Raw genomic sequence first — 60,948 nt, forward strand, 5'->3', positions numbered from 1 at the left:
GCAATTTACAAAATTAATAAAAAATTGAACCGAAAGGCCAGAAAAACGTCATTTTTGTAAGATATTACATCACTAATATAATTATGTGGCGGAGACTTAAAAACCTTCTAGCCACGTGTGACAGGAATTTCTCTTTGCCTATTTTGACTTTTGACATAATATTTGTGTTTGCATTTGTCATGTGTTTGTCCTGTCATCTAAATGTTGTACTATCACTATAATACGTGTTGCATAGAATAAATAAAAAGACATTTGACCCAATATTGCAGAAAAATATTGTATAAAAATATTCCTTTTTTCAGGTGGAGGGTTAAGCACGGGTCTCATCCGTGGTTGTTAGTGAATCGCTTGGCTACCAGGCCGACGTCACATAATTTTATATTTATTCACATACGAACGGAGCTCGATCGCGTCCAACAACTCTCATCTCATCAGTGCACGAGTATCAGTTGAACCGAAACATTCTCGCTTTGTTTATCCGTACACAGTTTTATTTGTGTGTAATACATTTCCTAGTTCTTTGTTTGGAAGTTTAGTCGGTTGACGTTTTCAATCATGGCTTGTTATTTAAATAAGTTAATAACAAACAAAAAAAATATTTTGTCGAGAAGTTTTACAGCTTTCCAAAACACCCCGGGATCCATATTTGAAGCAGGTACATAACATAGAAAGCAGATATAAAATATTTTAGGGCACTGGCCAATTAAACACCATAAATATTGTTTTTAAAAACAATTTTTCAATAAGACAAATCCAATTATAAGTCTTCTTTGTTCCCATTCTTTAAAAGATTTTTCCAATAGTGTTGAAAAATGTATGTTTTAAATACTTGGATGTTTCAGGATCCGAGATCAGTGGCCGCTATGAACTTCATATAACAGCTCCTCGCACCTACCCTACTGCAGCACTGAAACTCCCTGACAACTTCCAAGATATAAACGCTTCAGAAGTTGGATGTTTTTCTCCACTTCGCTCCAGGGATATCTGCGGGTCTTTTATTACCTCACACGATAACCACGAAATTGTTAAGAATTATGGCAAGTTTGACATCACGGTTGATTCCGATCCTCATATTGGACCGTACGATTGTCTCGGTGCCGTAAGTCTATCATCAACGATGCAGAGTAACGTTCCAAGTCCGTTTGGGGGACAGGGAAGCATCCTGGGCATGCCGGGGTCACAGTGGGGGCAGGGCTACAAGTACCTGTCGGACAATCTGAACAGCTCGCACTACCTCAACCTCCGCAACACGTACAGCCGCGCGCTGCACTCCGCCAGCGCCAGGCCAGGTATCAGTCGATCTTATCATACTAGCATCATGTCCTCTGCGGGACCCTTGACCACTAATCTCTTAACCTCTAAATGTTTGCATATGGTGTCGCGGGATAGTTGTGGCAAAAGAGGAATGAGTGATGTTCCGGTGGAGAACAAGCCCCCGAGTAGAGCGCAGAAGCTGAAACAGGCTGTGGCGGCTTACGGCTCCACCGTCATAGTGTTCCATGTTACCATATCTCTCATGTCCCTCGGGGGTTGCTATCTCCTCGTCAGTAGGTACGGGCTTGTAGAACATCTTTTACATTTACTCATTCATTATATTGTAGTTAATTATTATAATCACCATTCAAATCACCCTCTTTCAGATTACAGGACATTTTTACATTATTCATCTTTATTTGCATAAAATGCTTTCTCTACATTGCAATCACAATTACAATGGCAACTTTTGCCAACACTCTTCTTATGTATCCAATCTCTCCGCAAGTTGTAATGTACCTGTTTATTTTTCCTTTCAGTGGACTAGACGTGATGGCAATAATGGACAAACTGGATTTGGCGGACAGCGCGTTCACTAAGAAAGTGAGTGCGAATGCGGGAACATTTGTGGTGGCGTACGCCGTCCACAAAGTCTTCGCCCCAGTCCGGATTGGAATTACGTTAACGTCGACCCCGTTCATTGTGCGGTATTTAAGAAAAATTGGATTCTTAAAAATGCCAAAACCGCAAGCTTAGTTTATTGTGTTTATTACAGCCACATATATTTTTTTGTATTTTGGTGAGGTGAATTATTACATATCATTTATTAAGAATGGAAAGAAAAAGTTTTTATTTTAATATGTTGGTAGATTATGTTAGTTTTTAATCTTAAGTATAATAATTTCTTATAACCCATTTTCAATAAATTTAATTCAATAATTTGAAAATAATTAACATGTAAATTATAATACCATTATAATATTAATGCAAAGCTTCTAATGTAGCTCTGTCATCACAGTCCCGTGTTGCAGGTTTTTTTCAACAAAGACCAAGGAATGTGTCATGTTGTTTTTCTCTAAGACCATATGGTTAAAACCAAGATAGGTATACATATTTGTTTATTGCCTTCAGAATTATTTTTTTGGGTCAAGACTGGTAGAATGTACTAGATTATAATTATTGTTGCTAGGCAGGATGATTTAAAAAAAAATCTCAAGTTATATTGTATATTAAAACATATTTGTAAAAAAATATTTAATATTCTAAATCTATTGCTTGTTTCTACATCCCGCGATTTTAATTATAAAATATATATTATATTGATGCCTGTATTATATTAATGTAATATTATGATTAAAGACTTTTATAACTTTGTTCCACTTATTTATTTTGGTCTTAAGCGCTTCGGGCATCTTTATACTGGTACACGTTAAATTCTTGCTGAGATATTTTTATAACACCTGGTTCAGGGATAAAAAAACGTTGGTTCTATGTTTCATACACAAAGTACTTTTTTCACTAATCTGCCATTGCCAAAACTGGGCAAGTGTCTAAGTAGTGAAAGTGGAGGATTATAGTGCATACATACTAAATATGCTAACAATTAAAATGATTACATATTTCGTAAAAAAAAAACAATAAACATCTTCATTAATCTTTCGTAAAATTTTCCAATTTTCTGTTTAAATTTAAGGTCTCACGTTTACGCTTGTGAGAAGACTCCATTTTGTAAACTCACGAGTCGGTAAGTAATTGACATAAACCAAATGCCGTAAGACCCTGCACAGAAAAGTTCCACACTGAACTGCGCTGCAGACTGTTATCTTATAGTAACAAACTTAATTTTCTGCGCAGGATCTTACAGCACTTGGTTTGCGTCGATTGCTTACCGACCCGTGGGACAGCGGGCTTATTCAAGTTGCAGAACGAAACAAACGGAAAAAATGCGACAGTTTAAAGGCGGGTTTATATTTATTTATTGCATCTCACTACAAATAAATCATGTTTTTTTCTGATGAAAATCAACCTCACTAGGACTAAACCTGTATCGAGGTTAACAACTTACTTTTGAGTGAAGCAAACATAGAGTAATCGTAAACATAAAGTAATACTACGTACAAATACAAAATATTTCAAAAATATGTATTAGGTGAGTTAACAGATGGGTAATTTGACAGTATATTGTAACAATGTTCGAACCATAACTAACCATTAATCATTATTCCCAAGAAGAAATAAAGTAGATAATAAAGACAGCTAGGGTGACATTCAATTTTTAGCTCATTCATTCATTTCAGTTATTACTAAACTAGTTGTGCAAAATTTGTTTCATGACATTGGTTTCGCGTGTAAACATATATTAGTTTTATGGAACCCCGACTGCGGCATGGTCTGAGTGTGTAACAGTAAGATAACCAAACCCATTAGTGTACAGAGCAAAAGCTTGGCGCTCGAATCTAGACATGGGACAGAATACTGAATTTGACCAAAGAATATCAGCAAATTGCATAGCTTGATTTTGTGTTTTCAACTAGTAAAAATAACAGCAGTATGCAATATTATTATATTTAATTTTTGTTTAATAAGAATAATTAACATAAACATAAGTTTCAAATATGTTTTTGAAATTGCAACAATAACATTTGGCTGTCATCAGTTGTTTTGTTTTGCTCTATCTAAAATTAATTTTTTACCATTCTTTTTTGTTTTCTGGCCAAAAAAAAAGTGTAGTGTGTTGTGCCTTGAGGTTTCTTCTCCCTCCTGATCTTCCAGGAGTCACTTTTCGCTGCTGATTTCCAGATATTTATAAACTTTTTTACTTCTGTCATTTTTCATACTATTATTGTAGTTGTTTACTGTTGTGAATAATGGAGGAAGATTTCCCTCCTGGACCCCCTACAAAGCCCCCAGATCCCTCTCCAGACCCCCCAGACGGGGAAAATGTAGAAATTTCTGACAGTGATTCTGTCATCTTGACTTCTACCAAAAAAAGGAAATTTACTCCTTCTTCCCCAATAAAACTTGACTCGCCTTCGACTTCACTGTCCCCACCAGCACTTTCTCAACTTCCTCCAACAAACTTTTATTCTCCTCATTCCCGTGGCCCATTCATAGCATACGCCCAAAAAACTGAGCAAGGAAAAACCATCCACCCTCTTGAATTTGGCAAATTCCTATCAAATAGCAAGAATCTTTCAATCAAACCTGGAGGTGTAAAAGCCGAGGGTCGCTTCCGAATCTCCGTCGAATTCCTCTCAGGGCCAGCTGCCAACAGTTTCATCAAAAATATCTTCATTTCATCTAATTCAAAGTTCAAGGCATATATCCCTACTTTCAATGTCACTCGCATGGGCCTGGTCAGAGGTATCTCGACCGATCTGTCCATCGAAGAAATTCTGTCTTCACTTTCAACCCCCCAACACATTGGCAATCCCATAAAAGCCAGGAGGCTAAATTACAAGGACTCCTCTGAGGGTATAATTACCTGGAAGCCCTCCCAATCTGTTGTTATCACCTTTGAAGGTCAATCTCTTCCCTCCCATATATATTTATTCTTCAACTCATTACCAGTTGAAATGTATACATATCCCACTACTCAATGTTTCAATTGCTGCCGTTTTGGTCATACCAAAGCTGCATGCAGATCTCAACCCAGATGTTTTAAATGTGGAGAAAACCACGCAGCTGACCAATGTCCTTCTTCCTCCTCACCTAAATGTTTTAACTGCTCAGGCTCACATACAGCTATCAACACATCTTGCCCAGAACAATCTCGCCAAAAAAATATTAAAATTTCAATGGCCTCTCAGAACTTGTCTTTTCTGCAGGCTTCTAAATTATTCCCGCCTGTCAAAAAATCATTTGCTGAGGCTTTATCCAGCAACTCCTCATCCAACCCTCTTCCCTCCACTACAACAACTTCTTCTCGTTCAACTAAATTCACATACAAAAACGCTATCTCTAAACCGGCTCCTGGATACGATCAGCAACAACACAATTCACTGCTCTTAAATCCCAATGGTTCACCTCTTTCAAATGCCACAAATGGGTGTGCAAATAATTATAATCCGTCCTCAATGAACTCTCTTAAACTTTCTGAAAAACTCTCCCAAGACAATTCTTCATTTATCCAAACTCTTATTATGCTTCTAATTGACCTTATTTCTTCTCAAACTAATCTACCGTCCAACGCTGCTACTATTATTTCCACATTAAAATCATTTATTCAAAATGGCTCTTCAGGATGTCAGAATACTTCAGTGGAATAGCCGAAGTGCTATTTCTAACAAATCTGATCTCCTTAACCTATTAAATTCCAACTTTATTTCTTTGGCTGCTATCTCGGAGACTTGGTTTACTCCATCCACCCACTTTAATGTGGGAGGGTATTCCTGTCTCCGCGACGATCGCCCGGAAGGTTCGGGCGGCGGTGCTGCCCTTTTTATTAAAAAATCCATATCATTTTCCCCAATAAATAATATCAAACCCCCCAATGCTGACTTCCAAATGGTTGCAGCTAAAATAAAGGACACATCCTTTATTTCAGTCTATCTTCCCCCAACAGCCCACTTCAATAAACAAACTTGGTTGCAAATTGTAAGTCAACTAAGCCCTCCTTTCTTTATATTAGGCGATTTTAATGCCCATTCCCCCGTCTGGGGTTCTGCTTTCTCCGACCGAGATGGTCGAAGTGTGATGGATTTCCTAGATCAATCCAACCTTTTCCTTTTGAATGACGGATCTCCTACTAGGATCTCACGCCCCAGCACAAACCCCAGTGCAGTGGATCTCTCGATATGTTCTACTAGTCTGGCTTCTCTCTCCTCGTGGGTGGTGTCCCCCGACCCTTGCTCCAGTGATCATTTCCCGATCATCATTACTTATCAAACTTCTTTCCAATCGGACAAGTCTCATATTTCGACAAAGATTAAAACGAAACACACCAAATGGGATGAATTTAACTCTCATATGGACAAGTTCCTACTAAATTCACCCGCCACCGATATATTTTCCGTCAAAGATGATTATAATAACTTCAAATCAATGCTCATAACTGCAATAAATAAATCAAATCCTCCCCCTAAAACTAAATCTCTCAAAAAACTCCCTCCAACTCCCTGGTGGGATGAGGAATGTTCCAAAGTAGTAAGAATTCGGAAAGCTAAATCTCTTTCCTATCGTTACAATATGACTATGGAGAACTATCTTATATACAAAAACGCTGAATCCAATGCCAAAAGGGTATTGAGGTCAAAAAAAAGATCCGGGTGGTACAACTTTTGCAGTTCAGTATCTCCGAACACTCCAATTTCGGAAGTTTGGTCTATGATCCGAAGATTTCGATCCTCCTTCAGTTCACCATCTCCTCGAGCGTCCCATTCTAAATGGATAGATGAATTCTTGGACAAAATTGCCCCCCCTTCTGTTCCTAACTTAGATGAAATAACGCCCATCTATAATACTCCCATGTCTAATCATTGGCTAGACTCTCCATTCACCTTAATTGAGCTAAAAAATTGTTTATCAACAGTCAAGGACTCATCTCCAGGCAGAGATGGTATACCTTACAGCATAATCAAAAATAGTAATGATAATGTTCTAAACCACTTCTTAAGCATCTTAAATAAAATCTTCCAGACTGGTATAATGCCTGATGACTGGAGTTCTCAAATAATCATCCCTATTTTAAAAACAAACAAATCTCCAAATTTTGGATCCAACTACAGGCCAATCGCTCTTTCATCCACCCTCAGTAAACTTTATGAAAAATTAATTAAAAACCGATTAGAATTTTTTGTCGAGAGTAAACAGCTTCTCTCTCCATCTCAATTTGGATTTAGGAAAAAAAAATCCACTCAGGATAACCTTGCCATCATCAGCACTGATATTAATTTATCGATTTCTAAACAGGAAGTTTGTCTTGCCGTCTTTATAGATATAGAAGGCGCCTTTGACAATGTTTCCATCCCAATCCTGAAAAAAAAACTTCTAGGCCTTGGCCTTCCCCCCATGTTTGTCCAATCAATTATTAATCTATTTCTAGATAGAAAAATTTTCATTGAACTTCCAGATATTTCTCCTCAAAGTAGGTCTATTTGGAAGGGTTTACCACAAGGCGATGTATTGTCCCCCTTACTGTATAATATATACACATATGATATGCATGTCACTATTCCCCCACAAATAAAAATTATCGAGTTCGCAGATGACATAGCTTTCTTCTTATCATCCAAAATCATCCCTCTTGCCGTCAAATATCTTAACGAAGCCATGAATGCCCTTTGCACATGGCTCACGTTACATGGTCTTGAACTTTCAATCCAAAAGACTCAGTGTGTCACCTTCTCAAACCGCCATAAAAACCCCCCCGTTCAAATTTTATTTAAAAATTCTCCAATCTCCAACGCTTCTGAAGTAAAATTTTTGGGAGTAACATTTGATAGGAAACTTAAATGGTCTTCCCATATTAATAATTTAGTTACTAAATGCGAAAAAAATTTAAATATCATCAGATCATTATCTGGCGTTTGGTGGGGAGCTCACCCTACTTGCATTAAGTTGCTTTACAATGCACTTATTCGAAGCCATCTCGACTATGCCTGCCCACTTTTTAGTACTGCCTCAAAAAATGTACTTAATAAATTAGACAAAATTCAATCTAAATCTTTGCGAATAATAACTGGAGCGATGCAATCGTCACCCATCAATTCCCTTCAAGTAGAATGTTCTGATCCTCCTCTTTATTTAAGGCGTCAACTATTTGCTGACAAATTTGTTCTTAAATGTTTAAATTCTAAATGTCATCAGGTTATCCCCAGCGTCTCGTTGTTCATTGACTCAACCCATTCATCTACAATCAGAGCTTCAACTAAACCTATTCCTGACATCTGTAAAAATTTTAAGTCTCTCTCAGAGCTTCACATCATCCAAAATGATCTACTTCCCTTATACAAACTAAAATATAGTCACGTCACCCTATCCCCAACAATATTAGAAGGGATCGGAATCTTTAAAAGTCATTCCAATCTCCCGGCCCGAACTGTCAATAATATGTTCAATGACATTATTTTATCTAAATGGCCCAACTTTTCTCTTTTATTTACTGATGGATCCAAATCTCCCGACTCTCCTAACTGTGGTATAGGTATTAACGTTTACCACAATAATTCTAATGATAGAATATTTCATTCAATTTCAAATCAATTTTCAATATTTTCAGCTGAGTGCATTGCAATAATAGAATCTCTCAAATATATAATCAAAAATAATTTTGAACATTCCCTCGTTCTCTCTGACTCTCTCAGTTCCCTCCAAAAACTTAAATCCAGTCCTCTTCTTCATCCTGATGATCATTTTGTATGCCTTATTCGAGAGATGATAGCATCCATTCAAAGCTCTGGTAAATCTGTAACTCTGATTTGGATTCCTGGACATGTTGGTATCATGGGTAATGATATTGCGGATGCCTTGGCAAAACAAGGAGCGTCCAACCCTGTTGTTACCCTCGTAAACCACATTCCCTTATCTGACATTTTTTCCATCATCAAAGAAAGATCCCGCAATGTTTGGTCAGAGTATTGGCACATTGCTAGTCAATCCAAGGGAGCCTGCTATGCCTCAATACAAAGGACTATACCATCAAAACCGTGGTTTCAGCAATTCCCTCATTTTTCCAAAAAAGAAATTTCTTCACTCATTCGAATGAGGATCGGTCATTGTTCCGTTCCTTCCCATCTTTTTAAAATTCACGTCCTTGACTCCCCAGATTGTACATTCTGTGGTCTAGAAGTGGGAACTTTAGATCACATATTTTTTGGTTGTCCCTCTCTAAACAAATATCCTCTCTTCTATCAAGCCTTAACTAAAATTGCCTCCCCTCCATTCAACATTTCATCTCTTTTAAGTCTGAACTCGACTCCAATTTTCATTATAATTTTGAAATTTGCCTATTTAAATAAAATTAATATTTAAATTCACCTTTCAATACACATTTCCCAATAATTTTAAATGATGGCCAAGAACACCCTTGAAGGGTGAAAGCCAGAAATAATGGAAAAAAAAAAAATGTTTTTACATACCTACATGTGAATAACACCATTCCAAAAAGTTAAAATATGTACATATTTAGAGACCTACATATTTTGGTTTTTTTCTAATACCGACTGCACAAGGTTCCCTACTGCCATTTTGCCATCTGTGTTCCAAATTTTGCAAAAGTTAAACCAAACCCCAAAAGATAATAATATACATCGTACCCCCCAAACATTTCCATCTCCTTTTAACTACTTGACTCCCTCCTTTTAGCTGTAAATTTGGAAAGTATTTTAAAATAAATGGAAGTTAAAGTTGCTTTAGTGAAAAATATTCCATCACAGACTTCAATTGGATAAAACTTTTTATTCAAGCTCCAAACCAAAGATCACCTAACAAATAATGTGAGTGGTTTGATGAATTTTCTTCTCTCAAATGGTGGAAATACTGGTTGGTACATTATTTATGGTGATACAGTTTGAAAACAGAAGACCACAGCTAGCTTTTCCGTGACCAAAATAAATTGCAATGTTTCCAAAATGTGTAGTCAGCAGCATCACAGCAATGAGTCAGTAGCTTTATACTTTCATATCACTGTCATCAAAACATGGCACAAATAAATCAAAGGAAACTCAACTCAACCCTTAGGTCCCTTAAGTTAACCCATAAATAAACCACTCACTAGATCAATATCTTTGGGCTTTTTGTATGAAACAAATTGGTCCTAAAAAACCATAGATATGCCAATATAATTCTCATTTTGAGCCTACTTATTATACTATACACCAATGAAAATCTCTGAAAGTTTATTCCATAGACTTTCAGAGTTTTTCATTGGTGGATATAGTTAGGCAACAATATGACGTCACAATATTCACTGTTCCAATTTTCAATTGGAGTTATACCCCCCTTTATCAAAATTTATTTGCTTATATATTATATTTTTGTTCATTAATTATTATAAATGTAATAAAAGAATATTTCATTTCAAAAAATTGAAAGAGACATTTACACTTTTTAAATGTCACAGATAATGCCCCGTTGATGACAAAAAAAATTGGCAGGTAATTAATATTATTACTGTAGCAACTAGCTGTAACCCGCCACGTGTTGTCTGTGGAGATATAGAAACAATAGCGCGTTTTGCTTTTACTTTATTTTTTTTTTCCATGTTGCTGTTAAAAATAGCATGTTTTTACCATGTCACCGGTGACATCTACATAATATAGGTATATAAAAACGCATGCGTATTCGAATGCTGCATTGTGTCAAAATTTCAAAGCAATTGGTGAAGATCTTTCGGAGATTTAAGATTTTGAAGAAACGAACATTTACATTTTTACAAAGTTTGATAAAGGGAACAAGGATTTTGAAAGAAAGGCAAGGAATAAAAATCACATACAAAAATAAAGCTAGTTAAATGTGTTTATAAATCTTTAATATTATAAATGTTCATACAAAATGAAATTTTTCACATTCATGATATAATTTATATATAAAGAATAAAAGTACGACACTTGTAACATCGCCGGAATGATTACACACAAATAAATGCAAATGGCGCAACATTCACATAATCAATGCGCTAATGTTAACGAAATGGGAAGAATATAAATAATTATTAATGCACAACTTGGCACCACGTGTCCATGTTTCAACAACTATCACTTAAACGTCAGATGTGGAGTAGAACTTATGCTCGGGTGTACTTGCCCCAGATGTGGAGCATGAACACAGAAGCGATGAATACGAGGGACATCACCAGGACGGGTACTGGACCACTGGAATTACATCAAACATCATTAATACTAAACTTACATGCATAAATAATATCATAAAAACTTGTACCATTCAGGACGGGTTGTTTTGGAGAATTTGAACAATTCATCAAATTTCAATGTTCATTTTCGGGGTCTGTGAAAGTCCTATGCAAGTTCTGTTAATATATCATTATAGGTTATTGGCTTGAAAGAACTGAAATAAAAACAGAACTTGAAAAAATCTTTCGCGGAACTGGAAAATGAACGTTGAAATTTGATGAATTGTTCAAATTCTCCGAAACAACCCGTCCTAAAAAATTGACTTATTTTTTGAAAGCTCAGACAGCAGGTGAGTTTGAAATATCCCTTTTTCATAAAAATGTCTAATTATATCCATAGATATGTTCCACCACAAACAAATAATGGATATCTGAAAAAACATACTTATTTTGTTCATTCAATTCAAGTGTTGCAACGATATCAAGTTGTAACAACCTCCAATTAAAATGGCAATTTAATATAGCATAATTTGAATCCCCCCAAAATAATGTATGATTGACATAGATTGGGTCTACTAGCATATGCATGAAATAGATTTTTTAATACATACAATAGTTTAGTAAAGGGTTAAGTATAGAACTTCGACAATGAGTACTTCTTTATGACACATCAATAAATCATTCAGCAGAAATTGACCCGTAATGTAAGATTGTAGATAGATTCAATGATCTCAAATTGAATTTACATTGCATTAATTAGTTTGAAGTCTCAACAACAACAACAAAAAGTCTCAGAAAAAGCTGGTGCTTATTGAAGTGTTAGGATCAAAAATTCTAAGGCAAAGAAACTTCATTCTTGATAAAACATACATATCGCGAATTGAAATGCCATATTTAGCTGGCTGAGATTCCAATGAAACACAAAAAACCAGTGACGATATCACATATTTTAAGCGTACGTGTACGCGAAAATACTATTATCGTTGTAGAACCATTCCTTCCAGTAAAGAATTTTAGTCACTGTCTGAATGACTATTGGGGTATGTTGCGAGGCTGAAGGTAGTGGACAAGGGAAGGATAAGTAAGAAGGAAGGTGGGAAAGTAAGTACTATAAGGAAGCCTTACACTTTGATTCCGGGAGAGTCATCGGTGTAGAACCTCCACATACCGCCGGAGGAGGTGCCGGTGTTGCGATTGCGCGCGCTGGTGGCGGGGGCGGCCTTGCGCTGGCGAGCGGTGCCGGCGGAGGGCACACGCGGTGCGCCCGCCTTGCTCGGGGAGCGTGAGCCCCCGGCGCCTACGGACGTCGAACTCGGTGAAGCGGGCTGGAAAGTGGAAAACAAAACAGATTAGATTTTTAACTAACTAACCATCACACCGCTTCTCCCAAGGGGTAAAGAAGATAGATTGCTACAGCCTCCTTGATTCATACATACCCTTCTATTATTCTGACTCTTGACATTGCCCAACTTAAGTATTTGATTCACTTGTTTATGCCATGTATTTTTTGGGCGTCCCCAACTTCTTCAACTCCTCTACATCTCCAAACCATCTAATCGTCCCTTTCTAATAATAAGTGGAAAATGTTGCTCGAACAATATTGGAGGACCTCAGGAAATCGAACCCGTGAAACCCGGGTGAGAACCCGACGCTTTGAAGCTTTCGACTTGTTAAAAGAGAATCTAATAAAAACTGTCTATCAAATACATGTCATGTTAACAGTGTGGTGTATATTTTTCGCCCATCACGCCAGTCATATCCCCGAGTTAAACTAAGTGTGATAATATGAATAACGAATATGATGTGTTACTAACTCAAATGACAGTCTTTTCCTTGTTTTACCGCCTGACAAAAACTCATCTCAATCTGACATACAAAGATGTATTTGTGCTTATTTAAATAGACTAGTATTGTACGCCATTCTTTCCTTCCACCCGGTCAGCCACATAATTTCTGTCGGGGTGGTCATGAAGTGCACCTCCAACTGGGATACTGACTTTCCAAAACTCTTTTCTTGACGTGTTTTTTTAAAACAAAGTGTCACCGGATTCCAAAATTTCATTTACATTTTTGACTCCAAATAATGTCAGGAATCAGTGGTTAAAATAAGTCAAGTACACCATGTATATATCGAATAATAGAATTTATGAAAATTTGAAGAATTGCATAATAAAAATATTGCTATGAATAGTTTTGCTAGTTTCTACTCAATTTATCACGATATTACCCCACTGTCCTAATTTTATTTAACATTTCGACACCTCGGCATAATGTCATAATTATGTAGAGATGTATTTATGTGAATGTCTAATTTCTGTGAAACTCTTATTAAGTGTTTCTTTCAATAAAATTACTATAGAATACAACCAAAAACTGTCCAACAATATCTAACAACCAAACCTAGTTCGATGTAATGAATAATAAATCAGATATTGTAGTGCTACAACAACAGTTTAGTGGACTATTTATCACTTACGAAGGAAAGGAAAAAATAATTTATTTGCATTTATAAAAAAACTGTTATTTACCGTCTTCAAACGAAGTGCATTTGATTTTAGAAAAAGTTGACAATTCTGCCTGATGGTTAGGTACAGAATATTTCTTTTGAAATACTTGGATTAATCTTTATTATTACGAAAAATGACTATATATGCATTTTTTTCTCAATTAAAGTTAAGTTTGAAGGTCTTAAAATACGAAGAAATTATTTAAATAACCTAAACTACGAATCTATTAACCTATTTTGTGAGTATTTCAAATCCCGGACTTACATAGTTGTTACCAGTAGGAACTAAGTTGAAATCAAATGTTTTGAAAAAAATTGTGTGTGCCAGGCGGAATTCGGCAACTTTACCTGAATTTAATTTACTGATTTTATAATTATCGCCATACGCTTGGTACATAATATCAAATAAGTTAGAAAAGACCACTGCATTGAACCAAACAAATTGCTGGTTTCACAAGATGTAATTTTGGTGAAGGGATTGTTGGAATTCTTAAATAGCTATGAATACCAGAGACTAAAATTATTAGCTTTCAGTAGTTTTGCGACCGACTTGACTGCAAACATTTGAAAAGTGTTAATTACAATTAACCAAAATATGAACAGGGACACGTAGAAAACAGAGGATTTCTGAAACATATTGGGGTTTATGGAAACACTATATAATTTGGCTACAAGAGTTATTAGGTTTGAGAAAGATTGAAATATAAAGCATTTTATAAAACGAGAAGCTTCTAATGAATGGAATGCACAAAAGTACAATGAAATCAGGAGAAGCTGCATAAGATTAAATGGTGTCAACTTGCATTGTTGGATACTTTTCAAAAATTAAAAGATAAACATTATTTCAATATTATACAATTGCAAGTCTCAAGATAGGTTTCCTCATTAAAATAACATATCAGACTAAATATGCCGTAGAAAGGTGAATCGGTTCATTTTAAATCTGTCAAAGGAACACAATTTTAAATAGCCTGAATAAATACCTGGGAATGTAGAAGCATAAGTCTGAAGATGCAATACGTTGTAATTAATCGGTAGTTACTACAATAAACAAATATAACTGAAGTATTCACTTACCATTTTCAATATATTTTAGTCTAGAATAAGATCGGTTTTGATGGAGACTGATGAAAGGCACACGTAGAAAGCGCCGTACGATGAAAAAAAAACCAAACCGATACACGTCGCAGAAACGTCAGCACATCACGATAAAAGTATTGCCACCCGTAAGGCAAATGTTGAAAAAAAGTTGTTTTAATTAGTTCCTACTTTTCATTCCCGTTTTTTAGGGCAAATTGAATAGAGATGAAATATTCCAACCATAAATATATTAGAGAAATACTTTTTTTAGGCGTGTGGGCGGGTTAAGGGAGTGGAATGTATAATAAGACATTCCAATACAAACCAAAAAATGCTTTCGAATTTTATTTTTCGTAGTCAGTATCCCAACAATATTTAGACGAAAATTCTTTAGTACTTTCTTAAATGGAAATATTTAAGTACTATTCAACATTTCAGATTAACCGTCTAGTAGCCGAGTGGACAAATGCGTCAGATTCCCATCCAGGCGTCGCAACTTCAAACCAATGCACAGTGGGCTAGCGCTCAAGGAAGGGCGGTTATAGCATGTTGACGTTGTGATAAACATTGAAATCATATGCTATTGTATTTTAAAATGCGTTTTGTTAATAAAAACAATTAGTATTGTTAACTATATATACATATATGGCTTTATTAATTATTTAAAACTATAAAATGTGTGTAAAATTGATTGTGGTTGATTTTATAAAGAGTTTATATATATATTGAATGGTTGGTGAATGCTAATAATATAATTATGTGTATGTTTTAGGACTTTTTATTTAAATCTATTTCATAATCACAATAAAGTCTCGTTAAACTGCTAGATAGCTGTTTTTCCAAAGGGGTTTTTCACCTTAATTGCTTGAGGACTTAAATTTCAAATTGTTTGGTACTAGCATTATTATCTGTTTTCAATGACTTGTTAAAATTTTGATTTATTTTACTAATTACTATTGGGAATAACCCATATTATTAGTATATTGTGTTATTCCCTTAATAATTTACATTGTTGCTTAATGTTATTTTCCAGGTATTAATTTATATTAATAATGAATGTGATATTTGCCAATGCAGTAGAGATACTTATTGTCTAATTTCTCAAGTAATGGTTAATTGATATTTTTGGAATTATTCAGTACGTAAACTAATGACTAATTACTCAAATAATTTTCAGTACTATGCATGGAGTGTTTATTGCAATTGTGCAGGAATTTATGGTAATAGAGATGTTTAATTTGGTAATGATAAAATTAAGAGATTTTGCTTTAAATTCTAATAGTTTATTTTAATTTCAAAACTATGTGTACATATGATTTTTACGTAGAACGTCGTAAACCGGCGCGCGGCGTTTGGATGACGCGTCCATAAACCGGTAACCAACCATACGTATGACGTATGTTTTTTCGTAGAACGTAACTTCTACGACGGTTTACGAACGGCGTAGATGACCTATAATTAAGAACAGAGCATGAATGTGCAATAAAAAAAAGTATCTCATAAACTGCTAATTCTAAAGAACATTTTTCATTAAATAACACTAGTGGAATCGTGTGGTAAAGTAGTTAAAAGTTTATGGAAACACAAATACAAATTTAAATATAACCAAGAAATTTATACGCGCATAGCAGGCGTACAATTCAAAAGCCTATCTATTTATATCTAATTTAAAAAAATATAAAAATAATTTAACATACCTTCAACTTGAAATTCCATTCTAAAAAAACACTCACAAATAAAAAAAATACAGCAAATTAGCAACGGTAAACACGGTGACTAATAAGGGCTCTGATAATAGTAATTTAGCACTTCCAGCAATCAGATCACTTTCGAAGCCGAAATACTAATAAAATCTTTGGCAAACCGGGATTGTATTTATACATGCAGTTAGTTTGATAATTAGGCAAGACTTACATAAAATAAAAACCTTATAATGAGGTCATCAATATTTTATGGCTATGGCCTACCGAGGGACCACTGTGCAATGCAGTCCTCCATCATTGCGACATTTTCTACTTATACAAAAATGTAAAACCCTCAAAGTATATCATTTTGGAACCTAGCCGGAATGCAAAATTTGATGCATTATTTTCAGAGTCCTGTTTCCTCAATGTGTACCATTTTTACAGCATCCCCGAAGAAGACACAGTAAGCCTTAAGGAACTTATATCCCATCGGGGCCTCATGTGTGGATCTAACATTAAAAGGAAGCTACAAGCCAAAAATGTGTACATTCTTGGTATACCTTATAAAATCGCTTGACAAACGGAGTCTAGAAACGTTCGATTTCAAGCAAAAAACTGGTTTTTACTTATTTTGTAAATAATTTTATAAGAAAGCAAAAAAGTTAATCAAGTGAAACTGTCACAGATAATCTTAGCTATAAAACTGTATTTTTTAAAAGTTGTTTCATTTATGCGTTCATACATTTCTATTGAAATTTTTTTTTTTGTAGTAGTTTATTTATATTTTTTATTTTTTAATGATAAACTAACGTTTATAAGACAAGGTTTTATGCATAGCATAAAGGATAACAAATAATTAGTCATCCGAAATACTAATACAAATTGAAAACATCTCCCGAGTAAAAATAATTAATTCCCGTTGGCCGCATTTATTTTTACTCGGGAGATGTTTTCAATTTGAATTAGTATTTCGGATGACTAATTATTGCTTATAATTATTTGTTATATTTTTTATTTGTATTCTACTCAAGCGAATCCATAGGAAAACCTTCAATTTAACAAAAGCCTATTTTTTAATTTTCATAATGTACACAAATTCGTTATAAAGATTAATCAAAATAGTGATTTGGCACTAAGCTTCGCCTTAAAAAATAAAATAAAAATCGGTTCCTGACAGGGGACCTCAACCCCAAGGTTGGGGTTCTAGGCCGGGACCTCTCCGGCCTAAGTGGAAGTCCGGCCCGACCGAGATGATATGTTATGTCTGTATCTGGCACAAAACATTATTTATAAAAAATAACAGATTTTTTGGTGTTATTTGTATTTTTTTTCTGTAACTTTTTGTTGCCAATTTGTCCATGAATAGTTTCCTTCTTAAATGCAGATGAATACATAACTCTAATTTTATGTGTAAGTGAGTCACCAGTTTAATTAGCATTATACTCGTAATTTCCTATTTAGTAAAATAGTGCTTGCTTGGAACTTGGAACCCAAGCCATCACAATACTCCGGTTATGAGGAAGTCCATCCACGGCACATAATATGTAAAACTGCTGTTCATTTCTGCTAAGAGATTTTAGTGTCCAGTCTAATCACAGACATAGGAATTAATAGACGAGAAGATAAAGGCGAGGGGTAAAATCAACTGTTGAAGAACGAAGGGAGTGAAGATGACTGTGATTCGTCAATAAATCAATCTGACAGTAAATAGGCATCTCGCATTATAATATCACCATTTACTTCTTAAAAGTAAAATCTGCTTTGAATGAATAGACATTTTTACATGGGAGCGCAAATTACTCGCCACGTTATGAACAAATTTGCGAAGTCCAAATTCGGCAAAGTAAGGCAGCTTCTATATTCAGAGTCGTAGTTAGTTTCAGAGTATTTAGTTAAGACACTTTTATAAATGTTCATAATTTACTTCCCAGCAACCAACCAGCTTTGTGTTTCGCGTCCAGACGTTTCTCGATGTGATAGTAACAACTGATTCATATTATACGATGTGAATATGCTTAAAATAAAATAAAATAATGCTTATATATGGAATGTAATACGACAATTGGGTTTATTCTCTTTTTTCGCATCTATTTTTACCAGTTTTCATAGTACAAGTAAACATTTTGCCGTGTTATTCCGTAAAATGAACCGATGATGCCTCGACCATAGTTCGCACAAGAATGATGACGTCACGTTTTCAAATATCACTTGAGGCCGTACGCGAGCCCAGCCGGCTCAATGGAACCGGTATGGGGAGTGGGGATAATACGCTTTTAATCACTTAGGGCAGGTCTACTAATATTCATATGTCTATGAGTCTAATGAACGATCTTCTTTCAATATAAACCATTCCAAACCCCCACCATGGTAATTAAGCCAAGGAATCTTTTTTATGGTGATACATGATAATAAACCAAAACCCCGCTACTGGAAAATACACCAACCAGACCTCCGGCACAGCGCCGGAACGGATTGGTTTGAATGCTACGACGGCGGGTCACCCGGCGGCCGCGGCCAGCCGCCCTACACACACGGTCACGTCCGAGCTCCATCAGAAAGGCAGACTTTTGGAGCAAAAGTCAGTTCTCCCGGAGCTGCAGACTCCAGCTGTTACCAGTAGTGCCAAAACTACCACGGACTGTCCAACTGTGGAAGTTCCCCTCAGGACCACGATCGCCGGTGAATTTTTTTTCTAATATTTATGCCATGCCTCATATATGGGGGATGTTGTCCACAGGGACTTTAGAAAAAGTAAAACTGGGTCTTGAAGAGTCAAGTTACAAGCAGTTTTTTTGTTTTTATAGGCGGTCATCGTCTTCAGTGCTCCATTCATCTTTCTGTCATAGATCCCATCCCCACACACTAAGGACGGGTTGTTTCGGAGGATTTGAACAATTCATCAAATTTCAATGTTGATTTCCGGGTTCTGTAAAGTCCTATTCAAGTTCTGTTATTATATCAGCATACGGTAGTTGCTTGACAGAACTGAAATAAAAACAGAACTTGAAAAAATCTTTCACAGAACCTGAAAATTAACTTTGAAATTTGAAGAATTGTTCAAATTCTCCGAAACAACCCGTCCTAATAGATTAGTTATTTTTTATTTAACAACCGAAATATTCACTATAAATAATTTATATGGCAGAACATGAGGTGATTTTTCACAAAAACGGCGCTCTACAAATTATCCAATTATTATTATTATTATTATTAACAACGTTTGCTGGGTCAGCTAGGATATATATGTACATATATATATTTTCAGCTTCAATAATGTCATATTTTTCAATCTTATCAATATGATTTCAAAATTATCGCCATACGCTTGGTACGAAATATTAAATAAGCTAGAAAAGACTAGCTAGTTTCGCAGGATGTAATTTTGGTGGAGATTGTTTTCACTAAGTAATGTTCTTAAATTTTTATGGATAGCCGAGACCAAAATTATTAGCGATTTGAAAAGTGTTAAAATTAACCAAAACAAGAAAAGGGGGGCACCTAGAAAACAACAGGATTTCTGAAACAGTTCCATGACAACTCAGGACAGGAGATAAAGCAACACAGTTTTGAAAAGTGATTTAAAGTAAAGAGATGGATTCAAGTATATTGATTTGTCGCTGTCCCAAGTTGTCCGGCTACAATTATACATACATACATCTGTAATTGATTGTCTCCCTTTCATTAGGATTTATCTAAACCTGTTCCCCATGCAGGGTCTTCCGTCATCTCCGAAAATTCTTCAGTGTTCAAATTACTTCTTCACCTTTCGTCAGTCCAGAATTTTCCACATAATGTGTGCTAATACTCCATCCCGATTTCCAGAATTAAAGAGTGAGGATGTTTGTGTACGGGATAACAAAATAATTACACATTTATGTGTAGTTAGGATTATTTTATTTTTTAAAGAAATAACCATTAAATGCTAATGCACTTGATACTCCGATATATGTTAACCATATATTTTATTATTGCACTTTATTTACAAGTAGGAATTCATTATTCTTGAATCAAGCAATACATTTCAACACATTGCTCAAAGTATATTTCAACAGCCTGTCTAGCTTATAGAACACTCGAATCACAGTAAGATCCTAGGTACAAAATATTAAGATCTCAGCTCATAATACTTATTTAATAATGAAACTACAAACCATAATCTAGATGAGATATTATTATGACGTTTCAATTGAGGGATAAATATGAATTATTATGCTAAAGGCACTCTATTTCAGTATATAGTTACAAGTTAAAAGAAAATCAAGAGTTAAACGATAAAATAAAAATGAATGTTCAACAAGTATAACAATTTGATGGAATCACAGGAAAAATTAACACATGCAGAAAACGTGCAAAGAGGGCAGTATGTACCACCGAATTCCCAATTTACAAACAGATGCTCAACTGACACCAATTACTCCATAAATACATCAACTCGGTGTAATGTTCTAAGCAATCCACACTCAGGGTGACAACCCTACACACCGTTGCAGTGTTCAAATGGCAATACATTTAAAATATTAGATACAAAATGTATTGGGGGGTGTTTGTGCGCTCACGCTCTTCTGGTGGGAATAAGGAGAGAGAGGGAGGTCATGGCGTCAGGGAATAGGGAGTGGTAGTTGACTAGAGGGACATAGGCGGCGGTGATGACGCGCCCGGCGAACCAGCGCCCGTGCAGCGAGTTGACGGACGCCACGGCTGTGGTGATGGCGGGACACTTGACATACACATTGCCCTGCGGAGATGCCTTGTCTACGTACACGTGCAACACGCCACCGTGCTTGTTGCATTCTTCTATGACGTCATCCCGGATCTCTGTATCCCAGTTGGGGTTCAGTTCCCTGTTAACAAAGCAATTGTGTCAATATGGATTTATGTTCTTTAAAAAATGAAGAGGAAATATAATATAAACAAAGGGTCTAAATTCAACATTTGTGACAACTCTTATAGACTTGTTATCACAAACTAATACATTAAAAGTTTGAATGCCACTTTGGGTATTAAATGTTTAAATTTACAAACAAAAACATCTGCAATAATAAGCGGTCAGATATTTCTGGCTTACTAGAAAAATAGTAATACAGTAGAAAGCCGATAATTCGAAAAAACGCCTAATTCGAAATTTTCGCCAAAAAAATATACACAGAAAATTTTTCTCATAGAAAATGGTTTTTTAATTCGAAATATTCGTTAATTCGTAATTCGAAATTTATTTTTGTCCGCACACCTAAATTTCTTTGTGTAATTCGAAAAACTTCGATTTTTGCAAAAATAAATCATAAAATTTCGTAAATCTGAATCTAAAAGACAGCCATAACGGTAAAATTCCGAAAAGTGTATTTTTACGTGGTTATATATCGCCCTAATTAGTATTATTATTTTGTAAATCGGAATCGATTTACACTGGAATGTCGTATTTTTTCCAATTTATTCTGAATATCCGAGTTTGAAGGGCAGAGAAAAATCGTTTTACGCGGAAATATGCCGTAGTTTTATGAATTTACTCCAAATATCTGAATTTGAAGGGTCGGCTGCGACGGAATTCGAATGCTAAATTTCAATTTACGCGGAAATATGACATATTTTTACGAATTTACTTCAAATATCTTCACACGTTGAGGATAGAGAGGTTTCAACAATAACTCTTGGGTTTTCCGAGCCCCAGATGCGACAATTTTGCGTGTTGACGAAGCCACCGAGGTGGAAATGGGCCTCATCACTCAAGATGATTTGCATTTGATTCACTCAAGTGAATTTTAATAATTTCAATGGGTTGTTGAAGCTTGTATCCATTTTTATTAATGGCGTTTTTTCTACTTGTCTAATGTCAAAAAATGACAGCTTCAAAAGTAACATCTACCGAAATAGCGGGCTATTAATAACGGCTCTTATTGGAAAACCCTTTATATCGTACTTTTCGAATATCCGAGTTTAAAGGACCAGCCGCGAAAATTTGATTTACGCTGTGGTATTTTTATGAATTTGCTTAGAATAACTGAACTTGAAGGGCCGATCGCGACGGAAATCGGCTGCAAAAATTCGATTTAAATGGGAATACTTGGTATTAATACGAGTTTACTCCAAAGATACCACCCAAATTCCAAGGGGCGGACGAGGAACTCGATTTTCGCCGTATTTTTTTTGTTCATACAATTTCGAATTACGTGGGAATTCGTTAATTCGAAATTTGATTTTTGACGTCCGCTGGATTTCGAATTAACGAGGTTCTACTGTATAAGATGAGGTATCAACTTACGCGGCAGGCTCAAACATGTTGTTGAGCATGAAACACTGGGTAGCAATGGGGGGGCAAACTTGCGGTTGGGGGGCTGTGAGCCCCGCACCTAGAAGCACTGAGGCAGCAGCCGGGGGCACCTGGAGGAGAAGACAAAAAAAAATTATAAGAACAAGCTTGAGCAGTTTACATTTAAATTTTATAATAATGTATCAAACATGAGCCTGACAAGAATGTACATTTTATTCAAGTGTTACAGTTATTTTACACTGCAACAACCTCCAATAAAAATGATTTATTGTAGCATATTTTGAATCCCCCCAAAAAATTGATGATGAAAATAATTTGGGTCTACTAGCATATGCGGGAATTATTTGAGACATAAGGCAAGAGTGTAAATACCTGGAAACCAGTTCCCTCTGCCAGTTTGAACATGAGCTGAAGTCGGCCCGTGGCACCGAGGTCGATGCCAGCCCTATCCAGTTCGTCCGTGTCAAAGCGGTGATGGGCGGCTCCTGCCTCTAGCCGCTCCGTCACGTTGCCCACCTTCATGGGTCGGCCCGCAAGCTCAAAGCCATTGAGCTGCTCTAGCGCCTTCTTGGCGTCGGCTGCGTGATGAAACTAAACAGAAAACAACATCACATTGAGTTAAATTTGAATTTTATGTTCAATGAACGCTTAAATATTTAATACCAGAGATTTTTAATAAATTTAATAATTCTTTTAAACCTCAGAATAATGAGAGACCCTGCCCCAAAAACACTAAGCGTTGGCTAATAAGCGACGAATCAATGTATCTCTGAACATTATTATTGATGTATTCCTGAACATCTCAACGTACCTGCCTAAATAATTTGTATATAGGTAGGTACTTTGATATATATTATTTTGTGATATTGTTTATTGTATAATTTTGTGTCATACATGTATTAAAAATTAAAAATGTTTATATATATTATTTGTAGAACCTACAGACAAGACGTCATGTGTGACAGCTTTGTGGGACTGCATAAAACTTGTATCTTTAAAAATTTATAATAAATAAAAAAAAAAAAAAAAAAATAAAAAAAAAATCAGACTATAGTTAACCTATGATTTATTTATGTTTTTATGGTGGAATAACTTGGAGTAAAATCTCAAATTGTAATATTTAACCATTGAAGATAATATCATTATGAACAACTCTCCAATGAAAAATGTGAAACATAATTTATTTTGAATATCTGAGTTAAAAAATCCGGCGTGACGGAAATCGGTGGAAAAATTTCGATTCTCGGAAATATCTGAATTTAAAAGGCCGGCGGCGACGAAAATCTGCCAAGAAATTTTGATTTATGCGGAAATATATCATATTTGTACTAATTTACATAAAAAATCTGAATTTAAAGGGTCGGCCGCGAAAATCGATTTACAAAATATGTGGGAATTCATTAATTCGAATTTCGATGTCCCGTGGATTTTCAATTAACCTTTCCGGGAGTAAGTTATGTAATGCTGGCCGTGCTCTGGGGAGTGAGTTTTTTTTACAAAAATAAAAAAATATATTTTTTGATTAAATTTTATGAGAGTATGCAAAATAAATAACAGCCAATATCTCTGTCGATAGTGATGTAAAATGTTTAAAATTGGTATAAAGTAACAGTAATATGCCCATAGATAGCAATACGATGCATATTTACAGAATATGCATCGAATATGAATATGCAACCCCTGTCGTCCATACTCCTTTGGCGAAAGTGTGTACCGTCGTCCATTAGCGTCCATACTCCCGGAAAGGTTAAAGAGGTTCTACTGTATAATAAATCCGAGAAACACCGAGAATGGGTGAAACGGTTAAGTATATATGACATCACATTGAGCACTTCAACCACAGACATAGGAATTAATAGACGAGAAGATAATGGCGAGGGGTAAAATCAACTGTTGAAGAACGAAGGGAGTGAAGCTGACTGTGATTCGTCAATAAATCAATCTGACAGTAAATAGGCATCTCGCATTATAAAGCTAGCATTACACTTGTAAGTTTTTTCGTAAATTTACGACTTCTAGCCAATGGGCATCTTGCATTTTGAAAATCCAATGCGCCCATTGGCTAGAAGTCGTAAATTTACGAAAAAACTTACAAGTGTAATGCTAGCCTAATATCACCATTTACTTCTTAAAAGTAAAATCTGCTTTTGAATGAATAGACATTTTTATTTTCAGGGTCGAATATTTCGTTTAAGTATTTAGTTAAGACACTTTTATAAATGTTCATAATTTACTTCCCAGCAACCAACCAGCTTTGTGTTTCGCGTCCAGACGTTTCTCGATGTGATAGTAACAACTGATTCATATTATACGATGTGAATATGCTTAAAATAAAGTAAAATAATGCTTATATATGGAATGTAATACGACAATTGGGTTTATTCTCTTTTTCACATCTATTTTTACAAGTTTTCATAGTACAAGTCAACATTTTGCTGTGTTATTTCTTAAAATGAACTGATGATGCCTCGAACATAGTTCGCACAAGAATGATGACGTCACGTTTTCAAATTTCACTTGAGGCCATACGCGAGCACAGCCGGCTCCAATGGAACCGGTATGGGGAGTGGGGATAATACGCTTTTAATCACTTAGGGCAGGTCTACTAATATTCATATGTCTATGACTTCAACTAAATTAGTTTGTTAATTTTAATACAAGTGATATAATTATTTTAAATTATAACAACCTCCAATAAATTATTTAATATTGCATATTATGAATCCCCCCAAAAGAATGTATGTTTAACATCAATTGGGTCTACTAGCATATGCGGGAATCTAGTTTCAAGAGTTTTAAGGTAATACTCACTGTTAGGAATCCGTAGCCTTTGGATTTACCAGAATCAGGATCCGTGATGAGCTGGATGTTGTCTATTTTGCCAAAGGGTTCGAAGATCCCTCTGAGCATGTCCTCGGTGATGTTGAAGTGGAGGGAGCCCACGTACAGCCGGGTCGGGCCCGTGTTATTCTTTGGTGCCAGGTTGGGCAGCGAGTTGCCCATGCGGTTCTTCTCCGCCTGTGTGTGCTGTACTATGATGGGAACGCCCAGGAGCTTTTGGCCAGTCAGTCCCAGAGCCTGAAAGAGTCACTTTGGTTACTTAATAATATTTAAACATCAAATAATTCTGTCGGGTTGTGAGATTAGTATGAAAAGTAATCTCTTAACAATTTTAAAAATGTTACTATTGAAAACTGGTGAAAGGGTTAACCTTGAGATTAATAACGTGGCATATTTAGACACAACCTATGTGTTTTAAATGAAACTCTGAATCAAGTGCGCGACATCCACATAAGGTGAAAGGGTTCGATGGATCACATATGAGACATCTGCGTAAGGTGGACAACATTACAATACTCCAACTTCAATTAGCCTAAAAAAATGTTCATTTCAATTCAAGTGTTATAATTATATTAAATTAAAACAACCTCCAAAAAAATGATTTAGTTTTGCATATTTTGAATCCCCCCAAAGAATGTATTGTTAAACATTAATTGGGTCTACTAGCATATGCGATTATGTTCAGGTATAAGAAGTTTAGTTTTTCAATCTTTTGAAAACTATTTAACTCAATGGTATTTTTTGTCAACGTTGAGGCAAATTCTCAATTGAGACATAATATGGAAATATATAGAATACAATAAAACCTACCAATGGCACACTTTCCGTGTCCTTGAATTCAATGTAAGAGATGCCCTTGAAGCGGCGCGTCTTGTTGCAGGTGATGAGGCGCACATCACGCACCTTGCCCACGGCGGAGAAGAACTCCTCGAGGTCGCGGGCGCGGATGCGCTGGGAGAGCTGCATGCAGAACACGGTGCGCGCGTCCCGCTCCTCGGGGGCCAAGTCGTCTGCGGCCGAGGGCAGAGGCACCGGCGGCCCACCACGCCTCGGGAACTCTTGCGATCTGATAATACCAACACATTCATTAACTCAATCAGTAACAAGTCAGACATTGGTAAGTTGTGAAGAGGAAGGAAATTGAGACAGTGGAGGAAGATACGAATCAACATAAAGTCATTACGAGAGACATTTCCATATTGAATTCTTTCACCTGATAAAATATAAGTTTTCTTTGATTGTTATTTCTTGTTAGAGCAATCCCGATGAGTTACATAACTCATTGTAGGAAGGGAGGAACTTACAACACATAGGTGGGAGTTAATAGGCACAATTAAGTATCTCAGGATAATGTGTACATATCTGATTAGCAATTGAATTTTTGATAACTATAATGATAAGAACAAGCTATTTCAATTTCTAGACTCGTCTTCTGCTCTGAATTTCGATGAGCTTATGAAAGAAATGTTAATTTTAATTTAAGTGTCGCAAATATTTACAAATTTGTAACAACCTCCAAAATAAAAAATAGAATTTAATATTGCATATTTTGAATCCCCCCAAAAGAATGTATGTTTAACATCAATTGGGTCTACTAGCATATGCGGGAAATAAATTGGCATTAGATTCTTGTACTTACTTTGATCGGCTACGGGGTTTCCGTTTGATTTCTACTTCTTTCTCTCTAATTTTATCTTTTTCTCTCTCCCTGTCTTTTTCTCTAGGTCTGTCATCTCTCTCTCTTTCTTTCTCTCTTCGATCTGATGGTCTCTCTTCTCTTTCCCTCGACACTCGGCGACTGCGGCTGCGTTCCCGGGATCTCCGCGCATCTCGTGACCGCCTGAAAACAACACTTCAATAAATTGCAAGGGAACAAATTATTTACAACTAACAACTTAAAGATATACAGGTGTCAATTTGTTGCTTTGGGTGTAAGATTACTTGGCTGGTATGAAAATTGATATCTAATAACACTTCATAAATAATCTATTTAGTTTTGCATATTTTGAATCCCCCCAAAATTGTAGAGTTAAACAAGAATTGGGTCTACTAGCATATGCGGGGAAACATGAAATTGTACAAAGTCTGAAGATGGAAAACTATTAAACAGAAAATATTCATTCTTAATTGAATCATTAAAATAATAAATTTGAATCTAACTTGTTATAGTTTAAATCATGAATGATATTGTAATAAATGTGTATGTATAAGTAAACTCACCCAGATCTTTTGGAGGCATCTTTGTTTCGATCCGAGTGTTTGTGCTTGTCTGCGTGCTTGTCGTAGCGGTGCTTGGAGGATGAGGAGTAGTGATCATCCTGTCACACAAAGCAGGCAAAGTAGGACCACCCAGCAAACAACACCGCAACAAAAATCAAAAAAACATTAGTTCACTACTCATGTTTAGCTTTCAACCTAACCTGGTCACATACATTGCCCAACTTGAGTTCTACCAGCACAGAGCAACCAACCTAGTTGGGATGAATGCTACTACGGATATACTATTATTGATATTATCTTTTTGTTTGAGGAACATCCCAAGTAGATTGCGCTGCATAAGTTGGTACTCTCAGATAGAAGTATAGTAGAATGTATGTATGTTTGTTAGGTTGTACGCAATGTGGACCGGGCTAGGGTGGACGGCGGAAGACCGTGGATTGAACAGCTAACATGGCGCATGGCGCAGCGGGAGGGAGGGCGACACTTACCCTTCACCACCTGTCTAGAGGGGGGACACAGCCACCGCAATACTTCTGCAAAAGATACATCCGTCAGCTACATGTTATCACAACATTTGAAAATTATTCTAATCCTTCCACAATATTAAAACAAGCTATGCATATTTACAAGATATCAAAAGATTGGCTGTAAACATAATAATCTTTGTCAATGATTGAAAGTTTTAAAAGTACCCATTGAAATGCATGTAGGTATGTATTTTAAAATTAGAATAGTTAACTATGTATAAGTAAAAAAAAAACTGAGTAGGTTTTGTTTATAAATCATGAAAATGAATAATCACCTTTGCTTACACTGTTGGCACAAACAAAGAGCATGATATGTCAAGAGAACCTATAAGTATCATAAGATCAGATCAAATGAGATGAGGGGAGGGAGAAATGGAAATAGTCTGCGTCACGGAGCGGAGGAGTCCCACCAGGAGCCGGTCTGCTGCCCGAACCGCCTGAACAGAAACGTTACCATGTCAGCCACTGCACTATCACTATGCGCTACTGACCACACTCGCACAACACTTCTCTCACCACTCTGCACACCAACACCAGTGAGTTCATCACTTGCTTGCAACAAACAGCCCTAATCAAATAGGTCTGTCGTCATAAATAGATAGATGGGGGTTTCAAGCTTTTGTGTTCATCTCTGTTTTACGACAAAAACAACAGGATTGGATGTTTATTAAACTGCAAAAGCATTTCGGAGTGGGAGTAATTCAAATCTTAGTCTGATTTGTAATCCAATGAGCTCAGTGCATGTGGTTCATGTTACAATTTTTGATAAAAAATTTAAATTAGCTTCAAAATATATTGCAGAAGACAAATAATTTAATTTAACAAGAGATTTTTGAAGCAATAAAGCTGGGAGTGAGTGGAATAAAATTTATGAAAAAAAGTATATAAAATTGTTCAATAATCAGTACCTCTCCGTCTGTGTCTGCCAGGTGAAGCAACCTCGACTAATTGCACAAAGTTCTATAAATATAAAGAAAGGAGACCAAATGTCATTTGATTATATTATATAAAGGTTGCATAGAATGAGGTTTAATTCAATATGTCGGGGTGACTTGATGTGTGGTTCTTATGAACTAATAGACGGCACTCCTTCAAATGTGGAGCCATGAATATAAAAGCTAGGGGCGAGATACAACTTTCAAACAAGTTATTGTGGAGAACTGACCTTTTTGTATGGCGCCTCCAACATGGCTTCCACGTCCAAATCTTCTGCCATCTCTGCAAAATAATAACATTTCATATTACAATTCAGAATTATCAGACTAGCGGTTAGCGGAGTACCCGGCATTGCTGAGGTTATGAATAGTTTGGTGTTGAGTTTTGAGGTTGTGAATCCTAGTGGACAGGGTGGATTAAAGGATTAAGTACTTGTTTCACTTCATCGTGCCACGTCTCAGGCCTACTCGACTTCTTCTATCATTCACTTCCATGCCATACATTTTCTTATGCCCCTTTCTTCTTTCATCACATACGCCACATTTTACCACACATTCATTCATTTGACTGTGCCATGTCTTACTCTGGCGTATTCGGCTTTTTCAAAAAATTCACTTGTACGTCATACATTCTTTTTACACCCCTTTATCGAACATTGTATCGACTTAAATTCTACTCCCTATGAGCAGAGGTATTGCATCAAGTCTGCCTCGGGTATCCCTGAATTTTTCTGCCGTTCACTGATGGTTACCATTAAAAAAAAACTACACTACATCGGTTTTAATTTGACTTAGTATCCCATTCCAGTGCAGACACAATGCGTTAAGTCTTCCTGGGACGACCCTGACTTTTTCTACCATCAAACCACTATTTAAACATTCCTGGCACTAATAAGAACAAACTTTGAAATTCCCAGTGAAATCGGTCCAGTAGTTTTGATTCTATAGGGCGCACACATAAGAATGTTGCCCTTTATTTATATAAATAATATGCGAGGATTCAGTTTGTTATTCAGTAATAAAAACTCAATGTGGGACTAAAGTCAGATCAGAACTATTTGGGGATTATCATTAACATCACGGATAAGCACATCCTTGTCCCCGGTATTTACAAGTATATGGCTATAAAAGACACACGAGACGGCAGGTGTTAACAGACTTCAATAATAAGCAAGTAGGTAACTAATTATACATTTTATACTATCACAAGACTATACTATTTAATTATAATTTCAGTTGCAGGTGAAGAATTTTCCAGTTTGGCAGATCTTGTGGTAGACGTAAGACACTTGTGTCGGGATCACACGAGACAATACAATAGTGTCTTATCCCTGCTCTGTGAACAGCTTCGACCGTGTAGGGCAGGACAATGAGACAATAAACAATTCTACCATAGTTCAAACGCGGAACGCTGTCGAAATGGATACACGACGACGCGAGTTACGAGCGAGTTTGTGAAAAATATTAGTTCTTTTATACCAAGGTGTGTTGGAATTGTTGGAAGACGAAGTAAATAATAAAAACTGTAGATTAGGAATTGGATGGGGTGCAGATCTACACTGGGATTGTCTTCAATGATCCTAAAAGAATCAGAAGTACAGTAATAAAGGAAAGCATATATGCTCGGGTCAAACTACAAATAAAAATAACATTTTTAGTGACGGGTATGAGCTTCAGATGGCTGCAAAATACATTTAGTGTTGAAAGCCGCTATATCGCTTCCTTTACCTGAAGTTTGTGATGCTATCTAAGAAGTATTAAAACATTCTTGTCCCTATAAAACGGGCAATCAATGCGCCATAAACAGTCATGTTCACTATATGTATGCAGTTATCAATTTATTCATTTCTTCCAGTTTCCATTTATGCCTCATTTTTAATATGATAAAATGTGCAAGAGCGACACGTACGCAGAGAGAATGGGTATAGGCTAGAGGTGGCTAGGCGCGGTGGTAGAGTTAAGACATCATCCTGTGCAGATAGCTTGCCCGTCTATTTCTAAGACAGTGTCCTGTCTTCCAAACCACTGTTCACACTAGGACAGTGGGTCCGGAGCTGGGACAAAACATTATTATACCCTCCTTGTGTGATTGCTGCATTATGAACCAAACATAGTCCGGAAAAGCAGGAAAAAGACGGATCCCATTATAGTGTTATGCAGCCTATGTATTTTATTACCTGCTGCCTTCAATACTTATAATAGAGAATTTGTGAGAGCATAACCAGATATGTACAGGAAAATATTGCCTTTGTAAATAAACTCAAGGGTATCTATTATACTCTATAGATAAATTTTAAAACCTATGAAAAAAACATAACAGGTTTTATTTTCATAATACTAGTGTTTGGTTTTAGATAAGTTGTAAGTAAAAAAAAAAGATTACTTATAGGAACAACATGAAAACCAATCGTAGTTATGTGCATAATCAGTAATGTGAAATTGAAAAGAACTATAAATCATTGTAGAAGAATTATGTCCGCGGGATTGGTAATAAATGCAAATTTTGCAGAAAATTATTTATGTACAGGTAATATCAACAGAAAATTCAAGATAAATAGATTGATGATTGTTTGATGAATAAAATACCAAAATAATGTATATATTGGTATCATATAATGATAATTATTTAATTTTTGACTTTATATAGGGGCTTTTGAGTTTCGAGACATGGAAAACTTGAATAGAAATGAATTGAATATTCTGACGATTTTTGTTTTACCTGATAGGGTCGGGGAAAAGTGAAGATAAAAACTCAAATCTGGAATAGGAAAGCCTTGACGAAAAGTAGTACGAGGCGTAAATCAAAACAGTACTAATAAACGATTGCTGTTCAACCAAAGCAAGACTTCCAAAACGAGTCTCCGCCTCATAAATTAAATAAATCGTGTGAAGATAAAGAATGAATAAAATGGCGATGCCCACCGGATGTAATCATTCATTGTCAGATACGGTGGTCATACTTTACATTTTAAGCTATATGCACTGAAAACTTGAAGGTTAAACACATACCTGTTCTGCTGTATAGTACGAATATTTTAATTCTAATGTCTCCGTTGACACCAGGACCTGGGAACCTTTGACTTGCTTTGACTCGTTTGTACTATTTTACGTGCTTCTTGTGGATTCCCGTCTACTGCAAACAGCACATTTGCCGGAAATACTAACATCAGGGTTGCCAATGCATATATGCATATGTTCTAAAATACCCACATAGATGTTTAAAATCCTCAAATTGGGGACAACAAAATAACAATTCCCCACTAGCTCCTTTCAAAATTCTAAGTATTGAAATTAGCATTAATTTATTATTTGGTAATTTTCGGATATTCTCTTTCTTTCTGGCTTAAAAACTAAAAAAAAATTGGAAAAATGATTCGAAAGAAAACGAAATTCTAAAAACCTACATTCTTACTTGTAAATGTCCTGATCCGCATTTTTGAGATGTTTGCAAATGTTAGATAGAAAGTTAATTTTACCGTACATAATTTTAAATCATATTCATTGTAAAACCTAACTAAATTATGTACCTATTCAAAACTTTAACTCCAAGAATAATAATAATATTATAAGTATCATAAGTCGATTGCCTCAAGGTTCGATATATTTTACGAACCTTCGTTTTACCTACATAATTTACACCGTATTCATGGTAAACCATAACTAAACATTATAAAATTGTGTACCCATTCAAAAACTTTAACTCGAAGAATAATAATATTTAGTACTTATCATAAGTTAATTTGCCTCAAGGTTCGATATTTTCCACTCGGGTTTGTTGAGGTTTGTCTATGAATGCAATCCTATTTCCGTTATTAATATTTTTTGTTTTTTTTTTTATAATAAGGATTTATTTATTCTACTTTTAATAATAATTAAAATATATTATATTAAAAATTGGCGTTAGTTTGTTGGTGTATTCCTGCCTATTTTTAAAGCTATAATATTTGTCACTGGCTAGCTAATCAAGGAATGCAATATTTATTGAGTTCTAAATTCAGAACTCAACTTACGTTAAATATAAATCAAATACCGAGTCTAGGATGATCAACCAACACAGATCTAATATCAAAGATTTTCTTAAAACCAACTTATAAGTATACTTTCCAATGATACGATGCTGATTTTTTTATAACTTAAACATAATATTGTGTTGTTATTTGTATTTTTGTTATAAACTGCTGTAAACTGTTATAAACTGCTGTAAACTGTTTATTTTATTTTATAAATTTAGCCCGCTCTCAACACAGAAGTTCCTAAGGGCATAACACACCACCCATGTAAAGGAATTAATAAAAAATAAAATAAAAAAGAACTCAACAACTACATCCTTATTAATAGATGAAATGTATCGCGAGAGCAAGAACCGCGGTATAGAATTTAGAAAAAAAAAGCTGATGTCGAATATTATCCAGCGCTATATGGAGCATTTTATATTTTTTCGGAATAGTTTATTTCATAAGTAGGTACTAAGCTCCTTGAATGCAATGTTGAGAAGTATGCGTATTTAGAAGAATCCTTCCATCTCCTGAAGGGACGTGGACACGGTCAAGCGGCTTGATCGCAAGCACGTAGTTTATTGTCTATGGCACTTTGTGTCAAGCATTTTGACCGTGTACCGAAGCTGGCTTGCAAGCATTGCGCAATTCTACGTGCTTGCGGCGAGGCTTGATGCGAATTTATATTTTTGTGGGAATAGACAAACGACAATAGACAAATAAATATCACGTATCATAAACAATGATATAAATTGAATAAAATTGTTATAAAATAGGTACTTAGTTATTGTTTTTGTGTTCAATTTGTAGAAATCCATCTAATTTAAAAATTCTGGAAGTATTTTAGTATTTTTTAATAATTATGACAGCGGTTTTCAAGGTCATTAATAATCAAACTGTAGAATAAATAATTTTCTGAATTTTCAATGGAGAAAACATATTTTTTGTATGAATACCGCACAAGATATTCATACAAAAAATAGCTGTAGCCTGTAATACACTTTGCAAATGCTCATGGGTAAAGCGGTACCTTAACTTGTACCATTCTTGACACCAAATTCGTTTCTTTTTATTATTTTATTCAAACATAAAGCTAACGTAAGAGCCAAGAACGCTTTGTCTTTGACAGATTCCATTTTGCCGCGAGTCACGAAATGACAGGAAGGCATAGAAGTACAATACATAGACCACCACGAAATCACAGGAAGGCGTGGCCATGCTTGACGGAGAGGCTTGATGCGGGCTGTCAAGCCGCTAAGCATAGACAATAATAGACAACAATAGACAACAGTAGACAAAAAAACTACGTGCTTGCGATCAAGCCGCTTGACCGTGTCCACATCCCTTGACAGTTCGAAGTCCGATGTTAGGTCGTATGTGATTGGTTTATTTATGGGTCGTATGATCCAATCAGATGCAATTATTTTATTATTTGGTATTGCCTTGCCTTTCATAATGGGCCAATAATCTCAGTCGGTGTCTGGAAGTTTGAAACATAACCTCTTTTAGAAAATCGTTCCATTGTAAAGATGAAAAAACGAAATTTATCACATAAACGGCCCTGTACTCCACCGCCATCGCAAAAAGATGCTTTTGAGGCGATCAACGAAAGACCGGTGGACGATATTTCCTTACAATTTTTCTACAAACCCCATACAATAACTCTACTAGCGGTCTCGGTCGCTGCTGTCATTTATTCTGCATTCGTAAGGTAAATATAATGCGATGTAAATCAATTAAACCAACCTGGCAGCCCATTGAATTCAAATTTCTGTTTCAATTTCCTATGAATACAAATTAAACCGATTATGTATTTGCATATACCTAATATTATGTCAACTCACTTACTCGCTGACGAACGTAATAAATTTATGGATAAATATACAGTTAACTTTACATGTGCTAATTGTATATAACTGGTAATTTATATATATTTATATTTTCCTAGTATTATAACTTTCGAAAAACCCATAAAGTGGTAGTGGTGCTTAAGCTGATCAGTTATATAATGTAGTGGAGCTGTGCCTCCCTCATAAATAAACCACCCACGCCTCCCCTAAAAATATAGGAGAAAAGGAGAGAAAATTTATGTATACATACTTCCAAAACAAAGTGTAAGCCTAAAGTTACTTCATTTTAAATATTATATTTATAAATTGTATAAGCCTTAAGGTTACTTCAATTTAAATTTTACTCATACATATTTTCGAATTTCACTAGGTCGTTGTCTTTATAGTATTATTATGTAACTCATTCTACCGGCCAGCCACACATGGATTCCCGCTCGCCGAGCTGCACAATGCGGTATAAAAATGTACACCGTACGAAGTGAGGCAGACGTATGGCCTGCCACCGAGCTGCTGATTTCATGCAAAAGGGGGGAGGGCACACGTGGTATTTAGTTTGAGGCTCGCCTCACAACACTTCCAAAGTAGCACCGATCATGATTTTTATTTTTTCAATTGATTGTTAGTTTATTATATTGTTTTGGATTTTTCGACCACCATACTAGGCACATGCCCGTGTTATACCGAATTGCTGTCGAATTACTTCCCATTTTAATTAGATCACCGATTATTTTCCTTCCATGAAAGATCGTCGCGTTGATTTGATATTCCGCTAGTGTGGTATATTTTGATATTATGTAGGTATGTATACATAATCTTAAAACATTTGTTTGTGCCTCCCCACTTTTCAACCCCACAAACCTGGACATTTCATTAAATTTCATCACTGGACAAACATTTCAAATTTTTTTGAAAAAACAGAAAATTTTGAAATGTTTATCCAGTGATGAAATTAAAAGAAATAAATGTCCAGTGTAAGATGATGTGCCAAATAAGTCTTGTAATTTAGGACATGCATGTGCAAAAGCATCAATTACGCCTTCAATTCAATACTATTTATTCAGTTGTCATTCAAATCTTCGGAACATGTTCCAAAGTAAATGGCAAAATATAAGCAGGTAATACCTATTTTTTTTAATTGTTGCTAGGTAGGTTTGTGGTGAAATTAGGAACTAGATTTTTTTAGCCAGTGGCTGTTGCCGTCTGTTGTATAAAACTGATATCTTTCTTTTCCAGGAATGAAACGAGCATTGAAGAAAACATTTGGGCGGGGATTTGGTGTGTGATATTTTTCTTCCTGATAATATCGGTGCTAGCGTTTCCCAATGGCCCCTTCACGCGGCCCCACCCGGCTGTGTGGAGGATCGTGTTTGGTCTCTCGGTGCTGTACCTCCTCTCACTACTCTTTCTATTATTTCAAAGTTACTCCACCGTCAATTCCATCCTCTATTGGGTGGACCCCAATCTCAGAGACTTCCATATCGACATGGATAAGGTTTGTTCAAATATGTTACTGTTTTATTTAAGCAGAATGTTAAAGGCATACCTCCTATAGCTTCGTTGTAACCTCTGTCATAAACGATGTATGTAACAGAAAGAGGGGTTACAATGTAACTTTTAGCTGCCGTACCGTAATTTATCTACATGCAGAGATGTGCAAAATGGGTACCCAAAACCATTTGAAATGCAAAATGGAAATGGGTCAAAACTTTTCCATTTGAAAATGCAAAATGGTTTTTAGAAAAGCATTTCAAATGCAAAATACCTATTTTCAAAATGCATTGAAAATGCAAAATGGTTTCTCGGGTCAAACAATCAAAATAATTATAGAATTTTTAAACAATTTTGCCATTTAATAATGGACATCAATGTAGAACAAACATATTACATGACGGTAAATCCAAAAACACCACAACTACAGATTATGAAACCACAACAAATTTGCGCGGTACTAATGTTGCCAACGTAAAAACATAGAAACTGCTATCTAACATTTAATATTACAGCGTCATGGCCCCATGTTCAGTATTTGAATCAGTATTTTTTGTAATGGTATCACTCAATTACCAGGGCTCCTACCAGGGAGCAATTTGTTAAATGTAAATTATCTCTCATAGCGAGGTTGAGGACCGACTGATATTTGGGGCTTATGAAAAAAAGATGAGTGGAGATAGTAGGAAGAATGTTGCAAAAAAGCATTTAAAATGGAAAATGCATTGAGAAAAGCATTTAAAATGCAAAATGGTTTTTAGAAAAGCATTTAAAATGCAAAATGGAAAATACCCATTTTGCATTTCCATTTGAAATGGATTTATTTGAAATAAAGCACATCTCTGTCTACATGTATGTACTTCTTAAACATTGTCTAGAAAATAGGTATTGTTCAAGAGACCTCTCTTAAAATCATAGTTGTAATAAATAATTCTTTTAAAATAGAGCTATGAAAATATCACGATTCACAAGTAGGTACTATTAGAATTATACATTACAAATGTAACACCCGAGTCAAGAGCACTCCTGTCCCGGAGTTACTGGTACACCGGGGGCACTGGTTTTTTAGAACCTGAAACACATTTCCTAAGGATGGGAAGAAGTTTGGAGTTTGACCTTATATACGCAACTGTCGCACATCATGTGATCCATTTGTGGCTATCCCCGTTTGCTGATGTCACATATTATTGCTATCCATGAAGTTTCACTAAAACACTTACACTCTGTCAAAAAGAATAGAATAAAAAAAATGATAGATTGTGTTAAAAAAAGCCATCATTGTAAAAGTTAATTAGCTTGTATCCACAGCAAACTAAAGCCAATATAAAAAATATATTTTTTGTGATTTTTAGGAGTATGGAGTGAACTGCTCCGAGCTGACGATAGCCAAACTGTGGGCGCACACGGATGTGTTTGCCATCGGACACTACCTCGGCTGGATGTTTAAGGCCATCCTCATCCGCCATATGGGCCTGTTGTGGGTCATCTCCTGCATGTGGGAAATCACCGAGATCGCTTTCATCCACCTCCTGCCAAACTTCACCGAATGTTGGTGGGACTCCATCATCCTAGACGTGATCATCTGCAACGGCTTCGGAATCTGGTGCGGTCTGGCCATCTGCAAGGCGCTGGAGATGAGGGAGTACAAATGGGTCAGCATTAGGTAATATTCCCCAACTTATTTATTTTGTGGTTTCACTGACCTAGAGGTTCCTTAGACAAATAACTTTAGAGTTATCATTTTACGTGAATGAGTTCTTAGTCAAATTTCGTTCGGCTGATCCATCTCATAAGGCTGGTTGAGTGTGTCTGAAATGTCTGAAGAGCCGCAAACGCCTATTCAAAGGGCCGCGGTCTGCCAACCCCTAACCTGGACTATTGCGACACTCGATTGCAATGACCTCAACTATTTAGTACTCGGTTACAGATACCTCGACTATTGTGATACTCAGTTACAATGAAATTGACTATTATAACTTTAGATAATTAACTGGACTATCCTGTTACTCGTTACAGTGACTTTGAATATAGTGACCTCGGAGAGAATCTCAGTGACCTTAATATAGTAGTACTTGATTATAAAGATAGTTGATTAAAGTGACATCCTCTGTCACCTATTTTCAAACGACTCGTGGTTGAATTTTTAAATTTCTTAATCTTGATGTTATGTATCAAAAGCTTGTTGTGAACAATACAACAAGTAGATCTCCATTATTAATCAACAATTCTTTTATTGTGTAATGACAGAGAATAAAATAAGTTGCACATTCTCCAAATAGAACAATGAGAATAATATGTAGGCAAAATAGATTTTCAAAAGTAACTAAAATGTTAAAGGAACTAAATTGACTAACAGTGAAACAGATCATATTTATACATAAAATAATAAACAACTTATTACCAAAATTGTATACAACAAGAACATTCACAGAAATAAAAGAAGAATGTGCAATGAAATTAGGCTACCAGAAAAGGACAAAGCCAATACAAAAAATAGTTGACTATACGAAGGAATGCAATACTATAATGCGCTGGCGGAAACTTTAAGTCAACACCAACTGATATTGGATATCTGGATTGTAGGAGCCATATCAATCAAAAGAAAATGTAATAAATAATAAAAGTGTAATAATAATAAATCACACATTTGTAAACTTGGATGTACGAATGGCTAAAATAAAATTAATAAATAAAAATTATTTTGTGGACACAATCAACAAACCTTCTGAAAAAAAATGACCCAATGTGTTTTTTCACATTCATAATTTTTGTGGTAAGATGATTAATGATTTTGTTGAATTTGTTTGTTGTTTCAAATCATTGAATTATCCTTTACATTTCATCAAATAGAGTTCTTTGTCGCTATGGAATATATGATGAGGCTCTCTTCCCCTGTGGTGCCTTCAGGGAACCAAGGGGGATTGGAGAGCATAGATGAGACCTGCGAAGACACATTGTGTAACCAGAAGACATAGCCACATATCCAATGACAACCCTGGTGAACTTTATAAAAGAGACCGGGTGACTGTTAAAAGAATGAGGTAAAATGGGAGATAGCACAATGAGCCTTATGGCCTAAGTGCTCATGGGAACTACATGTAAACCGTCTCCGCTCTATAAATAAATAAATAAAATAAGGTGCGACATACTAATGATCTAGAAATTCTAGCACTGGTGGCGATAGGGTTAAAATTGCCTGACACGTGAGCCACTAGTGTCAAATTAAGCAAAAAGATTGTATATTTGTAATATACAGGGTGTATCGGCAAGTACCCGACAAACTTTAACCAGCTATTCCTCAGCACATTTGGAGTAAAAAATGTTATGGGCGCTTTGCTGTCCGGTAACATTTTTTTTCCATTAAACAAAAAATAAATAAAAAAATCCACACTCCGTCACTGTCATTTGCCTTGTTTCTCGCGTTCAACAGCTGTTATTAGCAAGTGTGTCAAAAAGTGTCCTCGCTCTTTCGTACACACTAAATAATTTTCAGGTGAAAAAATGGAAAAAATGTAACAAGCAGTAATTGTTGAATGAAACACTAGTATATATTGAATCATTTCGCAGGTAAGAGATAAGCCGCCATAGCTCAGTGGTCAGAGCTGTCGACCGGAAATCGAAGGGACACGGGTTCGAGTCCCGTTGGCGTCATGTATCTTTTATCAGGAGATTTTTCAATGTGGATGAGTGTTTCAGGCGAATAATTATTGCTTGTAAAATAATTGTTACCCTTTGTGCTATGCATAAAAAAAAAACCTTGTCTTAAAAACATTAGTTTACCAAAAAAAATAATAAATAATAATAGTTAAAAATAAGACGAATGGTGCTGTGCCATTTCGTTGTGATTGTAAAAGCGCGCCAACGTAGGTACGTACGTACATTATTCAACGAAACTCGAACAAAATATTGCCAGACGGGTTTTCAAACTTTGACAAAGGATAAAACATTGGTGACATGTGGTGAAAATATGAGTAGTACATTTTTTATTAAAAAAAAAAGTGACCGGACAGCAAAGTGCCCATAACATTTTTTACTCCAAATGTGCTAAGGAATAGCTGGTTAAAGTTTGTCGGGTACGTGCCGATACACCCTGTATATATATATTTTTTAATCCGAATTCAGAACTAAATTTGCCACAATAGAAAAACTGGTAAGGAGAAAATCTGACACCAAAGCATTAATATGTAATTGCTTGTTCCTTTATTTTTTCTAGGCTTGTGAAAAAGTACATAAAAGATTTTGCTCAGTGAGAAAATAGGCCGAGATGTGTTCAATTCTTGGTATTTTATTAAAGAAACTGTAATCATTACAGGTATCATTTCGGACAATTTAAAGATGTTGATTTTCATAGTTTTTATGATCTCCAAAAAACATTGTTTTCATACATCATTTTTGTTTTTAATTTGAACTGTAATTTGCTTCAGGGACATTTCGAGCACGTCGGGGAAGATAAAGCGCGCTATGCTCCAGTTCACCCCGCTGAGCTGGGCCCCCGTGCGCTGGCTTGACCCCACCTGCACCTACATGCGCTTCTTCGCCCTCTGTCAACTGGTCATCTTCTGGCAGCTGTCCGAGCTGAACACCTTCTTCTTGAAACACATCTTCGAGATGCCTCCGTCGCACCCGCTAGTCATTTCCAGGCTAATCTTGATCGGCGTCATTGTGGCGCCATCTGTTAGGTATGTAATTTAATAGTGTATAACTCCGATACCATACCACCAATCTATCGATTCTCCAAGTTGTTCAAAGTTGATATTGAAAACATGTTTATGATTGTATAAAAATTATTTATTGTCTGAAAAACAAACATGCCTAGTAATTATGATCTAGTAAATAGAATTTAAAAAAATATATAATAGAAGTGCAGAGATTCGTGCATAATAATGTATTGAGTAAAATATGATTCAGATGTACTAAACAAACAACATGTGAACGTACAAAATGAAAATATTTTTAAGAAGACATAACCACAAGACAGCAAATTTTTTAAATATTTTCCGTCGTTGTTTATGAGTACCATTAATTGAAACCAAGCATTTAGCTACAAAATATGGTTTTGTACGTTCACATATTGAAAAACGATTGATCGAGCAAAATATTTTAAATATTTTTGAAGATATTATTTTTAAAGAAATTCGTGCGGGACCTTTATTTTCGCCCGGAGACAGCGTAGCGCCAGCTCAAAAAATACCTGACCGAAATGTGTTAATTTAATCAAAAGATCGTAATCAAATGATCATAATCAAATGAATGTAATCAAATGATTGTAATCAAATGAATGTAATCAAATTAATGGAATCAAATGATCCTAAGTATAAGTTGATCGTAAGCAAAATGATTGTAGGCAAATAATAAGCAAATGATTGTAAGCAAATAATACGTTCAAATGATAATTACGTTATTTTTACATGTGATCTTTTTGCTTACGATCATTTGATTACGATAAAAACGTCAGTTACCATTGAAAGGTAATAGCAAATATACCAATTATAGTTTATTACATGATGTAAGTGGATGAGTTTGTGCACTTATGAAGTATGTTCGGTAGATACAGGAAGGCTTAAAGGGATAATGTGAACATGCAAGGCAACTAAAGAAGATGAAATGAATGTTAATATGTTTTAAAATAAAGTGAGGCTAGGAATTCATAACAGACTTCTGATACCAGGCAATATTACATCTACGTAACGGACCCTCGCTGTAAGCGCGTGGGCACGCAGTGCTGGGTGTACGGAGTCATCATGGTCACGGAGGCCCTGCTGTGCATCAAGAACGGAAAGGAACTCTTCAGCCAGACCCAGACCGTCAACATCATCATGTGGCTTCTCATCCAGTTCCTCATTTCCATTATGTGTGTCTATGGCTGTCTGCTGTACCACAAGTATTTCGAGGTATTTATCTTCAATTTTTCAATCGTGTTGTTTTTGTGTGTACTTTCAAAGGTTTTATTTTTTATGTTTTAAAAACTACCTTATCTGGAATTTTATATTCATTTTTATGAACAGTGAAACTCTTATAAAGTTTTTCAAGGTACCGGAAACAAAATATTATTTAATGTATGGATCGCGGGTTCAAAAGTAGGAAATAATTTTATTTTTTGTTTTCATGGGGCTGAAAAACAAAACTTCTTAACACACTTCCGGCGGGAAGGGTAGTTCTACCTTTTACGCCGGTCCTACTTGAATTGCTGTTGATAATTCTATATAATATATAAATGAGTATATGTATAAACAATGTGATACATGTCACCCATGTTCTTATCTTCTTGACACTTGCGTGGAAGAATATTTAATCAAAAGGAAACTACAAAGCCTATAGAATGGGTAATAAATTCTTGCACTTATGGCACTGGAAAATCGTTCTTTTTTTGTTGTAATGATTTATGAAAACAAAAATTTATGTAATGTAATAAAATACAACATTTTTTTACACCTAAAACACCATTATTTGTCCCAAAACTGACTTTAACATCAGTTTATTGAGTTGTATTACAAAGCCGGTTTTAATTTCGGACAGTTCTTTTATACTTGTGGTTACTAAAATTGAAAAAAAAATCATTCAATTACATATATGTATTATTTTCAAAGATATATTACAGCAAAATCCATTTTTTCGTACGGGACCCTATTTTCGCCTGCTTGAAGTGTGTTAAGAATGAAAACCGTGGGCACTTTATAAGTGGGTTTCACTGTTTGTTGACTTTGGCTAGAAACAGTTAGCTAACGACAGAATTTCCCCTGATTTTTTAATGTTTTTAAAGCTTTGCTTCATAGTTTCATTGTATTATCGAGAATGGAAGTTTTTCTGAGCAGTTCATCATAAATTTTCATAGTTTTTTTCTCCTTGAAATGAGATCACAATAGCATTTAAATGGTCCAGTCAATTACCATCTTGAACAATATCCAATATATGAAAATTGTTTTGACAACATTCTGTGCATTACATAAGAATAAAATAGATAATTAATTTCTGAGTGGATTGACTTTTATTTTTTTAACATTTTATAGTTTTACAAATTTATTGGCCCATTTTTATTTGAACTTATTTAGTAATTAAAAATAAGAAACCTTTCATTATAGGCATGATATTATTGTAGTTATTGTCGTTTTTGTAGAAATATATGATATTTACACTGTTATCAAGATTAACAGAGAATTTTGGAAATCCATCAAAAGAATCTAAAATATCAGCTGAATAAACAGTCAACTTGGGTAAATGTTTTGGAGGATATCTCTTTCAGAGGTTCTTAAACATTCTTTGCACTACTTGATTACTAAATAATATTATGTAATTATTTTCTGCGGGCCGTTTAATATCACATTTTGCTGTGATAACTCTCTTTGATTGTTAAATAATAATAATTTTCTGCGGGTCTTATAATATAACATGTTGCTAAGATAACACTCTTTTATTACTAAATATTAATTATTATTTTCAGTTGTCTTACAATATCACATGTTGCTTTGATTACTAAATAATAATAATAATTTTCTGTGGTCTTGCTATATCACATGTTGTTTTGATTACTAAATACCTAATAATTATTATTTTCACTGGTCTTACAACATCACATGTTCCTGTGATAACACACTTAAATTACACAGGTCTGCAACGTTTTTTTTTTCTTTGAAATAAGAGGTAATTCCCATGTATTTTTGGTTGCTGAATTCGGGAAAATTATCAAAAAAATTCCATCACGTAAGGTTTTTCCGCAAAACGCAAAATACTGTGGGATTGCCTATCTTAAGTCGCAAAACGGGGTTTATTGCCGAAATATATATTTTCTATTATTTACAACTTATTATAAGATAATATTAAGTTTTATAGACTGAAACAAAACATTTAGTAACTCATGACGATAAAATTAGTCAGCTTTGAATCATATATATTGGGAGAGAGTCTCGAAACCACAGCGATGACTGCTACTTTTGTTCGTGCAATGTGCAAGGGTATATTACCAAAAATAAAAAACAAATTTGTTACCCAAACATGGATTCAGCACTCCGCTCAGTCCCTCACGGACCTGGCATTCCTACACCACAAGCACCCCAAAGCCTGGACGATTTGCCATCATCAGAAAGTGAATCAGAAGAAAGTTCTAGTGACGAGTTTCAAGTAGGCGACTCCAGTGGACCTCAACAATTTTCTCAAGCTGAATTAAATGACCTGATCCGAGATTTAAAATCTTGGTGCAGTTAGTGAAGCGCAAAGTGAGAGGTTTCACCAAGATATCAAGGCAATGGAGAGAAGGTATCAAGGTCGATGGGATACAAATATGATGGGCGACTACTGCTGGATGCTGCATAGGGAAAATATAACGTCCCACAAACGAAAAAGCACAAAACGAAGCTTCCAAACTAAAAAAAGCATATTTTATAAAGATTTAGAATTGCATATGATGTAAATAAAATATATTATGACTTAAAATTAATTAAATTTGTATAATTTTATGATTTTTTTCTTTTGAACATTCCCTACAGAAGTAGTGTAAGGCGGGTTTTGCCTATATATTAATTTCCACTTTGCGGAAAATCCTTACGTGATGGGTCAAAATGGATGGCATTCTCGAATTCAGCATTCCGAAATACATATAATTCAACCATTACCATTTAAAAAAAAATTCAAAAATGTCAATTTGCAGACCTGTGTTATCACATGTTACAATATAATATTGTCACATGTTACTTCCCAACCTTCCTATGGACCATCTCCTTCCTCTATCCACTTCCTTCTGTCATACAGCATTCCCCAATTGGGGATGCCATAGTCCCACCGTCAGTGGGCTGTTGGAATGTGCGGTATCATGTATCTTGGTCAAATTGTAGTGGTCAAACATTGTTTCTCGGTAGAACCGACACATGATATCATATCACATGTTAGTATAAGACCACTGATAGACTCTGTCATCAAAATCAAAAAGGCAACTAGGAATTTGCAAAAGTCACATTCTGATATTTGACACCTTTCATCTATTATAATAAATCAGAATGTGATTTCAAATTTCTATCAGCCTTTTTGCTTATGACGGCAGTTTTGTTTTGATACGGGGTATTTATGACTAGTTGAAATCTTCTAACTAAAATAATTATTGTTATTACCACATTAAACAAAACTAATAATTATATTTTCATGATGATCATTCAATTATTAATGATTTTTTTTAAATAATCTAATACATAATATCAACATTTTAAATATGTAAATAGGGCCAATTATTTTGCTTTTGTATTTATTTTTTGTTTTTGTGTGGCTAGCTTAAAATGAATTATCAATGTTGTTGTTTAGTGACATAGTAACAGTTCAGTGAGGACTTATGAGCTTATTATGTATATATTGTGTGATAATGCAAGCGACTTGCCGGGTGGGAATGTTGAGAACCCTACTCCTACACTAACTGCATGATTATTCCAGACTCAGAAACCCAAACGAGGGCAGAACTCCCAAAGCGAGCCAAACTCCCCGGTGTCCGAGGAATCCGGGACGGAAGAATCTTCCCGGACGGAAGACAATTCTACCTGTAAGTTACACCAGCCCGTAACGCTACCTCGTAATGGGGTGGTGGAAAAAACACATTCTTGCACAGCTGCGACTATCAATTAATTTTGTATCTTTATAATGGGTACTTTGGGTGTACATATTCAATATTTAGACATAAATCTTTGTGACGTAATATTTATTTAGTCTTTTGGCCACGTTACCTAGTTCATGTTTTTGTAACGAGGGTTTGATACTCTATTTTTATTCTTTATCAAGTTTTGATGTGATTGCGGCCAAAAGGCTAATTACTGTGATTTTATGGGTTATGTTCTTTTGTGATTATACTCAAAGGTACTTCTAAGTAAATTCAAAGCACCGCTGTTTGTACGCAATTCAATGTAATGGGAATTTTATTGGATTTGAACTAAATTTTGTTTTGCTATTGATTAAAATGTCATACCTTTTATGACATGTTAACATAATCGAAGTTTGCCATCAAATTTGCATATTGTATTAATTTAGTCTCCTTGTTAAGTATGTGCATATTTAAAGCATTCCCGTATGTAATTATTTATCTATGTAATGTATTCATTGTAGTTGAATTTAGTAGAAATTTCTGTATTTTATAATTGGAAAAGTATTGCTGGAGTTTAGTTTTTTGTTGTTGCATGTTTGTTCAATTTGACGAATTGTATTAGTCAAATATTAAAATATGTTGCTTTATTATACAATCGATCCGTTGTGTTATTTATAAATATAATATTTGCTTTTCCAGCGATGGGTGATAAAAGCCCGGAAGCTGCTGAACCTGGACTGAGGAAGACTTCAGCAGGAAGAGCTAACGAGATGTGAAGCAACCGGCCCCATCTGTTGAACTTTTAAAAAACCTCATTCCAACATTCTCCATAAATCCAGAACCTGTTTCTGAACCAATACTCGGTTTTCTTTAGGGGAATGTATGGACAGTGGAAAACTATTTATTTGTTTTGGACTGTGCTTAAATAATTTGGTGTCATTGAATTCTTTGTTTTATGGAGAAATCCACTGCGGGCAGTATAAATCAAGGCGAACTTTGTTATTCATACAATAAGGAACTCCGGTGAAAAATATCATCGCCGTAGATGACATGGGAGCCAAGCCACAAAATCACAGCTGAGATAACGGCCCAGAAAGATTTTTGCTGACAAAAAAGTAACATTTTTTGTTATTAAAAATAGAACGGTGAAACTTTGAACATAGATACTTTGGGATGTTATATTTTTATTATTTTGATTGAATAACTGAAAAAAAGTTTAAGAAGTTATATATGTGTGTTGGTTCCATGATAATTTTCCAAAAATGACAATTCAACACACCTTTAAAAAGTGATATAAAGTCATTAAAACTGATGTAACAAAAACTAGGTTAAATAGTTAACCTAGTTTTTGTTTCATCACTGTCAATTGTCATTTTGATGAGTTATCCGGTCACCATGTGTGTTATATCTCTTGACTACAGAATATTGAAAGGAAGTGATATATGTGTGTTATATCTCTTGACTACAGAATATTGAAAGGAAGTTATAAATTTGTGTTATATCTCTTGACTACATAATATTGAAAGGATGTGATATATGTGGGTTATATCTCTTGACTACAGAATATTGAAAGGAACTGATTGCAAGAAAGGCACACTTTGTGTGGTGGTCAAAAGCAGTGGCGGCCGCTGCCCTAAAAAGGTGGTGGTTCACTGACAATCCAAAATAAAAACAATATGACAAAAAGATGGGTAAAAATATTTATTCCACCTACCTTATTTGTAGATAAGGTCTATTCTACGTTGTTTGTGAAGAGCAAAAACTTCTATCACTTTTGAAGTGAAATTTGGGATTGTTTGCAAAAATTATTTTTCAATACTAAGTAGGTACCTACATATGAAGCATTCAAACGGTCTTGACTCATCGTTTTTTGCAAGAATGATTTAATTCGTTTTAGGGTAGAAAAACACCTTTCGCTTTCAACAGATGTCATAGGTATTGTACATATTATTTTTAAAAGCTTCACACACTCCGAAAACGACTCGACTAAATTATTTTTTTAAAAAGTTGCAAGATTGCCACTAAACCATCGGCGTTAGAGAAATCATCTCTCCCGTATATAGCACATTTATCCATTTAAATTTATCTAAAAAGTGTTCACTGTTTCATTGAAATCACTTTGAGGAAAGTTTTCTTTATATTGTGTAATGTGTTCACAATCAAATAATTTTGATGCTAATAAATGGTTGGTAAACTCGAATCTGTCTTTGATCTGTTGTAAGATAATATCACATACTTCGATGCAAGTTGCATAGTTCACCGTTTTATTTCTTTTTGCTTTGGGCTCACCTGTTCGGTCTATGGAATCACGAACTGTCTGAATGCATTTTTCAATTAATATTATAATTAATAATTTATTTTCAAACAAACTGTTATTATTTCTTATATATTCGACACTGATTACACTCATTTTTATTTCTTATAAAGTTACAAATTAAAAGGATTAAGTTCAGTATTTAGCTTGATCAAATTACTCGATAAATCAATACCAAAACAATGACAATAATTACGTCACTGCTCGCGATAACGACGCTAGCTGATCTGTGACATAAATCAACTATCTAATCTGTGATCTATTGTCCACTATCGATGAAGTTCGAAGTTCGACGAACTTCGGATGTATTCGTGTAACCTCGGGTCAAGGTTCATCAATCGGTAATCTTCGGAAATCGTCGGGTTATGTCGGCTGCGTGTGTCACACGAGAATCAGCTAATCCCTGGTACAAATGGCTAGATTGACGCGCTCACAGTGTTTTAAAAAATACATACAAAAACGTATTTTCGTCCGTTTGCAAATCTCTGCACACGGCAGATTCGAGCGCCGCGCAGCGGCCATACTTTATACTTGGAGAGATTAAAATCACTCTCCCTGACAATATGCATTGCATTGTATTTGTAAGTAATATTTTTAAATGATTTTTATAGATTTTATAGTCTTCAGTAAGATATTATAAATTAATTTTAGCCATTACAATTTAGATAGTGCTGCACACGAACGCACTATGCGACCAGCCGCCACTGGTCAAAAGAGTTAGGTCTCTTGTGCCTGTTGACCAATGAGAATTTGTGGACCAAGCGCTAACATTTTGTGAAGATTCTCTAAAGGAAAGTCTATTAACTGACAATCTAACCACCAAACAGTTTCCCCGAAGGGTTAAGCAAAGAGGATGTACCGCCAAACAACTCTTGGCACACATTGTGATTCATTCACATTCATATATAACCCTTATGTTATTCTGACTCTTGATATGGTCCAACAATATTATAAGGTTCAATTGATCTTGCCAAATCTTTAGCTTTATATACATAATATTCTCCTTACACTCTTTTCTTAGTTTGTTTGCACTACATGCCATCTGTGTCCTTTTCTTAATCTTGCCCATAACTTGGTGTCAACAATAATATTTCAACAACCCCATACATAGTTTTTTCTGTCTTTTTTGCTGAGTTAGTGGATGACAAGACTATAAATCATTACCGCATGTTAACCGGAGTGTGCCCGTGCTTGACCACGAATTAACTACTTTAATGTATGTGTGTTAGGTCTCTTGGCAATTTATAAAATACTCATATTTGGGGTGTTTTGCTGCTCAAATCCATTGACCAAGGCATCTTTAATAATTTTAAAATGGTTTTGTGTACTTAACTCATTTTCACCAAACTTATGGCTTGGATCCCTTGACATCTACGGCTACGATATTATGGCTCTAAAAATATATTCATGTAGATCAACAAATGCCGATCTGTATATATAAGTTTTATTATATATGAATTAGTGAATTAATTGTTATTTAAAAAAGAATAAAACAACAACACATCAAAAATCTGTGTTTGGTTGGCATCACTGGATCGGCGGCTTTTGATGTCACGCTGACTATTTGCGAGTACTTCATTCTGGTTTTGTATTAATATTTTTATGTGTCAGTTTTCTTTTGATATTAAATATGTACATCGTTTTTAGTTTTGACGAAATTGAAATATAATATGGGATTATAGATACACATAGAGAAAATCAACAACCAACTACCAAAATTATAATAAAATATTATTATTACTCTTGAAGTTAAAGTTTTTAAATAGGTACATAATTTGTTTACTTACGTTAAGTTATTGTTTACTATTTAATATAATATAGAATTATCTATGGTAAAGCTAATTTTTCATCACAATGTATTATTAACACGGTTAAATTTAAGATTCTGCAATACGAAAATTCAAACTTTATTTCAAATTCAAATACAAAAAATAAAAAAAAACTTTGTTCACTGTAACATCACACCTGACATGCCATAGATTTGGTGTGTTTGACAGACCTTGAAAAATTAAAACTTTGAAAGTTATTTGAACCATGAAAACTAGCTTAAAAAATATTATACCTATATTGACTGGTCAGTGGCTGAGTTGGCATCGCGTTTGGGTCCCACCCAGATGTTGTATATTCAATTCCTCCATCACAACACAAGCAACATTTCTCGCTTACTGTGGTGGTAGTAGGAGATTTTAAAATATTGTCGGGTTATTCGTAATCCGGCAATATTTGTCTTTCTTTAAAAAAAAGTATGTAGGTAGTAATAAATAGACTGGAGTTCCTTGTTGAGTGTTCTGTTTGTGTAATCTAATTTCATTGCGTAAATTGCAATGAAATGTAATACATCATTTAAGAGTCTCAAATTGTAAGCAATGTTGTTTATCTTTTTCATTTCTTCACATTTACCTTTTGTAATCTGAAGGTATATTATTTATAATTCCTAAATAAATATTTACAGAACTTGCATATGGCTTTGTCAGCAGGAAAACTATCTTTCATATTTCAAATTCCTCCGACATTGTATTAGAAAATTATATTAATAAATACTTACCATAAATTATATTGAATTTTGATAAAATAATACATATAATATTATGTAATAAATATGTGATCTTATTATTTTATTTAGAAATTTTAAATCATGCAAAGTCTCGTTCAATTGAAGGACTTCGTGCAATAATGCGCTACATTGTAATTTATAGTTACATGGTGTTAATGTGAGAAATAAAATACTAACCACCTCATAGCTAACTTCTATCCACTCGAGGAATTGGTGTCATATATATATATATACTCAAAATATTAACACACTTCGGCCGGGAAAGGTAGTTCTACACGTTCGGTCGATTGATTGTACCTTTTGCGCTGGCCTCATTTCAGTGGCAGAAAAGATGGAATTATTCAATGTTTTTACATGAATATCATATAGCAATTTTTTTGTAAAGGTCCCAACTATATGTACATAATTATCGAATCGTAATGCAAGTCTTTTTAAAAATTTATTTTCGTGCCTTTTATTTACATCGGTATTTCAACAGTATAGTATATTATTTGTTAGTGAAATAATTCAATTCCTGGAATGAGGGTTTTTATGACTGCGAAACCCGATTCGAATCTCTTTCTTCGTTCCTCACCCACTCAACTCCTGTGTGCAAGCGAGTGAGAGATGTCGGGCGTATTTAATGAAAGCAGGTATGAGCAAATACCGATATGCGGACCGCAATAAACATATTACAAGGTTAATTGAGTTGCATTTCAAATAATATTCGATTTTCGTTTAGTACTTTTATAACTGGGTATACTGAGTTACTATGTAGAAATTTTTAATAAAATATTTTAATTATTTTCGAAGATATAGAAAAAACAAATTAAGGAAATTTTCACGGGACCTTTTTTTTCGCCCGGACTCAGCATAGCGCCAGTGCAAAAAATACCCGGCCGAAATGTGTTAATATGGAAACATATGAAACTGCTTACTGCGGTTTAAAGCCAATTAATCCACCTAGATTTCACCGTTTATCTGGGTGGTTCTATAAATTTGGCACATTATGGCAAGCGATCACTCAAAACATTTTTGCGTTCTTGGCATAATATGCCGAAAATCGCTCGAGTGGACATAATATTATTAATTGTATCGCACTATTGTTCCCATCAAATTTCCTACCAATATAATCCAAAGCATTGTACATAGAGATAATAATATTTAAGATTATTACTTATGAAATAAATATGTTTATTTTGCCATATTACTTTGTATTGACAGTTTGTTGTTCGATCAACTATCAAGAAGTCATTATATAATTATGTTGACCGGATCACATTTGCCTGGAAAACCAGTCATTTAATTGTAGGTAAAATTGTTAAAAATCTTTTATTGTCTATATTTTTCCAGGGTATTTTTTTGGATTGGTAAAATGAGGTAAATAAATGAGGCCATATTTATATAAAAGTATTTATCACGTGTTTTGCAGTTAGTTCCCGAGATACATTATGATGGTACCCATAACATAATGTTACTTTCTGTGACTTGCATACCTAAAAACCTAAATTATATTTTATTAAATTCTAAATTTCAAAAAGTCTTTAATTTAAAATTTGTGTGACAATTCCCCCAAAAAATCTATATTTTCCTTAAATGTATTATTGAGTTCCTTAATATTTTTAATTTAATTTTTTTTTAAATATATTTTGTGTTTTTTTCTTTCTTTGATAATTATGTATGTAATAGTGTGAGCAAGGTTTGGGCACCCATGACCAGTATTTTTTTTATTTTCATGACAATAACAAATGGATCCATATAGATTAACACTTGACTACATTTTTTTCTCCAAAACAAGCTCCTCCAATAAGCTTACTTTAGCATCAAAGGCTAGGTAATGTCTCAACAAATACACATTTGTTTTAGATATTAACTAGTTTCAGATAATGTTTACATAACACGCTTACATGAAATGTATGTATTAACTACTTTTTATGTAGTTAAATAAAATATGTAATGCACATTTATGTTTTAGTAACTAAACTCTCTGTGTTACTTGTTTAATAATTTAAGTAGTCTAAGTCCAAAGAATATTACATAACTCTATGTTTAATATGTATATGTATTGATAACAATATTTTTTGGTTTGTTTTGTTACCTCTCTTGTATAGCTCAATGTCATTTCCATCATGAGTTATATCGAACTTTAAAATGTCCATTTATGAAACAAGTGTTGTAATGTCTAGTTGATTCATTAAATTTGCCTTACGTACATTTATAAAACCCCTACATATTATATAGCTTTCTTTCCTATTGTAACCTGTCTTTGAAATATTTAAAGAAATGAGCCCTTTTTCTTATTATCTTCACCGTATATCCTCATTTAAGCCTGCTGTCCCATGGTCCGATAAGAAATCGGCAAAAACCAAGTGTTGTAAGATCCTGCCCAGAAGCGTAAAGATCGCTACGGTTTGCAGCGTAGCCATTACGGGAGTTTTCTACGCAGGGTCTTACAGTTTATATCGATTCGTTCCCTTTGCTGATCCATGGGACGACGGGCTAAGTTTCTTCATAAACCTCAAGGGTTAATACAAGTGAAATGAATAAAAAATATTTAAAACTTATATTAAAGACTGCTTTAATAATATTTACTTTTAATTTCCTGTCTTTCAATCTTTAAATCTCTTTAATTAAATACAGTTTAGAAAAAAAAAAAATAAAGTAATCATTACTACATTTATTTAAATAAAACATATACATAATGTTATGTAGTCCAAAAAGGAAGGAAAATGATCTACATTTATTGTAAGTTTTATATTACAAAGTCATGTGATTTTTATAAAATCTTACGTAAAACACAAATGAACAAAACATAATGGTTGTTAAAACTTTTGTCATTCCATGTGTTTTATTTTTATCAATCTCTGTATCGTGGCTTTTTTAACTAATAAAAATGTTTCGATGTGGTAATGTTATATTTAATTTCAATTCTGAAATATTAATTTTTTGTATTTAAACTTTCAATGTAGTAATCTTATCTTGGGTTACATTTTGTTGTTTTATTGAAAATAGTATTTTAGTGTTACTTTTTAATGTTTTTGTTAATTACATTTCTCACTGTTTAGGCTTGATTTATTTTATTGTTTTATTGTGTGTGAGTTAATAAATGAATACATTTGCTAAGAAAAATATAAACTCTTTTTCATTAAAAGCCTCACATTACATACTTATACGTAATGCAGTAAGATAAAACCGAGATAACCGTCTTGGAATGCAAAATAGGGAAAGAACGCTGAAGAGATTAACCGACCTAAGTGTGTCGTGGGCATCTTCATGCGCCTAAAGTAAGCTCAATTTTTTCTTACTTGAAATTAATCAAACATTTTCAAATATCGACAGTGGCGCGCGAGAGAGTCAGCCGCCCAAAACCATAAACCGCACAAGTATTTAGTATTTCCCCAAGCAATGTTCTTTTCAACATAATTGGTACAACTTTCCTAAAATTGATTAAAATTTGAGAATTTAAATTCCCTTGGAATTGTATTTGATGGTGACCGGATAACTCATCAAAATGACAATTCAACACATCTTAAAAGTGATATAAATTCATAAAAAGTGAGGTTACAAAAACTAGGTTAAATAGGTTAGGTTTATGCGTTTTATGATAACTCAAACAGAGTGTAACAAAACTTTTTAAATGATGGTCGAGTGTATAAGACGCTGTGGTAAGACAAGAGATCGTGGGTTTGATTCCTAGTTGTGACCGTTATCTTTTTATTTTCTGTGTCTTGTTCTGTTTCATTTAGGTTTGTTAGTATGTATTATCTTCTTCTTCTTCAATCATATATAACATCAGGTGTATAACCTTCAAAAAGGTTTAAAGAAAAGTTGTTTCTGAAAAATAAACATTAGTTATAGACCAGTCTATTAAGGAAAAGGGAGCAAAACGAAGTCGTACAGAGCATGACCGTCTCCCTTTCCGTGATTTGTTAGTAAATGAATCTGACAGTATACAGACAACTCACATTATAATAATCACTATTTAGTTGTTGAAAATAAAATCTTCTTACGAATTACTAGTCCTTTTTACAATGGCGAGCAAATTGATGAGTGCGTAAAAAACTCAACTACATATCCCAAATCAGGTAAACAAAATATTGGGCTTATTTCCGAAGTTGAAGTCGCTACGCCAGGTGGTTCGGTTAAAATGAACATTAAGATCTTGGGCAGAAAAGTCCCCAGTGGACTGCTCTGCAAACTGTTGCCTTACTTTAGCGAACTTTACTTTTCTGCTCAGGGTCTGGTTATTTCAATGTGCGCTCTTCAGCGATCAACATAAGACTGATGTCGTAGTTTATTTAAAGCACTCTTAATCCCTCATATCAATTTGGATATCTATGGAAATAATATGTTTGTCCATGCACATTAGAAGTAAGTTCGTAGATTATAAAAACAGGATCTGTATAAAATAATTTTTATTTTTGCAAAGTTCAATTATAAATTTATGAATAATAATATACATGTATGCAGTTGTACAGCGACTTTAAATCAATATCACGAAACCAAACTGCGATGACCTTAATGGTTGTGGCTCCTTGCACATATAAAGCACTTGATTCAACACAAATATTCGTTAGCCCAACAGGTTATCAATCTTCAAACAATATACATACATCATATTTTCGTGAAATGTGTTCTTCCATCTGTAAAATGTTTATATTAAAACACCTCATTGTGTTATGTGATCACTGCAAACAAGGAGGATTGCTCTAATCAGGCAATCCATTTCAACTTGCTATGTGATATCATAGGATAAATTAGTTTGTCCCGGAAATTAAACATAAATAATATAATCTTTGGTAGGAATGGGCAAACATAGGATTTAACAGATGATACTTCATCTTTTGCAATATAATGCAAAAACGACAGATAAATGTCAATTGAATAGAATTACATTACTACCTACCTATATTGTGTCTGATTGAATTTCTTTCTTGATTAATTGTGATTAAACTGGGAGTTATGACGTTATGAGTTACGAACATTCATTATTAAGAAATATAATTTTCAAGTTCTGTGAAAGTTTCATTCAAGTTCTTTTTTTAAATTTATTATTTCTGTTCTGTGTATCAACTGATCCACAATAATATAATAACAGACCTTGAATAGGACTTTCACAGAATTAATGTTGAAATTTTAAGAATTGTTCAAATTCTGTGAAACAATCGGTCCTAAGACTTGACAGCACCATACTGGAAAGGCTAAGTAGAACTCACTAGGATTAAAATAGGTTCCTATTAAGGATTGATAAAACAATAAGAAGATAAAATCTCTTCTACACAGTACACAACCGACAATAAACCTTTATTGGTGTTATAAATCTATAAACATTCCAAGTATGTAATATTTTAATTGTTTCATTTTTCTATTGTATGAGGTAAGGCATTCAAATTGTAAATACAAAAAGCTTTGTTGTAAATATTATTAACTATAAGGCAATACGCAATCTTACAAGCGCAATAGCAATCAGCGATTATGAATAAAAATTCACATAAATATTGCGAGTTAAAATTAATATTCACTTATTAGGTGGTCACTATTTTTATTTTATCGAAACCTTGTAAATTATTGGGTATTGACGCGGTTCATTAAACTTTTCGTGCATTGTAAAAATCGTACAATTTAAAAGAGTCAACCTGGAAACTGATTGAATGTGCTAAATACCTACATCTTGTGTGTGCATATATTATATTTTATTATTTTACAGAATTATGATGGGACATTAACTAATTTATGAAAAATAGTACAATGTTTTGTAAAATAATCAGCATTTAGGTGGTTTACAAAGAGGGTAATAAATGATTGCCATTTTATGCCGGTTTCCAATTCTATAACTGAATAATCTATTTTAAAATTCGTAAGAGTTTCAGTCTGTGTATATTGTGTATTGTGTAGGTACAAATCCACCATGGCAAGGCAAGTGGGAAGATGTCTTCATTCAGGGTTGGATCAAATATGGTTGATATTATGAATTAGTAGGTATATATATTTTTTTATTGCATTCAATGTATAGTTGCGTCATACGCTTTTGCACTGATGATATCCAACTTGCCAGGGAACCAGATTGAGAAGGGGCACTAGTAAGTGGCATGCGATAGCTCGGTTCTTGAAATAATTCTCGCCCTGGATGGCTTTACGGGGCTTTAACACCGCGCTTTCTGTGTAAACTAGTTTTAAAAACGTAACGATTTCTACGTGATTTTTTGACGCATGTTTCCTGGTCATTATCGATAATGTGGTGTAAATCAGTGTCTCAGTGTTAATTTAATTAAAACATGGATCGATGAGCTCGAGGCAACCGGTTTTACATTAAATGAGGTAAAACAGGACGGGCACGAAACAGTCGGAGCAATGAGAGTGTCTTGCAAATTAACGAGTATCTACAGGAAGCATATCGATGCGCAAGCGTTTGGTTGCTTTGGCAATACCCAAATCATCTCTCATCGAATATTAAAACTGGATTTACAATTATACCCTTACAAGATCCAAACGGTGCAGGATATAAACAAAATGTTTTATATTTATGGAAAATATTCACTGACACAAAGGTTTCTCAGTTTTACAAGGCCCATTTTCACCTGAACAGGCATGTTAATGAAAATAATTGTGTATTCTGGAGCAAGGAAAACCCTAAAATAAAACATCAAATGGCTCTTCATTCTTGAATTAACTAATTGGACTTGGGTGCACTGAGATGGGGCAACCTATAATATATCCAATGTAACTATATCAGAAATTAAAAATGTTCAGCTGATTTTGCAAAGAGGTGTCATCTCATGCCCCCTCCCCCCATTGTGTGGTTATCTCAAAAGTCGGGTTTACATGAATAAACCAGCCACAAACCCAAACTTAACACAAATATTCTTCAAGAGATAACTTCGATTCGAGACACACCAGCGGCATATGGTGGACGACTTTATAAAACAAAATCTGTTCTTAAACATTCATTTAGACTTGTAGTTTTCTTTTATTGAGTTTTCAAAAGTGCAAAAACTTATGGCGCACCTATATTATATGTGCCCTACCTAAAGTAATATCTAAAATCTGTAACTTTACAGGGGCAAAGATTTTTATTATTTATTCATAGTTTTGTTATAAACTATACTGAATTGGCATTTAAATTAAGCTTTCCTAATTCTAAAAACAATTCCTCAGTACCTACATAAAATTAATAATTCTGATATTAATATTTAAAAAAAAACTTAGTTTGTTTCTGTAATGGATCAGCTTAATATGACAATAAGATTGTGTTACGCCTCTTATCATTATAAAAAAATGGTGTTGTTGGTGAAACAAAACAATTAAAGTGACTACTTATACCTAATAATAAAATATGTGAAATACTTCTTCACTAAACTTTGAGTTCCTTCAATTATTGCAATAAAAAAATCTTCTTATAATAATATGCTTTTCCTCTTTTACACGCAAACTAAAAATACATAATATTTGTATCATCAAAATTAATTTAACAGCTGCAAATTTGGTCAGTATTTTTAACTGTTTATAAAACTATGATTTTTATAATAAATAATAAAAACTATGTAACATAATATTAGACTTTATAACTAAACATAAATATGCACCAGAAAAATATATTTAAAATTTCATAAGCATAATATACTCGTAATTTGTAGGTGTCTTAAATAACACCGAATCACATTGACAGATGTTTATTAAAATAACTAATCAATACTATTAATGTGTAAATATAATATACATATCTTTAGGTATAAATAGTTTAGGTAAAATAACAGTGTCTAAAAACCTGTGTTATGTATTTTTGAATTTAAATTACGTAAGAGATATTAAAGTTCGGTTTCATTAGGTTTTTTAACGAAACAATAATGTTCGTATTTTTCGTTCAATAACGAAACAATGCATAATTATTCGTATGGTGAAAAACGAGAGTAATGTAATTTTTTTTATACAAAAGAATTCATAATCTGCTCTTTCATAGATGGCGCTAGTTTAATTATTTAACGAAAAAATACTTTTTGCAAGTTATGCTTTAAAATATTAAGATGAATTATTTGTTTGCGTCCATACACACGCAATTTGAATAAATTGCTTTGTCTGTATACAAACTCAATTCTTTCAAGACAGGCATACAAATACAATATTCGATTGAATCACTGATACAATTTTGTATGCCTTCATTGAAATAATTGAGTTTTTACAAGTACAAAACTATTTATTCGTATTCCTTATGTACATGCGCAAATAAATAATTCATCTTAACCGGTCGTGTACTTTAAGGGCTCTAGGTAGCCGAGTTCACAAGGCCGACCGTATAAAATTAGCGCGTTAACACGCTGTTCTATACGACGATTTGATTTCGCGGCTTGCCGGTACATCCACACCAAATACCTTCAGCGTAGAAAGGGTTAATATTTCAAAGCATAACTTGCAAAAAGTGTTTTTTCGTAAAATAATTAAATTAGCGTCATCTGTGAACGCTTAGATCATAATGTGTGTTCCGTTTACTCTTGACGAAACCAGTTTCTCAGTATTACAAGTCACTGTAAGCAAGTAGTTTAAAACCATTGAGGTATTATATGTATTTATATTCAATGTTTACAATATATTGTTGAATAAATATGAAAGTAGCAATATTTTTATCTTTAGTTATACATTCTGGGAAAAAAAAAATTTCACAACTCATTTACAGTAACATGTAACAAGAAAACGCTATGTGGCTCCCAATAATAAGTTAGCATATTGCATAATAATATATTGTATAGATATATCGATAAATCGGCAATGTCACAAAAGGCATGTTAAAATTATCAATATAATAGCTTATTACAATATTAATTACATGCAAAATTATATTTTAGTTTCATCTATTTTAGGTGGTCGCATTTCTAAGGCAAGAGTTTTGTTTCAGTTATTAATTATTATTATTTTATTATTAGCAAGCACATTTTTTACAACATTAGAATATAAATGCTTGGCTAAACCGTTTTATTATCACTTCACATTCTTTTTAAACGTGTGTTTTTATTTTGAGAAGTTATAATGATCAATATTTTCAACAATTTGGATATCATGTGAACTTATCATAATAACTCAGTCTGCCAACTTAGAAACAACAAAATTATTGCAAAAACGAATTCAAATATTGTTATTAAATTACTTTGATGGTTGTATACTAACATATCTATTTCATAACATATATATAAATATATTATTCTTTGATGAAAAGCTTATTTTTTGGCTTACAAATAAATTAGCTTAGCTTTACAAGGTAATCGACAGAACCATCCATAAATCACAGGGAGAAATGACTAGATATTATTATTGCATGGCAGATTTGTTAGTAATAATTTGATTGACATTATTATATAATGAAAAAGGCAAGGTTTGTGAAATCTTATAAAAAATTGCAGTCGTCTTTTGAGCAAAAAGCTCCGATAAATAGAATTTTTCAGTATTATTATATTCTAAAATGTACAAATAGAAATATGTATTTAAAGCAAATATTAAAAATACAATATATTATTAATTTGTGTCAGTGGTGCCCATGCGATAATTGCTTGTGTTCCATATAAAAATGTATAAATTTTAGCAATTTTCGAGAGATATATATTTTGGCTTATCAATGGACTAGGCGGCAGGAATTGTCCTGTTATTAATATAATTTACCTAGGCGGCCACCTGACTATTTCACTCATTGCATTGAAAACAGGAAAATATGACGAACCTTTTCAAAAACATCCGATGTTGTACTATCCACAGTCAAAGAGAGGAAATCATTTTCATCAGGAAATCAGATTCCATCATCAAGAAGTGAAAAATAGAAGCACCCGTATGCGGCCGCAGGTGGACCCAAATCACCAATGAAACATAGATTAAAGCAATAACCTAACCAGTTAAAAATATACTCAAACAATTGTTGGACCACTGTTTGATTTCCTTGAAAAATTAAAATTAATCAACAATATTAAATAAATTATTTGCATTTTTAAAACTGAAATACTATTTCAGGGCCATTAATTTAAAAAATAAGTCCACCCAATTTTACAAACAGTTGGTAACCTGAATTTAAAACAACATTTTACCTTTCTTCCAATAATTAGTGTGGCTTGATATACCTGATTGAAACAATTAAG

The 60,948-nt window shown here is 34.3% G+C and overlaps 4 protein-coding genes across 6 annotated transcripts; 2 read left to right on the top strand and 2 right to left on the bottom strand.

The window, feature by feature from the left end:
* The first annotated feature begins 143 nt into the window (after window positions 1–143).
* On the top strand, window positions 144–2,628 carry LOC149424552 (uncharacterized). 2 transcript variants are annotated; one of them, XM_089631405.1, is made up of 3 exons: window positions 144–655; window positions 843–1,551; window positions 1,794–2,628. In XM_089631405.1, the coding sequence occupies exons 1-3, from the start codon at window positions 556–558 to the stop codon at window positions 2,008–2,010; spliced, it is 1,026 nt and encodes a 341-aa protein (XP_089487531.1). In that variant the 5' UTR covers window positions 144–555; the 3' UTR covers window positions 2,011–2,628. The 2 variants fall into 2 exon arrangements, with proteins under 2 accessions (XP_089487531.1, XP_089487532.1); XM_089631406.1 differs by having other exon boundaries at window positions 153–655; window positions 843–1,289; window positions 1,794–1,932.
* An 8,078-nt stretch (window positions 2,629–10,706) lies between these two features.
* Window positions 10,707–14,765, bottom strand: Sec61beta (Sec61 translocon subunit beta). The gene is made up of 3 exons (XM_089631408.1): window positions 14,628–14,765; window positions 12,170–12,369; window positions 10,707–11,066 (listed from the first exon to the last, which is right to left on the bottom strand). The coding sequence occupies exons 1-3, from the start codon at window positions 14,628–14,630 to the stop codon at window positions 10,979–10,981; spliced, it is 291 nt and encodes a 96-aa protein (XP_089487534.1). The 5' UTR covers window positions 14,631–14,765; the 3' UTR covers window positions 10,707–10,978.
* A 5,432-nt stretch (window positions 14,766–20,197) lies between these two features.
* On the bottom strand, window positions 20,198–32,265 carry Caper (RNA-binding protein 39-like protein Caper). Its single transcript, XM_089651684.1, has 9 exons — window positions 32,113–32,265; window positions 29,334–29,386; window positions 27,642–27,739; window positions 27,061–27,261; window positions 26,232–26,487; window positions 25,392–25,658; window positions 22,953–23,171; window positions 22,572–22,690; window positions 20,198–21,156 (listed from the first exon to the last, which is right to left on the bottom strand). Exons 2-9 carry the CDS (start codon window positions 29,382–29,384, stop codon window positions 20,868–20,870), a joined length of 1,500 nt encoding a protein of 499 aa, XP_089507810.1. The 5' UTR covers window positions 29,385–29,386; window positions 32,113–32,265; the 3' UTR covers window positions 20,198–20,867.
* Window positions 32,266–34,488: 2,223 nt separating this feature from the next.
* Window positions 34,489–53,680, top strand: Pss (phosphatidylserine synthase 1 homolog l(3)77CDf). 2 transcript variants are annotated; one of them, XM_089651685.1, is made up of 8 exons: window positions 34,489–34,809; window positions 36,182–36,440; window positions 37,789–38,099; window positions 40,861–41,115; window positions 42,105–42,327; window positions 45,848–45,953; window positions 46,689–47,607; window positions 49,021–53,680. In XM_089651685.1, exons 1-7 carry the CDS (start codon window positions 34,628–34,630, stop codon window positions 46,763–46,765), a joined length of 1,413 nt encoding a protein of 470 aa, XP_089507811.1. In that variant the 5' UTR covers window positions 34,489–34,627; the 3' UTR covers window positions 46,766–47,607; window positions 49,021–53,680. The 2 variants fall into 2 exon arrangements, with proteins under 2 accessions (XP_089507811.1, XP_089507812.1); XM_089651686.1 differs by lacking the exon at window positions 45,848–45,953.
* Window positions 53,681–60,948: the final 7,268 nt, after the last annotated feature.

Source organism: Hesperophylax consimilis, chromosome 4 (assembly GCF_061612785.1).
Source record: "Hesperophylax consimilis isolate HC1 chromosome 4, BYU_Hcon_1.0, whole genome shotgun sequence".
Taxonomy (NCBI): domain Eukaryota; kingdom Metazoa; phylum Arthropoda; class Insecta; order Trichoptera; family Limnephilidae; genus Hesperophylax; species Hesperophylax consimilis.

What these genes read in the sequence shown, in the direction of transcription:
- LOC149424552 (XM_089631405.1), top strand. Translation starts at nt 556, where the DNA reads ATGGCTTGTTATTTAAATAAGTTAATAACAAACAAAAAAAATATTTTG. An exon ending in GGGATCCATATTTGAAGCAG is followed by an intron (nt 656 to 842) that starts GTACATAACATA and finishes TGGATGTTTCAG; the next exon opens with GATCCGAGATCAGTGGCCGC. An exon ending in TGCTATCTCCTCGTCAGTAG is followed by an intron (nt 1,552 to 1,793) that starts GTACGGGCTTGT and finishes TTTTCCTTTCAG; the next exon opens with TGGACTAGACGTGATGGCAA.
- Sec61beta (XM_089631408.1), bottom strand. An exon ending in GACTCTCCCGGAATCAAAGT is followed by an intron (nt 11,067 to 12,169) that starts GTAAGGCTTCCT and finishes ATGTAATTCCAG; the next exon opens with TGGTCCAGTACCCGTCCTGG.
- Caper (XM_089651684.1), bottom strand. Translation starts at nt 29,384, where the DNA reads ATGGCAGAAGATTTGGACGTGGAAGCCATGTTGGAGGCGCCATACAAA. An exon ending in AAACCCCGTAGCCGATCAAA is followed by an intron (nt 26,488 to 27,060) that starts GTAAGTACAAGA and finishes TGGTATTATCAG; the next exon opens with ATCGCAAGAGTTCCCGAGGC. An exon ending in AAGGCTACGGATTCCTAACA is followed by an intron (nt 23,172 to 25,391) that starts GTGAGTATTACC and finishes TTTTCTGTTTAG; the next exon opens with TTTCATCACGCAGCCGACGC.
- Pss (XM_089651685.1), top strand. Translation starts at nt 34,628, where the DNA reads ATGAAAAAACGAAATTTATCACATAAACGGCCCTGTACTCCACCGCCA. An exon ending in ATTGTGGCGCCATCTGTTAG is followed by an intron (nt 41,116 to 42,104) that starts GTATGTAATTTA and finishes TTCTGATACCAG; the next exon opens with GCAATATTACATCTACGTAA. An exon ending in GACGGAAGACAATTCTACCT is followed by an intron (nt 45,954 to 46,688) that starts GTAAGTTACACC and finishes TTGCTTTTCCAG; the next exon opens with CGATGGGTGATAAAAGCCCG.